The 71,135-nt window shown below is 46.7% G+C and overlaps 4 protein-coding genes and 1 non-coding gene across 7 annotated transcripts in view; 2 read left to right on the top strand and 3 right to left on the bottom strand.

The window, feature by feature from the left end:
• The window catches only part of LOC120676316 (L10-interacting MYB domain-containing protein-like), a 2,382-nt gene extending 2,321 nt beyond the window's left edge, over positions 1-61 (top strand). The window contains exon 2 of the mRNA XM_039957552.1: positions 1-61. This exon is cut by the window's left edge and continues 1,361 nt beyond it. The gene's annotated coding sequence lies outside the window, so the exon portion shown is untranslated.
• A 26,342-nt stretch (positions 62-26,403) lies between these two features.
• On the bottom strand, positions 26,404-27,934 carry LOC120674002 (protein RETICULATA-RELATED 3, chloroplastic-like). The gene has a single exon (XM_039955064.1). It carries the CDS (start codon positions 27,779-27,781, stop codon positions 26,747-26,749), a length of 1,035 nt encoding a protein of 344 aa, XP_039810998.1. The 5' UTR covers positions 27,782-27,934; the 3' UTR covers positions 26,404-26,746.
• A 4,418-nt stretch (positions 27,935-32,352) lies between these two features.
• LOC120676319 (translation initiation factor IF-2-like) lies at positions 32,353-37,560 on the bottom strand. Of its 3 annotated transcripts, XR_005675769.1 has the most exons (4): positions 37,278-37,560; positions 34,952-35,041; positions 32,827-34,338; positions 32,353-32,732 (listed from the first exon to the last, which is right to left on the bottom strand). XR_005675769.1 is itself a non-coding variant. In XM_039957554.1 (3 exons), exon 3 carries the CDS (start codon positions 34,141-34,143, stop codon positions 32,989-32,991), a length of 1,155 nt encoding a protein of 384 aa, XP_039813488.1. In that variant the 5' UTR covers positions 34,144-34,338; positions 34,952-35,041; positions 37,278-37,560; the 3' UTR covers positions 32,353-32,988. The 3 variants fall into 3 exon arrangements, 1 of the variants encoding a protein (XP_039813488.1); XM_039957554.1 differs by having other exon boundaries at positions 32,353-34,338; XR_005675770.1 differs by lacking the exons at positions 32,353-32,732; positions 32,827-34,338 and adding an exon at positions 34,374-34,832 and having other exon boundaries at positions 37,278-37,532.
• A 1,003-nt stretch (positions 37,561-38,563) lies between these two features.
• On the top strand, positions 38,564-38,702 carry LOC120677084. Its single transcript, XR_005676149.1, has one exon. It is a non-coding gene; the product is annotated as a small nucleolar RNA Z247 (small nucleolar RNA).
• Positions 38,703-43,671: 4,969 nt separating this feature from the next.
• LOC120673374 (ABSCISIC ACID-INSENSITIVE 5-like protein 2) lies at positions 43,672-47,351 on the bottom strand. The gene is made up of 4 exons (XM_039954181.1): positions 47,035-47,351; positions 45,956-46,898; positions 45,682-45,753; positions 43,672-44,112 (listed from the first exon to the last, which is right to left on the bottom strand). The coding sequence occupies exons 2-4, from the start codon at positions 46,796-46,798 to the stop codon at positions 44,032-44,034; spliced, it is 996 nt and encodes a 331-aa protein (XP_039810115.1). The 5' UTR covers positions 46,799-46,898; positions 47,035-47,351; the 3' UTR covers positions 43,672-44,031.
• Between the last annotated feature and the right edge of the window lie 23,784 nt (positions 47,352-71,135).

Here is a 71,135-nt window from a genome sequence, read left to right on the forward strand (position 1 = left end):
CGACAAGATCTTGTTAGATACATTCGCCGAAGTGGCAAAGCGACACAAAATGTTCATGCTATTGTTGATTTTGACTTGCGATTCACAAATGCATCAATTGGGCAACCTGGATCTATGCATAACACTAATGTGTTGTTTCATGAACTAAGGCATGATCATGACACGTTCCCGCACCCCCCTGCAGGTATCTTTCCATATCCTTGGTTTGGCTCACAAGTATTTACATGGAAATATTTTACATATACCTCATATAAATTTGCACCTGATTATAGGAAAATATTATGTTGTTGATGTTAGATATCCAAATAGGCCTGGATACTTGGCACCATTCAAGGGTACAAGGTATCATGTTCCAGATTGGAGGAGGGGTCCTGCTCCAAGTGGTGAGCATGAGCACTTTAACCATTTGCATTCAAGTATACGCAATGCGGTCGAGCGCGCTTTTGGTGTGTGGAAAATGAAGTGGAGAATACTTCTCAAGATGCCGAGTTTCCCATTGGATAAGCAAAAGATGATTGTTGTTGCATGCCTCCATAACTTCATTCGTGAGAACAGTACACAAGATATAGATTTTGCTAGATGTGATCGGGATCCTGATTATGTGCCCACTATACCAGCAAGATATAGAAGATATCTTCATGCAGGAGATACCTCAACCCCAGAATCGGACGATCGGTCCATGGATAGATTTCGTGACGACCTAGCATGGGAAATCTTTCTTTCTAGATCATCCTGAGCATGCATCCATGGTTATATGCTTTATGTGAGGATTGACTCCTTTAAAATTACTCTACTAATATGAGAAGACAATGATTATTACCTAATCAATATTTCTATTTATTTATTTTATTTTCACATGACTTCAAATTTAAACTCGTGCATACAATAAAATTCAGTAGCTCAAGAAGCTAAGGACATATTGGACATTTGACCACTCCAATCCATTCATAAGAAACAGGGTGGAGCTGTTTTGTCAAACGTTTTACAAAATGGCTCCAGCTCCACCAGAGGAGCTGGAGCCGTTTTTGGAGGAGCCGGAGCCCTGCCAAACAGGCCCTAAATGGCATCAGTATAGAGTTATACCGACCGACAGAGCCATACCGACCGACCGTTTGACGCTCACTGGAGATATACCGACGACACAGAAATAACGACGGACCGTTTGATGCACATTTGCATCGACCAACAGTTTGACGACACAAATTACTATACCGATTCAATCTCCAACGCTAATCATTCATATGAAACTGAAAATAAATTACATATATAATAACCTCACATAACCAGTTCATATCAACCTTTTCAACATTACATATGAAACAATTAGCTGAACATAGCTCATAACTTTTAAATGAAGCAATAAACGTGTCAAACACATAAGACCATATGAAAATTTAACTAGAAAAATACAAGCTGTAAATCCTGCGTGGGGTGCAGAAGGTTTTGATCCTTTCGTTCTGGGAGGAATAGCTTCGCATCATATTGCTTCAAGTACATTGGGAATATTAACGGGACTATTCCGCAACGTCTATACAAAGGATTACGTATGAGCATTATTGAAACCGTATTTTCTAGTAGTATTGCCTTCCAAGAGATCCAGCACGCGCAATCCATCTTCTCCGACCCGCAGGAGCGCGCCTACTACGACTCCCACTGCTCCTAGATCCTCTTCTCTGATGCCTCCACTACTGGCGTCAAATCCGCCTCCCCCATCCCGGGCCTCTTTGCCTTCTCCTCCTCCTCCTCCTCCGCCTTCTCCAACTTCTCCGACACCGGACGCAGCTTCTATCAGTGAGTCGTGAAACTCTTTTGATCTTTTTTGTGCCTCGCCAGGTCTGATCCGACCCGCAGCTTGCATTAGGGACATTGGAGTGAGGGGAGTACGAGAGCTCTAGTGATGGCCGGGGCTGGAGGATCCGCCAGGGTGCGGCTTGGAGTGGAGCTGGGGCGGGGCGGATCTGGGGTGGGAGTCCGATGCGATATCGCCGAGGAGGCCGCTTGCCGCCAGCTCTGGACAAGCTCAAGCCCCCACAATCTCAGCCCAAGTATATCTCTCTTTCAATCCAGTGATTTTGTGCCTTGTTTCAAATTAAAATTTCCAGCTTGATTTATTTTTTTAGCTTCAGCTTTGCAAGTGTAGGCCGATTTTTCATACTTACGATTTGGTGGCATAGTGATGAATTGCCATTAAGTTATGTAGGCCACATCTAATGGAATTTGGATTTCACAAATGGTGGCTAATTGCATAAAAACAAACTGTAAGCTTCCAGACTTGATTTTGTTTGGATATATAAACAACTATGGGAACACTACTTTCAGAATATTAGTTTAGTGATATTTGGTGATTGGGATTTGTGGATTCAGAGTACAAATAAAAAAATGTGCATTGCAGAATTAGAACATGGAGTGCATTTAGATAGGCTGTAAATGGCTTAAGTAGCTTTTGGTTTATTGATTTGCAGTAATTCAGGTACAAATTATGTGTACAAAGTAACTGTTGGTGGAGGATACCATTCGGAGTGAAGGAGTATCACAACAGCCCGAGGACCGGAGGTCGAAGCCTCCTTCGCAAGTGGCACAGAGAACAAGAACATGAAAATCGATGCAAGCGTAACTATCCACTTATATTCAATGTCTCATCAACTACATTTACACGGGTATTTATAGCCGACGGTTCACCTTCCCGTTGCCCTAGATTCTCTGTAATGCCCCCTAACTGATAGATTCTCAGAATATTCCAGGGACATATTAGTAACATTATAACCGTAACAACGGTAGTGGGTTACAGCTAGCGTCGTAGGTGGGCCCGCTGCAGACCCTCGCGCCCTTCACTAACACATCGTCGTCCTTCGAATCTGGCCTTCGGATCCTCCCCACGACGCCTCCATCTTCAAACCTTCCGTCTCGCACCTTCGCTCGTATACCTTCGGTGCTGAGCCTTCGTCTATTTCGGCCTGCGCCACGACCTTCGAATATCGCGCCCCAGGCCTGATCTTCGGGTAGTGACCTTCGCTGATGTGGCTTCGCTCGAGGACTCCGGTTCTGGGTACGCTCATATATCCAGCCTTCAGGTTCTGGATTTCGAGCGCCGTACCTTCGCTCGATGGCCGAAGGTGACTCCCCCAACAGTAGCCCCTCGAGGCTGTGGTTGCACCTCAGAGGATCCGGAGCCTCGACATTTTGGCGCCTGAAACGCCGCCCGAAGCGCCACCCTTCGGACGGGTGTGCGTGCCCGGGCGTCCGAAGTACCTACGCCAACATAGAGAAAATGTCCCGTGGTCTTCACGGTTTGCGAGAGTGCTTTTATGAATACATCAATGCAGCCTCTGTTCTAAATGCTTTATTGGATGTTGCACATGGCTCTTTTACTATTTGGCAGCTTCTAAAAGACACGAGATGGTGGTTTGAATTCATGATAAAGTGTGGTGGCTTACCAGATGTTGGATATGTTATCTGCAATTGTACATGCCTTCTTCCAATGAACAACTGGGCAGTATTCATGAAGTTCCACCATCAGATTATGACGGTTATAACTTCAGACCAGTTGACCAGTGCAATTATTTTTCATGTCCCAATTAGATACGAAGTTGACCAACTTGGGAATCTTAACTATTGGCATGAGATCGCAGAAAAGAACAATGCTATTACACCATGGTTCAAGTTCAGGACTTACCTCAAGAGCAGAAAAGATCTATTTAATCTGCATCGGAACTGTTTCTGCCATAAGGAATCCTCAGAAGTGAATGTTAACCTCGTTCTCTATGCGTTGTATCCTGACCTCTTGTCCCGAACGCAGATGAGTTTGTGGAATTGGGGAATGCTTAGGGAACTGAAAATCGAAGAGAACATCAGTGAGAAGAGGTCAACTGTCGTTTGAACATTCTGCAATGAACCAAGGGGCAGTAAGGGATCATCTGTTGTTTGGGGTGGGTGTCTCTGTGTGTGGTTGTGGTGAGGGTTGTAGCACTGATTTCTGTCCGCTTTAGCACGTGATTCAAGACCCTTGATCAAAATTTTGGTTTGCCCGACAGACTCAGTGTCTGTCCTCTAGTCTGGTAGTGGGTTAAAATTTCTGTGGTGCCGTGGCTCCTTTGATTTGACCGTGAGCACTCTTATTTGTTTATCAGTATTAATACCCGTGTTGCTTGATGTACCTGAGTTTAACAACACAATTTCACATTCTCGAAGATACAGAGCCTACCAACAAATGAAACTGACTTTCGGGTAGCAGAGCCAACCTACGATAAAGCCCAGACCTGTTGTGATCCCGGGTGGCAGAGCCAACCTTCGATAGATCACTATTTATGCACTAAGCACTTAGAAACTATGAAGCTTAACCAGGAGACTAATACTTACAAAGACTCTTTTTTATTGGAACAACAATATTATAAAGGAGCACATACACTTTTAGGTAGCTAGCCTAGCACTCACCCTCTCACTACTTCCTAGCACCACTCATCTACCATGCTCATGGAATGAATAGAGATGGGGGGCTCTATTTATAGGGCAAGGGGGAACCATGAGGTTGTGACGAGTGTCCCCTATTCTAGAAATTTCCTAGATATTACAATATTATCTAATTTATTTTATTACTAAATTTAAACTACTCCATGGTAAATATCTTACTCTTGCATAATGTAGAACATTCTAGAAGGTTGCCTTCCTTCTTTCAACAGGAACCAATCGATCTAAGTACCAAGACAGATAAATTTACATGCCACCATTTTTCATACAAGTATACAATACAACTATATGGACCAAAGACAATTTTCGTGTAAATCAACAGATTTTCAGGACTGAAAACAACACGAATTTTAAAGATAAACAAAGAGATTTATCTGTCAGCAGGATCATCACCATAGATGTTGATGTAGTTTTCTGAGCAAAAAGTACACTATAAGGGAGTGCGTTGGTGTCACCAGTGAGTTGTGAATGCTGTGCCAATGCGTCCTTGCATTGCATTTTATCTATTTGAGAATAAAAATGTTGGAGGCTGGTTCAGCAGTCTTATTAACAGGCACACCTGAAGCCACGATTTGGTCTTTCACCTGTGGTGGTGCAGCGTACATATATTAAGGTCTTGTTCAATGACCCTTCTGAAGTAGATTAAGGGGTATTAGAGAGGATTGAAGGGGATTTTTACTTGTTACGAATTTAATACGTCCCAATTTCTCCAATCCTCTTGAAACCCCTCAAACCCAAGACCAAAGACACATTGATATGCATTCTATTTAAAAAGGATACTTTAACCATACTGATGTTTTGCAAGCTTAGATTCATATCATGATGTAGCCGAAAATTTTGGGAAGTGAATGGTCGGCAATACATAATATGAAATGGATATGAAAACTATGGGAAGTGATTGGCTGTCCATATTTTCTATCTTTATTCTTTCCATTGATGTGGCTAGCTCCCTGTGTCTATAAAGAGGCAAACACATTCCTTCGCCACACATAGGAGAGATATAGATAGTGAAATAAAGCTAGACACGATGGTTTTGCACACCTTCATGCCCATTGATGAAGCCCTCTCAAAAACTCATGGATCCAAAGTGGATCTGATGGCGGTTGTGGCTTCTATTGGCTCTGTGACAGCTAGAAACTGGATGGATCCATACGTTACAAGGGAGATTTGTATTAGGGATGTGAGGCTTGGCTTTCTAACTATCACTATGTTTGGGTTTTCTTCTTTGTATACATGTACATACTAACATAATCTATCATTTTTGTAGTGGTACTGGATTCATACATATTGCGACAAACAACAACCTGGTGACAGGTGGAAATTTTCTTGAAGCTGAATGACTTCGTGATGGTCATAGGAGCTTTTGTGAACCATGATCGAGGGGTTGCTAAATAAATAATTTAGTTCCAGCACACTCACATTCAATTTATGGTGTTTTATTTGGTGTTTCTAGCTAAAGGAATAAATTTGTTCAGGTAGCTTCGAGGAGTGCGAGAGCACTAGAATATTTTTGTTTCAAAGTGGCACCTATCCATGGATAAAACACCGCGAAGGTGATATGTAGTAGTTTTCAATTGTTGATTGTTTCGGCGTTATATATGGATCACTAATGTACATATTCTTAACATTTTTCAGAAGTTAGACATGGGTTGTGCAGGGACTTTTTTCACTAATGTACATACAGGAATCAGCTTTTAGCACTTCTTTCCTATTTGCAATAATTGAAACATAAATTATGTTTTTTTAATTAGCACTGCATTTTTTTAATCATAAGCTTCTTCCAGTGGTAGAATATTTTGTTTAGTTTTGTTTTCCTTCAAGCATATAAATATTGCCTACGTGTATGAATTCGATTGGCTTAAAATAACTCATGTAAACTCCCATTAGTTATTCCATTGCGCAACAAATGAGATTTTTAGTTAGTAGTTTGATGCAATCCCATCATTTATTAATAATTTGACTTTAAACACATGCTTGTGACACGTGCACCTCCACTAGCCTATACTATAAAGGATGAAAAAATTGAATATAATTGTCACCAAAACTAATCTAGCCATACCCCTCACAAAATATCTTTGATGGCCCATCTGTAATACAAAATAGTTTGACGACAATTGGTGGACCGAAAAAAATTGATCGATGCAGAATGATTCCGCCATCTCTAAAAAAGTTTCGTCACCGCGCCTTCTCTACACGCCCTCCGTGTACCCGCCCGCCCATTCGTCGTTTCCCCCTGATCACCGCGCAAATTATCAGCAACAAATCAGAGTTTGCCTTCCATATCAGCGGTCTGGTCGTCATGCCCGGGAGCCGCGGCAGCCGGTGCTGTGGAGCAGGCGCGCGACAGCGGCGGCGCCCGATGCTGGGGTTGCAGCGCCGAGCGCTGTCGAGCAGGCGCGTGGTAGCGGCGGCGTCCGACGCGAGCGACGGAGCGAGGGAGCAGGCGCGGGCGGCGGCGGCCAGCGCCTGGAGCTGCCGTGCGAGGTATTCTATCCGTCCGATCTGGTCTTCGCCTCCGCACTCGACATGCTCCACCTCCTGGCCTCACTACCTGCCTCCCCATCCCCTTACCCGTACAGCCGTACTCGCCCCCATCGCCGTCGCGGGCTTCGTTCCCACGGCCTGCACGCATGGCCGTACCCCGACCTGCTTCCCCACGCCTCGCGGGCGGCCTCCTCCCCGCGCATACAGGAACTTGACGCTCCTCCTGTAGAAGTAGCGCCGCCGCCGCCCTCTCCGCCGCCTCCGGCCGGCAGCAGGTCCCATTGCTTGTGGAGGTTGACCTCGTAGACCGCGGCAGGGACGAATCTGGTGTTGGCCGCCTTCGGGTTCGGGGAGAGGTAGTGCGTGAGCAGCTCCACCCCCGCGTCGGTCGGCCGGAATCGGAAGCCTGACGGCAGCTGGCCGTCATCGCTTCCCATCCTGTAATGCACGGACATTGGCACACATGACACATGCAATCGATGCGCTTGAAAGCAAATCAGCAAATCGGAGAAGGCGGAGGCAACATGTTTGGTCCCACATTCAGTGACCCGCTCTGCAGCCTGAACCTCAAGGAGACCTCCGAGCTCGCGAGGACCTCCTGCAGCACAGTAATGTGGGTTTGCAATGTTTGATGATTTCTCTATAATTCAGAACTATTAGATGGGAAAAGATGAAAGGAAGAAGTATCTAAATAAAATATCTTGTTAGTGGTTGTTTTTAGTTTTTTAATCCCTCGAAATCCTAGAAAGGGAAAAATTACTAATCCTTGCATGAGACATTAAAGAATTGTTTTTAACTGATTAAGTCATGTTCTTTGGGGACATATTATGCATAACGGGTGGCCACAGCATCCTCCATCCTCAGCAGAACCTGTTCGTCCCTGATGCCACCCTTCTCAAGGTACAAACAAATTGCCCCCTGCTTTGTTTACGCAATTAAAAGGTTGCAGTCTTCTGAATATATTCTTGTAGCTTTTCAACTAATGGTGTTTGTCATGCCCATCTTGATTGGTGTCACCATCCTTGCAGAAGCTGCTCTTGCCACATAGAAGGGTAGCGACCATCCTTCACCTTCAGATGTTTTCTGAATGATCCATTTAAAGGTGCTTGTAGCCTGGTACATATTCCATTCAAAGTTTCTGGCGTATCCAAATGATGGTTGTCTCGAGTTGGGTGTGGCAGTGGTAAGTAATGTGAATTATCTGATAGGCAATGACAATGCCAGGATTTGATTTTCAATCTAATCTCAATTGATGTATGATTTATGTTTCTTTATAATACCGTATCAAAGAGTTATGGATCCAGGCTTTTCTAAAACAGATGCAATGCTTTCTAAAATAGATCCAGGTTTGAGTTAAATCAAACACTAAAATGCTGATATGTCAAATTAGTTAATACTTTATTGCCATATGAAGTAGATTTTATTCAGAGCAATCACGGATTCTTTGCCTGAACCAAAATTACATACTTTAAGCTACCTCCAACACTGTATATGTGTGTTGCTGAATCCTTTGTTACCTTTTTGAATATGATTTAATGAATAGTTTTGTCTTTGATAAAATACCTTTTTCTTGTTAAATATTATATCATTATTTGGTATAGTGTAATGAGGTGTTATTATTTCTACATATGGGGGTTATTCCTTCCATTTTTGCCAACCTGTGCTATTCCCTGAAGGCGTGAACCAACATTATTAAGCTCAGATTGTACATTTGCAATTATCTGCGAACCAGAATCCTGTTGTCCTATGAAATAGGGACACTTAGACAAGAATTCCAATTTTAGGTCTGAAAAAGACATGTTCCAACAGATCTATTGTGTTCTCTGTAATCATGTGGCATCTACTGCTCTGATGTTTGCTTGCCAATAAGTTCCTCTATTATGAATTTATACACTGAACTTTTTCCTGTTTGATGAGATGAAATCTATCCATGAGATTACACGAGCTTTGGTTTTTGAAATATGTGTCTATTTTAATATTTTTATTTTACTTATGTTACAAAAGGATGGCGACATTGATGAAGATGTTAGGCATAGAATTTCAGCTGGCTGGTTGAAATGGCGGCAAGCTTCTGGCATCCTTTGTGACAAGAGGGTGCCACAAAAGCTAAAAGGCAAATTCTATAGGACAGCAATTCGTCCGGCGATATTATACGGTGCTGAATGTTGGCCTACAAAAAGACGACATGTGCAGCAACTGAGTGTAGCAGAGATGCGGATGTTGCGGTGGTTTTGCGGGCACACAAGGAGGGATAGAGTCCGGAACGAAGTTATTCGGGATAGGGTCGGGGTGGCACCAATTGAGGAGAAACTTACTCAGCATCGGCTGAGATGGTTTGGACATGTCCAACGAAGGCCTCCTGAGGCGCCGGTGCGTAATGGGATCCTCGAGCTAGTCGATAATGTAAAGAGGGGTAGAGGTAGACCTAAACTGACGTGGGATGAGTCGGTTAAGAGAGACCTTAAGGATTGGAACATCTCTAAAGAGATAGCTTTGGATAGGAGCGCTTGGAGACTAGCTATCAATGTGCCTGAACCTTGAAGTTTTTTCTTTCGGGTTTCATCTCTAGCCTACCCCAACTTGCTTGGGAAAAAAGGCTATGTTGTTGTTGTTGTTGTTGTTGTTGCAGCTGCCGACCCAGTTTTACATGGCATTGGTAAGGCATAATACCAAGTTTTTGGACTTGTATTATTTTGATTCCTACAGCTGAATGATTCAACCTAGCTTTTGTAATGCAGCTGTATACAATAACTACTGTGATCCTAACTGGACAGACGATATACTATAGCCACATCTACCACCAACTTAAAGCGGAGAAATCCAGAGCAACCAGCAAGGTGACTACCTTTAAATTTGTGTAGATAATCTGCATCCACTTTGCATGGATAACTTTCTTAATATATTGGGAAAACAATGCAACAATTTGTTAACAATTGTAACACTGCAACCACATATATCTTGTACTTTTGGATTCATTTATTCATAAATTGTCTCACCCATAGCTTAGTAGTTTATTAGTGCTCTTCATTGCTGTGAGGCGCTCCTGGTAGGACATTGCTGTCAGTTGTCCTATTAGATTATTCTTAATGAAATGCAAACATTTATTTGTTTTCAGGCCAGATTCACTTGATATTGTCACAGAACTTAAACTACTGCTGTACTACAGTCTTCTAAATAAATTCTCTCCTCTTTTTTGGGGGATCCTCATGATTTTCAGCGAGGGGATACTTCATTACGTGAGAAGCTTTTGGGTGCCAGGGATGGTGGGGCATCCAGAAACAACCACCAGTCTTTTCTTTACTTGTATGGTACCGATAGGCCAATAGAGTACTCTTAAGTGGCTACTGTGCTAGATGATGCTGTTTTTTTCCTATTGCTTGCCGACTAAGAAATATGCAAACATACACAAATTGATCAGGAGCGTTTAACTTTTAGTACAGGTCAGCTAGATCTTTATCAAGGAGTCCAGTGCCAACTGCTGGTACATGGTTGGGAAACAACTGTCAGTCATCTAGGAGTCAGTCATTAAGGAAACGAATGGCCAAAGGGAACCTTTAATTGGTGAGATCACTACAGTACAATCTGCATCACCTACTAGAATGAAAAATGCCCTCTCAGTGGTAAGTTAATCTGCGACCAGCTTTTTAAATTATTTCTTGAGGTTGGAGCTACAAAAATGATTATCAATGTAATTCAGGTACCATGGCTGGGTCTTATGTTCAGCATGTGTCTCTTGCACCTTTTAGTTGGAAACACACATAGGGAAGTGCCAAGTGGAACTGTCATACCATGGGAAGAAGGCTTTTACTGTTTCATTGTTTAAGGTAAGCTGATATTTGCTGTCCAGTTTCAAACTTGTGGGTTGTGGCAGAACCCGGTATCCAAAGCATTTTGCACCAAGTATATTAGTGATTTAAGAGAGCTGGAACTTGAATGACGATTAACATGACTAATTAATTTGTTCATGCATCGCAGGATGATCAAGAACATTCATCTCAGCCATGGCAGTGGAAGTGAAATTGGAAGTTTTCTTGGTTGGGCAATGGCAATAATCTATATGTGTGGACGACTGCCCCAGATTTTCTTAAATATGAGTCACCACAAACAATTGAAAACTTTTCCTGTTCTAACTTTCTTTTATGGAAAATACATCTTTGGAACTACATTGTCAGGATGGCTGTGCCACATAGTAGCTTATAGTTCAGTACTCCTATGGGATGATGGGTGGAAAATGTCTATGTGAGGAAATCCTAGCCAATCATTCACCTACATTCCTAATGGATTCCTGTTATCAATAGATAGCTGTTCTAATTATTGACCTGGCAGAACGTATTTGGCAGAAGAGAAGGGAAACATACGCTAATTTGCCAGAGGAGAAAAAAAAAGAAGCGCAAAGGCAAGGGAAAATTATCAGCGTCGGAAGGCTGAAGCCAAAGCATTGCACACGTCTCATAACAAGTTGGTATTCATTATTTTACTGAAAGCACAAATATTAACATCAATCAATAGTCCCAAATGCTCTATTGGATTCTACACTATTTGCTGATGTTGTCGACATCATTGAAGCAAGATCTATCATTGCTGATATTGAAAACAATAATCAATGTTAATTGCTTGTTTTGTGATAAAAAATTTAGTCCCAACTATATATAAGACATCATAATATGCGTCTAATGCTATTTTGTGTAGGATTAGTCCACGGTCTTTGATTTCAATGATGATGGGGAGGGATGGATCCTGAGAAATGATACTTTTACAAGGAAGGGTGCAATAAAGTTATTGAACACACAAAAAATTCCATACAGGACTTTGTGTTATAGAGATAATTTTTTTCTTGATGATGGAAGGCTCTGATATCTGATTTTAAATCTCTGTTTTGTTATTTGGAATCTGGATTGTCCTCATGATGTACTCAAAAGGAATGAACAAGGGAGAAAGAAAGGAACTTTATGCTAAAAATTTATCAAAATATGGCTAAACAAGACAAGATTTTCCTTGCCATGGAGGCTCCTATGAAAATGAACGTACACAAGGTGGGGTATTGTATGCACTATGGCTCTGAGGATGGTACTTGAGGCTATATATGTTCTTGTATACCCAGGGTTATCTACACAACAAGCATTGTTTGGATCCATGCAGTTTGCAGTAACTAGAGTGATAGTGGTCCTAGAACAAGAAGGGTATACAAGGCTATTGGTTTAGCTGATAACTATGGTTTAGTAATTATTGATCCAAATTTGTGTAGGGAATTGGAACATCTCGAACGAGCTCTCGAGGCAGAATTAGATTTAATACCTTGGATCAGCAGAGTGGTTTCAACAGATTGCACATGATATTCACAAGCTAATCACAAAATATGATGGGTCTATTCGTAATAAAGATGCAAACAAAAAGGCACCTTAATTTCTTTTTATTACGACTTGGACCAACATATAAATTTGTTCCTAAATAATTAAATTAGGGAGATAGAGTACAAAAGCTTTTTATCCTATGTTTTGTATATAAGAGATAGTTTGCGGTTTGCATTTATTATTAATTGAGTGAATGAAATTAAATTTTATTATCGTGATCCTCCATTCGTGTAATCAATTATTTTTATATAGTTTTTTTAAACACGTGCTTTGTGGCACGTGCATCTACACTATATATTAAGGTCTTGTTCAATGACCCTTCTGAAGTAGATTAAGGGGTATTAGAGAGGATTGAAGGGGATTTTTACTTGTTATGAATTTAATACGTCCCAATTTCTCCAATCCTCTTGAAACCCCTCAAACTCAAGACCAAAGAGTCCTTGATGCTATAATATATCATTACCATGTGAACCGTTCAATATATGACCTTATACAAAATTGGTAATATATGACATTACCATGCTATAATATATCATTAGAATCAAAGTTTTGTGTGCATTTTATGTATTTACCCTTGTGTGATAGTCAAAAGTTTTCAATGCAAACTAAGGGCATATATGTAATTATACAAAATTACTAGCCCCTTTTTGCAAAAAGGGGCAAAAAGTTTTAACTTAGGAAGTATTTTCAAATTTATGAAGGGTTTTCTTGCAAAATGCAAGTAATCATGTTTTTGGCAGCTTTATTGCATTTAAGTCCAAAATTTTGATGAATTTGCTATCAAAAAGGTATTTTTCCTTTATTAATTCAAGCTCTTTCAAACTTTTCAAAATATTTCAAAATCCTTTGATCTGGTGAAAATTTGCACAACAGGAAGGTTGTAGATCTTAAAAAGTTGAACAACTTTTATTTTGGACACTTTTTCATTTGAGCTCTAGAATAGTGGGAAAATTTTGTTTACAGTGAAGTCCCTGGAGTTTTCACAAATTCCAAACAGGTCCCTCCCACCTTTCTCCTACCTCCAGCTCCACCGCCGCCGGTCTCCTCCGCCGCGGGTTTCCGCCCACTGGCCGCTCGCGCCGCCTATGGACCGCCACCTGCCCTCCCCGGCACCTCCCTGAGCCCACCCAGCGCCACGCACCCTCTATCCTCCCCTGCCACGCCGCCCAGAGCACCCGCCGACCTCGCCGCCGCTTCATTTCAAATCCGGCGAGCTCTCCGCCTCTGGAATGACTTTCCCAAGCCATCTTGACGCCCACGCGTTGCACCTGGAGCGCCGCTGTGCCCTGCACCGCCTCTGCCTGGCCGATTTTGCCCGCGCCACGCTGCCCCGAAGCCTTCCCACTGCGCCACCTCACCAGCCGCCGCAGGGAAGACAATGTCGTCGCCGTTTTCGCTCTTTTTCCTGTCAAGCTCATCCCCGAGCCTTTCCTCCTGCTTATCTTCACCTCCCTTGCCTATATAAGGTTTAGCCGTACTTCAATTCCAGCAAACACCACCGCTCCTCATCCATTGACTCCGGCGACCTCCTGTCCACCGCCGATCCACTGCTGCAGTGCCACCCTAGCCACCCCAAAGCCCCGGTTAGCTTCACCTTGACCTTGCGAAGCTCACCAGCCACCTCCTGCCGCCGTTCCCACACCGAAACGACCTCGTCGCCGTTCAACCCCCGCCGCTGCTCCCTGCTTCCGCCGACAAGCCCCCTCTGGTCGTCCCCTCTGGCACCCAAGCACACCACAAGGTGCGCCATAGCCTCCTTGACCTCCCTGGCCACTCACCCGTCGCCGGAATCGGCCGGTCAACGCCATTCCCCGTCATTGACCCCGGCCAAGGACCTGATCGCAAGGTTTGCAATCTTTCATGGGGTCTTTTCTGCAAAAGAATCTTTTCCCTTTTATTCTTTTCTTGTGAACTTTGCAAAATCCTAAAAAAATGTAGAAAAATCAGAAAAATACCAAACCAATTTTGTTATTTTCCTTGTAAATAGATCTACAAGTTTGGTGTTGTGAAGATTTGATGAAACCTTGTGCTTTTAAATCTAAAAATAAGATTTGTTTATAGTCCTTTTCCTTTATATTAATTGTTCCAAAATGAATTTGTTTGTGAGCTTTTAACCATATGCTCCTTTGAGTAGGTAAAGCTCTACAAAAATTTTCTATATCCATTAGTATACTATAACTTCTACTTTCAAAATTTCTTTTTTATGTTTTAAAAGAATCTATAAGAAATTATTTAAATAATTCCTTGTAGATTATCTTTTCGAAATAAAAGTTCCTTTCTCATGTTATTTTGTGAAGTTTTACCACATTTACTCCTACTTTATAAACAATTGCCTAGTAAAGTAAAAAAATTTATTAAGATTCATCTTAATATTTATTTTATTGGTTTTCAACTCTTTAGTGAAGGAAAGCTATACTCAAGCACTTCACTAATTTTCAACTTTTGCATTTCATATAGAAGTTACTCCGCTAGCAGACGGCACCTACGAGCTCACCCAAGATCCAGATGGGGATTTTTCTTCTGAAGCTCAGGCCAATGTGGTTAATTTAACTGAAGCCCCGAACTTTGGTTCGGAAGAGGCAGAATTTACTAAACCTACAAATACCTCTACAGGCAAGCCCCGGTGCATAATCCTTTTATTTCAAATTATGCTACTTACTGTTATTATTTACTTGTGCATTTAAGTTATTGGAGTTGAGTGAAAACCCTAGTTGCATAATCTTAGGTACCTATTGTTTGAATACTAGATTTGAGTCCGAGTTAGCTTCTTGGCTAATAGGACCGGTAAAAGTCGGGTGATTGTCTGTCACTCGCGAGTTCATAGGAGTTGATTGTTTACTTCCTGCAATCACTATAAGGATCATGGGCGGATTTGTTGGAGTCCGTCTATGTTGATGGACTTGATAAGGCCGCAGTGTGTGGTAGCGGTGGTTAAGCGTTTGAAAGTACTAGTCACATGCCGTAAATATGGTATACGGCAAGCCTAGTAACCGATCGGTCCGGCAAGTGGACATACCTTCCACTCTCTCATAGAGATAGGAAGTTAAATTACATTGAAAGTTTATTTTATGTTGCAAAACAAACCACGGGTACAGAGAAGAGCGGTTCTCTGTAGTCGGGGAGAGTGGCGCTGATCCACGACCCGAAATGAGAAGCAAACGGTTGCTTGGGAGTGACTCAACAGTGCTCCAAGCGTGTGTGCTAGGTTTATCCTAGCAAGGTTGAATTTCGATTCAGAATCGTCCGCCTCTCATGATGAATGAGACTGCTTAATCCCTTTGCTACATAGAGTAAGAAGTGGAACAATGATGATACTCAATTTATTGGATGCAAATAACTTCTATACCATGTTTGTATAGATAGGTGCAAATCTAGAATGGTTAATAAAACTAGAATTTGAAAGCTAAAACTTAAAATTAAGGACCTACTCTTTGTTGCTTTTCAGCAAAATAAACTCCAGAACCTTCATAAGCTTTGCATGTCTAGTTAAAAGTGTTATGCTATACCCTTAGACGGGTTAGTCTTGCTGAGTATTAGTATACTCAGACTTGCTTTTGATAATGTTTTCAGGAATGCTTTCCAATGACCAAGACTATATGGGAACCATCCACCAGCCATGGTTCAGATGAATGATGTCATGTTTGGGCTTATCATGACATCACCCTACGACGTTTGTACATAGTCGTGTTTTACTTTCCGCTGCAGGACCTCTTCTTTGTAGTTTACTTCTATGAAATCTATTCCTTTGAAATAAAACTGTAAAAGCTCAAGCTTCGGCTTGCTAGCTTTGAAACTTTGATGTAAATTATACTCCTTATCTATGTGATGTAAAATATCATGGAATTGTTGTATCTCTGACTCGCCTTCGTGTGGGATGTATACTTGTATTACGATCCGATATCGAGTGGCTATATCGGGATTCTACCCGAAGGACCATTGGTTATACTAGTTGAAGTGTTTGAAGCACTATAACTAGTGTATTTCAAAGTGGTTCTGCCACATTTTCCCTCCGAGAAGACGAGAACTCGATTACTAGTACTAAAAAGCTAACATCAAAATTACTATTAGCTGAAACGTTGCTATTCTCTCTGTAAACTTATCAGCAGCCATGGCGTGGCAGATGAGGTGATTGAGTAGTGCAGACTAGCTGCTCAGGTTTACGACAGAGAATGTAGTGTACTGGCTGCCGCCCACAGAGCAATTCAGGGAACAATAGCATGAAAAAACAGCCAGAAGGCTAAGGCCTCCTCCGATGTGGTGGCTTAGAGCTAGCAGGTGGACTATTTTATTCGCTGCACAGTGGAAAACTAGAGACACAGTCTCTTCATTCGGCGCTAGCGTGGAGACACTCCCTCTCTTACACCACTGTTATGGTGGCTCGGACCACTGGAGGAGGCTTAAGGTATGCTAGCCTAAAATTAGGAGAGCTGGTCCAACCGGGCGCATACTCAGAGAAAGTCTTAACTCTTTCTACTTTTAAAATGGTTTCAACTCTCCCTCCACAACCAATGTGGGATTGAGATCTAGAGGAGGCTTAACTCTCCCCACTTTTAAATTGGCTAAACTCTCCCTCCACAACCAATGTAGGATTGAGATTGTGGACCCAGCTCTGATACCAATTGTTAGCCTAAAATCAGGAGAGTTGGTCCAATCGGGCGCATACCTGGAGGAAATCTTGCTACACCCTAAAAGCTAGCCCAAGAGGTGAGAGACTCCCTCCCAACTTTTAAATTGGTTCAACTTTCCCCTCACAACCAATGTGGGATTAATCCCAACAAGATATTCAACAAGATAACAATAAATATTTGCGTCAGAAGCATACACCGGAGGTTGACGAATTCCATTGACCTGGGCATCACTGCATCAGGATCTGAAGGGGCGTGTTTGGTTCTGTGCATATGACCGAACTAGACCCTCGGGGTGCAACAAAGCTGCGATTGGTTGCCTGTACTGCGTCCAAAGCCTGGTCCCCGTCATGTATTTTTACCCACACCGCCTGCATCTAGAGAAACGCCCGTGGACTCTGTTTCTTGAGAGCCAGGCTCGCGAGGTGCGAGGGCAGGCGAGGGCAGGCGATGGCGGCCAGAAAATGATCTGTGTTCACATCATATGCAGGCAACCAAATATGATATGTGTTCATCGTGGCTGGGTATATACTGGCAACCAAACAATGAGGTGTTGCATGACTTTTAACCTGTCCCAACCCAGTCTTGATGATAGATATGGGCCAGGCTCGGCACAGCAACGAACCAAACGCGTCCAAGGTGATCAGTCGGTTGCCGCCTGAGCACGAGTGCGGGCGATCTGGGACAAGAATTCCATCGCACGCACGTTTTCAGATCGAACAGTTACTGCTTGCACCTCTATGCTGCAGCACGATAATAGAAAGGATTGATATATGCTGGCCGATGGCCTACTGTGAAAGCGTGTAAACACGCTCGTGTTGCTGCTGTCATTTTCATGTAAATAGTAACTGAATCTCCAACCAAGAACAATTGGCAAGGGGCATCTGATTTTTTTTCTAAACTAAAATGTCCTTACTATTATATAAACTATAGTAGTATACCAGAGCAGTACTGTAGCCAGAAAATGCATGCTGTTTATTTGATGAGCTATAGCCCCTCCGGCATAAACGACTCCTTGATCCGTCCCTGGGTCCACGAGCTTCTGATCCCTGCTGCTTTTTCTTATACTAGGTAATAGCCCATGCGTTGCTACTGGCATAAAACTTAGAATAACTTTTAGCCCTCATGATGGGTCCATAAAATTATACTTTTCACAGCTTCGCTTGACGAGAATAAAATGTTCTAGCTCCCTATTGAACAGTTGGATAATAATAAATGAAATAATTACTCATGTAACGAAAAAGCTTGAGAAAATATGTGGGGGCAACCAAGGGAGGGGATAACCTGTTACCATCCCCAAACCCTAACTTCCAAAACTACCATGTCACTTTCATGTAATATAGTATAGTAGATGCTAGCATGTAAAACGCCCTCCATCTTTCTAAAAGCAAAGAACAGAGCAAACAAAAATGTATGTACATGAGTTCGTTGGTGTTTTTTCAATTATCTTCCATCCATTTGCATCATGGTCTGGCCATTGCAGGCGCTCTTGGCCCCCAACTAAGCTAGACGGGATTCAAGGCTGTTGGGCTATTCCTCCACATTGAGAATGATTTGGAGTCTAGCAAACTCATGAAAACAGCCCACAATCTCAGTGCTTGTGCACCATTGATTGGGTGCTTGATCCAACGGCTGAGAACACTTCAAAGGGAAGTATAAAGCACATTAAAACCCTAGCCTCCTCTTAGTCCATTCCTAGACTCACTTGAGAGTGAGGGGTAAGCAGAACACACACAACAACTTGAGAGAAGAGAGGAAGAAGAAGGAGGAGGTCTGCCTAGATTTGGTGGCTGTGAGCCGATTCGCTTCAAGTTAGTGATTGGAGGCTCAAACGTGCTTAGATTTGCGTCAAACTTGGTGAGCTCGTTCTACACTTAGAGTACTTCGATCTAGTTAGTTGGTTTGAGGATTGGTTGAGCATAGCATCAGATTTTATAGAGGTTTTGTTAGTTTGGGTGACTGCAGTTTCAGCACAGAGCAATTTTGGTAGATGAGCAGTTTGGGTGGTGAAATGGTGTCCGATTGAGCTGAAATTTTGTCAGTAGTCAGAGGACTCGTAGATCTACTTGCCTAATGAAATTTGTGATTGTGGTTTGTGATATATGAACTAATTATATAAAAGGATATAATCTGTAACTTTTCTGTTTGACAGTGATCATACCTCTTACTAGATAGTTGTGGTTGTTGTTATTGTTGATGCCAAGTGCATCATAGCGACTTTGAAGTTCCTCGTACTAGCACGTCATGATGGCTTTGTCGAACGCGGTGGACATGAAGTGTGGCGGCCCTGGCGTGGCCGGCGCTAGCGCCACCGGCAACTTAATCGGACATGTCAGGTCCAGCCTCTTGCTCCTGCCTGTGTGCACCAGCTGGTACTTGAACGCCCGGTGAGCCTCAGCTCCAACTCGACCACGCCGGCGACGCTCTTCCTCGCGAACTCCACCGCTGCATCGTCGCTCACCTCTAGTCCCCGCAACAGCAACGCTGCCCTGCCCGCATGGGGAACTTTGCTATGTGTTTCATGGCCACGCTCCTGCCGACGCTTGCCAGCCGGGCGCCTGTCAAGCGCCGCCCCGCGAACAGGAGCTCGGCGTCGAGCGGCGGGGTGTGCTCGGTGTGCATGGCCCAGTTGCAGTTGTGCAGGCGACGGTGAAGGACAGGTCATATGCGAGCGCCGTGCTGTTGGCGCCGGCGAGAGCGAGGCGCGACACCGACGCGTCCTTCATGGCGCGCGGACGGGGTGGACGACGTCGAAGGCCGGGACGAGCACACAGATGAGCACCATGGCGATGAACAAGCCGTAGATGCTGCAGGCGAAGTCTACGGCACAGAGGCAGCGGCGGCCAAGGACAGCACGGCAGCAGGATTTCAGGATGCAGCAGAGACACCGGGAAACGTCGTCGTAACGCCGTCGGTAAGGGCGTGAGGCTGTCCTGCTCGGCGCGACGACCAAGAAAACTGCCTAGATTGAGAAGTACTGGTGCTCAAGCCGGAGAGATTGCTTCGATTTCGTGCACTCGGTCCGTCTAGTTTTACAGCCCAAGAAACAGAATCCTGGTAGACGAAGCCGGAGTAATTCCCATTTTTCTAACCCTTGCTCTCTCGTATCAACCTCGGATCCGGTCCTCTCCACAGCCAAACCAAATCAAAACGCAGCACACACGCGTCACGCGCGCCAAGGGAAAAAGGAAAAAAAAAACTTCAGTGGATGGTATTATGGTAAAGAAGCATATGTGGTTTCCTAATCCAGCGAAAAAACCTGTACAAATTGCTTGGGTTTGTTTGGATGGCCAAATCTCAGCCCAATCCAATATATGGTGCAGGAAATTCAACCAAAGTTTCAGCCAGCCCATGTGGATGGGTGAAGATTCGGCCCGTGCAAAACAGACCTTGAAATTGGATTTCTTGCTAGCACGGCGTATGAAAATTCGTGATCGTCATCAAAATGTAAAATATCCTAGAAATTAGTTCTTTTGCTGAGGGAGCCTCTATCTATCACTAGACGCTCGGGATCCCCTCAATATTTCTGAAAGCTGGGAACAATATTCAAAATCTAGTTTAACATTCTTTTGACATGTCAACGGTTATTGAAACTTAGTTCTAAAAAATGAAAAATTGGTAACAACTCTTTTGTGAGTTTTAATTATCTGTCTCTTTTGTTTCCTAAATATTCCCAGAATGTAAAATAAAGAAAATTTTCAAAATGGCAATGAAATTAGTCCAGGGAGTAGAACCTGATATCACTAAAATAGTCTTCACAGATTAGACTGGAAACGGTGAACGTGACAGAAAATCCATGAACAATTGGGAGAGCGAAGCAACAGAAAAATCCCCTTTCTATCTACCTATATGCTATCCTCTACTGTACAAGCAATGAGAAACGCAAGTCTCTAATTTAGCAAAACGGAAAAAAAAACAAAAGAAAAAGCGAATCCCTGCAAAGACTTCACAAGTGCAGAGAGTGGCTTCATAGTCGCTCACAAACCATGACCTACCCCCAGCCCAGCTAATTCTGTATCGGGTTGGACCTGCTAGGCATCTGCTTCTTCAGGTTCTCGGACACCTGGGCGCCAGGAGACTTGTTCGCCGCCGCGGCCAGTGCGTGGAACACCTGCCGCCGTGCGCTCTCGGAGCTGACGAGTACACTCTGCAAGAGCTTTCTTGATTGGATCCTCTCCTTTGAGACCACGACACCAGACGGCGTCAGGATGCAATGCAGAAGCAGCAAGGCGGAGAGGAAGGAGGCGCAGACGCTGATAGCTCTTCTCATGGCTGTGTGCTGGCGCTTTGGCAGAGGGGCAGGTAGAAAGAAGCCACTGGTGAGTGAATGATGGGATCAACTGAGAAGCGAGGACCAAGAACTCAAAGCCGTTGGCTCTTATAAAAGCTTCCATGCGAGTACAGTCAGCACTCAGCACCGAGAGCGATCAGAGATCCGGCCTCAGGAGCTCCCATGATTGTGTTTGATTAAGCATGTGATGGTCGCGTAACAATGGTTGATGTACTAACTCGCATTTTTATTTTTTTGCGTGCGTGCCCATTCGTTGATCATGGGCGGCACATGGAGCCATATATAGATTGCATCCACTTTCAACCCCCCCCCCCACCCCCTTATTTTTTATAAATTGTTTTTTTTTGCGTGTAATAAAGTCTTATTTTAGCAGAAGCTTTCTAGTTAATCAAATATTTTCTTGATTGTTAACTATCCTTAATGTTAGTTTGACATCAAGTGCAGTCTTAATCTTCATTTCCTGTAAACTTGCAGAGCATGCAACATCATCGCTGATGCATTTTCAGCGAAATGCTTTTTCTTGAAATATTGGAGGGCAGCGGCGCATCACAATGGATTCGCCCTTTGCTCCTTGCTGTGGTCGTGCCTACCTACAATCATCCAATCACAGAATCACTACAAAACTGCTTTACGAGTCAGTGGCTCCAGATAAAAAAATCAGCAGTTTAGACCTTGTTTAGATACAAAATTCAAAATTTCAAAACTTTATCACGTTGAATGTGTGCATAGAGTATTAAATATAGATGAAATAAAAAACTAATTGCATATTTGCTTGTAAATCACGAGACGAATCTAACGAGCCTAATTAGACACTAAATTGCTACAGTAAATATAGTAAATACGTACTAGTGATGGATTAATTAGTTTTAATAAAGGGAAAAGTTCAATTTTCACCCTCGAACTATCGCAAAAGTCTGATTTTCAACCTTCAACTACGAAACCGGACAACATAGGCCATCCAACTGTCAAAACCGAGCAAATTTGACCCTTGGGATGGTTTTGAAGGTGGTTTTGTATTTTAAAAAAATTAAATAAATCTAATTAGATTTAAAAAAATCAAAACTAATTCACTTTAAATCAGAAAAATATGAAATTAGTACCAAAATTTTTCTAAAATGTAATCTATCTATTATTGCTCCATTTAAATCTTAGTTATTAAAAATAATAGACATAACTGTAAGTAGCCAAATATTATGAACATAAAAAAATAGATCTGAATAGCTCACAAGTCATGTGACAATAGATAGGTTACATTTTTAGAAAACTTTTGATACCCATTTCATAATTTTTTGACTTAAAATGAATTACTTATAAATTTTTTAGTGTAAAATTGAATATTTTTAATTCTCACAAAATAGAAAATCATCTTCAAAACCACCCCAGGGGCCAAATTTGCCCGGTTTTGACAGTTGGATGGCCTATGTTGTCCGGTTTCGTAGTTGAAGATTGAAAATCGGACTTTTGCGATAGTTGGAGGGTGTAAACCGGACTTTTCCCTTTAATAAATTCATCTTGTAGTTTACAGACGAGTTCTGATATTAGTTTTGTGATTAGTTTATGTTTAGTACTTCAAATGTGAAAAAATTCTCTTTCAAAAATTTTACATGAAGCAATTAAACAAGACCTTAGTAAGAGAAACCACCCAAGGTCTTTCAAAAAAGAGGGACAAGAGAAACCAGCCAATGTACCCTACGCTCAGTCCCTCTGATCTTGTGAGTATGTGTGACAGAACCGCCAAGTTAAACGGCTTAATTAAGCGTAATGACCATCATTTGAACGCATCAGACGCATTAGCTTAATTAAGTGTAACCTGACAGCCTGTTTCCAACCCACAGGCCGATCGAAACACACCAGAAGTCTCGCGCGACGGCGAGCACAGACGGTATCAATGCTAATGATGAAGTTAATTGTGTGATTAGCCCTACTACAAGGTGATTTAACACCCAGGGTGTTACAGTATGTGACTGGAGGGTTAATTGGCATAAAATCTGGTGTAATAACAAAAACAATAGTGAAACCTCCACATGACAGATCCATTTCAAGATCTCAAAGGGCCAAAGCCTTTGGACTCACCTGTTTGACCACGCTAATCATTCATTCCCTCAAAGCCGCCTCGTCCTTGAGCCTACCCTTGTCTCCTTGCATTCCCTGACGAGCGCGGCACAAGGCACAACGGGTTTGTCACAAGACTCACACTGCCCTCACCCTAGAGGTGCAGCAGCTCCGAGCCTCAGACGGCGCCGTGGTTGCGACGTCCACTGTAACACGCACGCGACGCGTGTGCGATTCCACAGGGGCCAGTGGGTCACGAGTCATGATCGGGCTGCGCGTCATGGCGTGGCATGGCTGGACTCTGGAGCGGCGCGCCGGCGACCCAAATGGCAAGAGGAGCGGGCGGCGGAATTCCTGCCCGGCCTCCCGAACGGCGCATTTGGCAGCGCCCGCGCCGGGGGGGAACGCGCCGAACGGCTCGATTCGGCACGTAACCTGCAGGCTGCAGCTTGCTTGCTTGTCCCCCCGTGGCTACTCCAGCCGGGCGACCATTCCAAGGCATCTGAAAGTTGCTTTGGCCGCTACAGGCGGACGACGGGGAACGTAGGCGCAGGCAAGTGGCGGCGGCGGCCGAGGCGTGACGGAGACGACGAGTCTCCGCAGCGCCGTGCTCGGCGTGCGCCCATGCCGCGGAGGCTCAGGGCTCGGCGTGCTTCCCGTGGTGCTCCCGTCCCGGTCCAGGTCGCGCGTCGATGTACGCCAGGCGCAAACGCCACAGCGCACGGGTCGTCTTTTTTCATGGAGGGAAGGGGATCGCCTCAGGCCGCACGTCTGTAGAATTGCGATCCGAGCAAGCGCAACACGTCAAGTGCGACCGGTCGAAACTTTGAGAGCGCTGGACCTGGAATTGCTGGGGGTCGCTGTCTACCAACAAAAAAGATGCGGGGGCATCCGCGTTCGGGACCGGAACAGCGTCGCTACAAACTATAAAATCCTATTGGTCCAGTGGATCAAAGCCAAGGCCCTAGAGGGACCACAATACTAGAAAATATATGCGGATATGCCCAAGCTGGATATTCGAATTAATCGGAAATGAATATGTTAAGTTATGTTCCGAAAATGAATAGTAAGCACAGCGAACACCAGACTCCCCAGGACCGACCGTAAACAACAGACAAACGAACTTTCTTGCACAGTACAAACACAAGTCAGATTGAGAAAGGTATGCGTGAGTGCATGACCAACAGGGAGCATTCGCAACCTTTGATTCTAGAGTTAATTCTCTGAATGCCATTAAAATTTTAGCCAATTCTTTGAATGCCATCAAAATTTAGGCCATCCTTTCACTGCCATTGAAATTTTACTCCAATCCCCTCAGTGCCATTCGGTGAGTGTGCTGTTAGAATAACCGTTAAATGAGGGGAAAAAGACGTTACTGCCCCTATATAAGACATGGATGAAATATTTGTAATGCCAACCCTTCTATGCCATTGTAGAGAATTATAAATCTATGTACATAGCTCTATTGATAATAATTTTTTTGACAGAAAGCAGCATATACGCTAATACATATAGCGTCAGCTTATTCAAAGATTCAAACGCGCTCAAGCGGAGCAGCGGTCAAGCCGCCCCTTCGCGGCGAGGCGGTCGAGGATTAGGCCCAGCTTGTGCACGACGGAGGCAGGGATCCGAGGAGGCACGATGGACGCCGGGCTGGAGCTGTCTGGGTCCTTCATAGCTAGCGGCGCCGAGTGCTCCGCAAGGAGCCGGCGGAACTCGGCCTCGAGCATGCCGAGGGCGGCCGCCAGGAGCCCCGCGTCGAGGCCGGCGGGGTCTTCCTTCTTGAGCCGCTGGAGCTGGCCGGCGAGGTCGGCGACGAAGCGGGGGTCGGCGAGGTCGCGCTCCCCAAGGTAGGCGACGATGTCGGCAAGCGCGGCGAGGCCGCAGTTGTCGGCGAGCAGGCGGAGCGCAGCCTCGAGCTGCGCGAGCACGGCAAGGTACTCCGGGAGGTCCCAGGCGAGCGAGCCGCGCGCGAGGTGCGCGGCCTAGAGCCCGTGCACAGTGGCGAAGACCTTGAGCACGGCGGCGGAGGGGCCGAGCGCGCGGTCGATGTCGCGGCCGGCCGCCGCGAGCACCTTGGGTGGCGCACAGATCGGGTGCGCCGAGGCCTCCATTGCGGGGAGGCGCGCCGGATCCCCTCCACCCGCACACCAGCGACCGGTCCACCCCAACGCGCAGCACCTAGCGCGCCGCCAGCAGCTGCTCCTCCGCTGCCTCGTCGCGCGGAGGGCTGGTCCGCCCTCGTGCGGCGCGGCGGCGCCCCTCCTGGCTGCGCGCGCAACGGGGGGGAGGGCGGTGCGAGCGGGGCTGCAGCCTGGAGGTGATGTGGGGCAGAAACGGAACAAAGAAAATGGCACAGATTCTGAGTCTAATGTTTGTGTACAGTGTTTTCACGGTTTCCGTTCAAAATCTAATAAAATAAATCTAATAAAATCTAACGGGAATGGCATTGAGAGGATTGGAGTAAAATTTCGATGGCAATGAAAGGATGACATAAATTTTGATGGTATTCAAGAGATTGGCTAAAATTTTAATGGCATTCAAGGAATTAACTCGTAACTCTTATTCTACCGACGTTTACAAGTCTGAGAGGTGAGAGCAACGGCTGCACAGCCACAGAAACAAGCAATACGAGGCCCTGTATTTAAATTTTTTTGGAGAAAGGTAAAGGCTGCTGATTAGCACTAGAAAAATATATGTCCAAGCAATAACTAATACATACACAGCTATAGCATTGCTTCCAGGACCATTGGAGTTTCAGGTCTACTTCCACTGGCTTTTTACAACTTTGAATCCTCGATTCAATTTGCAATGCCAAGGATGACAATGTGCCAATGAGCAAACAATTATACACTCACTCGAGTTAAAACCAACAAATCTTTTCCCACTTGATCTTTAAGAATTAGAATCAATTTTTACATGAACACAACTACAAATAAATGTACCGAAATGTAGTTCCAGCAAACATCTTAGACCCAGGCACCATTTTCGCATGACACCATGGCCTTATTGCATCAACTTTACTATAATGACATATCACAGCCATTGACAAAACAGCAGATTTAGATGTCTATTCAACAAAAGAATTGGTTTCCAACATTTGATTTTAGCCACTAATTTGGTTACATGAAGAAACTAGACAGCATCAAGTTCTTAGATTTTGGGTCATGAATCCACTCGTCTTTACATCATAGGATCATTAAGGATCATAGATTGCATGCAAATCAAACAACTTCAGGTATGGCAAGCAGGCTACGCATTGAGTCAACGATCAAAAGGACAAGAACGAAAAACTTTATTCTAAGATCAACTAAGCATGTCATCACTGCAAACAGATTGAAGAAAATGTTTTGAGCCTCACTCCTTATTCCAACCCACTTATCATCTACAGGTTTCTTGGCCTATTCCAAGAAGCCGCAAACGAAGCTCAGGCGCAGAGCATGCATGCATCCACTTGCACCCTCCTCTACCCATCCCCTTTACTTACCCTCTGCGTCCTTTGCCTCACTGATGGCATCTGCGGCGGCATTGCCCACAGCTATCAACCGTTCCTTCTCTTCTGCAGCCGTCGCTGGTTTATCTGATCTTTGCGATCCAGTCAACCTGGCAAGCAACACGAAGGACATGCCACCAAGCACGTTGTTCACGCAGCGGAGAGCAACGACGGACACCTTGAACACTGGCGCCGGCGCGACCTTGCCGAGCAGGTACTCGACCCCGTTCAGAGTCTGGTAACGCAGGTTGCTGCTGACGCCCATGTGGATCGCCCAGGTGGCCGCGTTGAGCAGCGTGGGCGGCGGCTTGTTGGGAGTCTCGAACTCCGGGTCCATGCGCTTCCGCATCGCGATGAGCCCGTTGGAGAGCGCGGTGCCGGCGAGCCCGGCCGCGAACCCGACCATCGCGAAGGTCGCGCCCTTGGACACGAGGGTGGCGACGCGGGAGCCGAGCGAGTAGGCGCCGGGCTCGAACATGTGGCTGGGGAGCGCGGAGGCGGCGGACGAGGCGGCGGCGGCGACGCCGGCGGTGGGCGCGAGGAGGTACATGAGGACGAAGTTGAGGATGGATCCGACGACAAGGGTGGAGAAGACGAAGTCGAGCTCGTTGAGGCCGAAGTTGGGGCGGGAGGCCATGTCGCCGAGCACGCAGGCGGTGACGCCGACGAGCTCCTCCATGAGCACCTTGAACGGGAACTGCGGGTCCGCGGCGACGCGGGCGGCCCAGCCGGCCAGGAAGACGCCGAGGATGCCCCCGCGGCGGCCGTCGCCGCCGCCGGAGTCCGCGGCGTCGCCAGATCCGCCGCCGCCGTACGAGCGCGGGGGCGGGGGCAGCCTGCCTCCCGGGCCGGACGGCGACGGGGATCGGAAGCGGAGGAGCGACGCCGCGGAGGAGGGAGAGGAGGAAAGCGGGGCGAAGGAGAGATTCGCGGTGGGGCCGGCGCGGTGTGGCGCGATGCGCGGGGAGGAGTCGAGGTGGGCCGGGAGGAACTTGGCGGCGGCGAAGGCCGTGGAGGCCATGGCGCGATCTGGTGGTGGGCGGGAGGGGATCGCGCGCGTCCTCTGCCGCGCGTGCGAGACGGCGGCGGCGGCGCGGCGCGGGAGGTGGCTGGTAGTGCGGTGCGGGACGGCCTCGGATGGGGGGGGGGAGGGTTTTGGGGGTTGGTGTAGTGAAGTAGTGAGGGGGGCCTGTCCGGTTTGGTGAGTCGGGGGAGGAGTTGGTGCGGTGGTGGCCGGGTGGGGACAGGGTTTACATTTTCATTGATAACCACATTATCAGTCACCACCGGTAACGATAATTGATTGATAATCATTGATAAATCGCTAATACCAACTGATAAGGACGTCCAAATTCAAAAAATGATTATTGATTATTTATCAGTGATTATCGACCAAAACCAACGATAAATCAGTGATGTGTGCTGATAAACATGTTTTTCGAAGGAAAATAAGAAAACTAGATATTAATATTTTGGACTTGGAGTCCATACAAATATGAGTACATTAATTAAGCAGATACATGATACTCCATGCAAAGTTTTCTACATATCCATACAAATTAATAAAATGAGAGTCTATACAAATATGAGTACATTAATTAAGCGGATACATGATACTCCATGCAAAGTTTCCAACATATCCATACAAATTCATGAAGTCTGAACACATTGCAATTTTCATTCTTCATCCTCTGTCTCATAGTGTTCATAATATTGTTCCTACATTTATTAGATGGAGTGAATATGAGAGGTGAACAAAAGATTGAATAAACACACTTAAACAGATACACACCTGCAATCCATACGCACTTAGTAACCAAAAGGTAAGATGAATAGGTTGTTGCGGTAGCGGTGGCGGTGGCAACCTTCCCCTATACGGTGGGGGGAGTTGTAGATGCGGTGCGTACTGAGGTGGATAGCTGAAAACTGAACTGACATTGCTCGAGCTATCATATTCGTGTGGCCCTAGATATGGATATGGGTAGGTGGGTTTCGGTGAATAGGTGAAGGCTGAACTACAAGAGTTGCTATCATCATCATTTTTTGGAGTAGATCTAGCTCGTCTACCGCTTCTCGTTTGTCGTTGTGAGGTGGGTGCACCATGATCTTATTCTGTGTGGCATGGGTGAAATTTGTCTCCCCAGTAAACTGAAGGGGTGACACCTGACCACTACTCCCTCCAGCACCACCACTCCCTCTAACCCAACAACTCCCTCGTCGCCGTCGAAGCTGCGGCCTCCATCATCACCGCTAGGCTTTGGTGTTGTGTCGTCGCTCCTAAATTCTTTCTCTTCACGATCATTGTTCCTTTTGAACTTTTTTTTTGCTGTTGAGACGGGGCAACTCTAGTTTTTCTCTTACCAACACGTTAGCATGCCACCGGCAGCATGCTTTGTCATCTCGTGATTTCTATGAAATCTTGTATAGACCATGGAGCGTCGGTAGGAATAAAAAAATAAAGAATAGGGGCTGATAGTTTGGACCGTTTGGTTGCCTAATGAGTTTAGATAAAAAATATTTTTTCACTAATTAAATGGAGGCTATTTTCATGGAGTGATACCATTCTAGGCCATGGAGAATCTCTAGTTTTTTATAGAATTTTTTCCTTCACTTTTATAATTTTTTTTAAAATTTTGAATTTTTAACTGATTTATTTTGAAAACTCAACTGAAAATCGATTTCAGTCTGTGTCGGTAATAATAAAAATTCTTGATAATCATGAATATCGATTGATTTTTAAAATCTTTTAAAATCCTGGTGGGGACTTGCACTTGTACCCGCCCTGGCCCCGCAGGCCTCCCGCGTGGGCTCGCGCGACCACCTGTCCACCTACACCTGCCGCGGCATCGCTGCTGGTGCAACCTGGCGCTTGGCTGAACAGTACGCGGAACCGGTTTCATTCCCTGTATTTTTCGAAAACGCCTGGGTTCCGATATATTGTCAGAAAATATGGCTTGGATGAAAAAATGTCAGTGGATGGTTTATTTCCGGTTTTGGCCTGCAAGACCTTCACATGATTAGTAATGATTGAGGAAGAGGTGTTTCTTGTAAGATGTCTGTGTGAAAGAGGGAGCATGATAAAGAGCACCACATATACTCCCTCCGTCCCATAATATAATGTCGGTACCCCAGGACTGGGGTACCCCCTTTTACTGTGTCTAGACAAGAGCCTTGTGGTTATCCTTAACTACGTCCAAACAGCCGGACCCCTGCGGTCCGGAGCCCTGTTCACCTGACAACGGTCCCGGACCCGTCCCCCGGCTGGGAAAGGTCTGGGACCACCGCGTGTTCCGGAAAAAGCAGGCGCTCAGCCCGAACAGCCGGGGGCTCCGGACCTCCCGTAGAGATCCGGACCCCCGCGGAGTCCCGGACCCCCTGTATAGTAACCGGACCCCTCACTATAGGAATGAATTGACACCCCGCCCCGGGGAGGTCCGGAGCTGCCACGTATCTGCAAGCACAGACGCGTATATAAGGCCACTTGGTCTCCAAACTAAAGGTTCACCTACCACTGCATTCATTGCGGTAGGTGGACGTCCGCATTGATATAGCAGAAGCCGAGGCGAGTCCTTGACCAGGAGACACTATTGATCGCGTATTACCAAGACGTGTAGTGGAGCCGTTGGCGCCGCCCACGCCGCGCCTGTCAGTCTGCCATAACAGATGGACACGGCGGCTCGGCTTCACCCATTATGACGCCTACATAATAGCCTCAACAGGCCACGCCGCAAGCTACGTTTCCCCAATGGACATCTTGCTGACGGGACAAGAGAAGACCTCCCTGAGTCAGAGCGCCAGCAGGGAATGGAAGCATATCGGAGAAAAGATTCACAACTACTGTAGCCATTTAAGTACTCTGCACAGTATGCTACACAGTCACGTTGGGCCCACTTGTCGGGGCCTCAACGACCAATGTATCCGCACCCCTTGATCTATAAAAGGGGGGCGCCCGCTAGAAGGAGGGAGGTTGATATACAACCAAGAACAATACTTCTCCCAGTGGATGTAGGGTATTACGCTCCGGTGGCCCGAACCACTCTAGATCGTGAGTTCATGTGTGCTTGCCTCCGGGCTAGATTAGCCTTACCGTCTAGTACTTCCCCGAGTCCTCCCTCACCGGGAATAGGCGGGTGCGCTCCGCCACCCGGCTGTGGGTACCCTAAAAATCCCACGACATTTTGGCGCCGTCCGTGGGGAGGGGAGCGACCTGACCCAGGAAGCCTTGGAGGTCCTGGTGCGGGCCGTGACGGGAGACGTCTTCATCCCGGAGAACTTGATCCTCCCTCAGGGTATTGTCCCCCTCTGCGAGCACTCCGCGAGGGTGGCGGTGCTGGCTACCCTGCCAACTCTTGACGACGGGGGGCTGGCCCCACGCCAGACCGGGGGCGATCCGAACCGTGGGCTCCGGATCCCTGGCGCATCAGGGGGTCAAGCTACACAGAGCACCGCGGGGTCCGGCGCCACCACAAAGGGAAAGCAGGCCGTGGCCAGTAGCGCCGCTACAGCCGGTTCCAGCCGGATACAGAGCAGCTCCGGTGCATCGTCGGGGGATGCAGGTCGGCGCAGGCTACTCAGGGGCGACGGGACCCTGGTCTCGGAGCCCGCCACGAAGCGTCAGAGGACCTCTGAGGGCGCGGGCCAGGGTAGCTCCCGGGCCGCCGGCCCTCGCGGGTCCTCCAGGGCGACTGCGCCGCCACCATCGCCGCCGAGAGATTCCTCCCGCCGGTAGCAACAACAACAGCAGCAGCCGCAGGAGCGGCTGCAACGGGCGCGAGAGCGGCAGCAGCAGCAACAGGTACAACCCCGGGTTGCGCCCGCGCCGCAGCCACGGGAACAGTAGCAGCATCAGGAGCAAGCCCGGGGTTGCGCCTGCATCGCAGCTGCGGGAGCAGCAGCAGGAGCGGAGGCCGGGCCTCCGAGGACGCTGGGTACCCGGCACCTCTGGGTTAGTGTTATTCTGCTCTCTTTCCCTATGCCAGATGCTCTGCTTTTTGCTGAAGGTTTCTCCGCTTGTTGCCAGGACTCCTCGCCCATGCAGTTCTTCTACCCTCGCCGGCTCGTCGGCTGGTGGCCAGGCGACAGCAGCCTTAGCGGTGACAGCAGCGGCGACGGCGGGCGCGGGAACACAGCGGGATTAGAGTGGTTCGGGCCGCCGGAGCGTAATACCCTACGTCTACTGTGTGTTGTATTGCCTTCTCTCGAGAGAGAGCTCGCGAGAGCTTGTGTGTCTGGAGAGCTTGTAACTAGGACTAGCTACACACCCTCTGAGCTAGGGCGGGTGCCTTCCGCCACCCGGCTGTGGTTTGCAGCACCACAACATATAAGTATTTCTAGGCTTAGTCAAGGTCTAACTTGTTCGACTTTGACCATCAATATTCTTATGAATGAACTATTTTAAATACAAACATTTATATATTATGATAATTGCTTTCATAACGAATCTAGTAATATTATTTTTATCTTAAATTTTTTTATAAATTAGTTATTATTTATAGTCAAAGTTGGACAAGCTTGACTTTGACTAAACCTAAAAGTGCTTATATTATGGGACGGAGGGAGTAATTGGGAGACGGAGGAGTTCGTGAAATGAACTTTAGAAAACCATAATACTACCATTTACCGCGCGGTAATCCTCAGTTCTTACCACGGACGAGAAAACAGATTACAGGTTGCAAACGATGGTCTGTTACATCTAGCATACAGGTTGCAAACTATGGTCTGTTACATCTAGCATACTTTACAAATTACACACTTGACAAAACCATTTCGATGCCAACGATTATACATGTCCCATGGGAGTCCTTCGCGTCTGTACGCTGTCAGCGTTGGCTCAGATTACAACGCAGGCTCCAGTATACAGGACACTATGAATCTTACCGCAGTAGCAAGTGATTCCACACCAATTCACCCAGGTGGCCAGTTCATCTGCCGTCCCCCGAGAAGATGGACGTGGAGGTGATACACAGATTGACCTACGTAACCGAAGGCGGAAAAATCAGTCGAATGGCCACCAACAAGAGATTCCCAACAAGATGGGTCTCATCAGAACCGACGAAGGTTACTCACATCCTTCGGGCCCATCGTTGATGACAATCCTGAAGCCTTTCCTGCTTTGCTACAATCTTAGCAGCATATAGAAGATTGCCCAGAACCTCGACATGCCTTTCTTCTGCCGGGGTTTTTACATTTTTAAGGGTACTCGCTCGTTTAGCACTCTTAAAAGAGCTCTTACATATTTAGCACTCCTGTAGCTCCAGTTCTTACATTTTTACCATTTTGGCTGACGTGGCACGACTCGACGGCCTGACACGGTGACGCTGAGTCAGCAAGCCACGCGAAATGCCCTCGCTGCCCCTGATCTCCTCCTCTCTTCTCCCTCTCCGACAACAGGGTCCCGCAGCTTCTCTCACTACCAGGTGGGCCCCACACGTCAGATTTGTCTTCCACCTCCGGCTGGTCCATGCGAACGAACAAGCCGGCTCTGCTCCCGCCGGCGCTGCCAGCCGCGGAGGCGGACACGGCCGCGCCGCCCCTCGGGGCCTGCCCTCTCCCCACCGCCGGCCTTGAGCCCCTCGTGGTGCACGGGCTATACCTCCGTGGCGTCCTTGTGATGCTCCACGCCATGGCCGTGCTCCGCCCCGCGCGCGGCCGCGGGTCGCCGGCAGAGGGAGGTGGCTCCGCGGCTCGCCGACCAGGTGGGTCGAGCCGGCCGGCGCTGGAGAAGGCCGCCGTACGGGGAGAGAGGGGCGGGCGGACGGAGAGGGAAAGGTGCCCACGGCTCGTCGGCGGAGGGAGCAGGCCGACCCGCTCGCCGGCGAAGGTGAAGCAGGGGAGAGGCGCTACGCCGCGCTCCCGCCTGATGCGCAGCCACGGCGGCGAGCTTGCCCACGGCCGCGAGGACTGCTGCGGCGAGCTCGGCCACGAGCACAAGTACCGGCGCAGCTGTCGGGGAGGAGAGAGAAGGGGATGGCCTGCTTCGCCGGGCCGCGTGCCGCCTGCTCCGCCTCCGCTGGCGGCAGCCTGCTCCTCCCGGTCGCGCGCCGCCTCGTCCCCACGCACGGCGGCCTCCACGGCTCGCCGGCCCGCCGCGCCTCCGCCCTTCCGCGGCAGGGATGGGAGCACGGAGCTCCGCCGCCGGGGCGGATGGCCTTGGCCGCTGGCGGTGCGGATGGCCTTGGCCGCGGGCGAGCCCGGCGGCGTGCGTGGTCTGGCTGCGGGTGCCCTCGGCCTCGGCGGTGCAGGTGGCCTGGGGGACGAACGGGGCAAGCACCGGAGGTGGAAGACAAATCTGACGTGTGGGGCCCACCTGGCAGTGAGAGAAGCTGCGGGACCCAATTGTCGGAAAGGGAGAAGAGAGGAGGAGATCAGGGGCAGCGAGGACATTTCGTGTGGGTTTGCTGACTCAGCGTCACCTTGTCAGGCTTGTCAGGCCGCCGTGTCGTGCCACGTCAGCCAAAGTGGTAAAAATGTAAGAACTGGAGCTACAGAAGTGCTAAATATGTAAGAGCTCTTTTAAGAGTGCTAAACGAGCGAGTGCCCTTCGTAATAATAGTAAAAATATAAAACCCCCTCTTCTGCCTGAAAACAACCACGATAATGCGTGGCGGTTAGAGTTGATTGCTTAATTTGCCATCAGTATATGCAGTGAATTGCTGTTGACAACAACCTCGAATCCCTAAATAAGTCCTAAACCTGGATGCAATTTTCCTGCGTTCCACTGTCCAGTGGCGATGATGTTATATCATTCAGCCCTTCATATTCAGAGAGTTCTATCTTCTATGGGTACAGCATACAGGCGCTGGTTGACCCTTCAAGAGATACATGAATCGTTCATGTGCCATTACAAACTTACTATGGAAAGGATACATGAACGTTCATGTGCTGCTAGGTTTATCACCGGAAAAAAAAAACTTTCAACCAGATATGAGAGGACAACGATTTCCTGAAGATACTGCCTACCATCAAATACATTGTACCTATTATCACTGTGTAGTGAAAACAATTATCATTCATAGCATCAGCTAAATTCATCTTATTTTTAAGCATCCAATACTTCATCATGGAAATCGTCTCTGTACAAGGCACAAAGTATCTTTCATTGAATATCTTAAATTTGTTTCTGAAACATGGTTTACTGTATGGATTTGGCACAATCATTTGAATGGAGACAAGAAGAGGTGAATATAAGTACCTTCGACAGCCTAGATAACCCATCTTCAACCTTGGGTATGATTATAATATGTATGGGAGCTTGTGGTGAAATGTCTCCGAATGCAAGGACCTGCAGTAGAACAATTGAATAGAAATGATAAAATTCTACTATAATCACGTGCTATAGCAACACTGCAACAATAAACATGTTGTTTTTAAAACCACTTGTTCTGCAGCTTTGCATTGTATGTGGCAAATGGGATAGCATAATGTTTGACAGTAATTCTTCGATATAGATGCTTTCTCTGAAAATTGCTGGCTCTCTAGGAAATGGAAAGTGTTATTTCCGGAACACAAATTGCAGAAGACTTCAGACTTCAGAGCATGGACCCCTTGCTTAATGGCACCAGGTGAACTTAAATTTCAACAGATTCCTGGCCCAGATTGTCAAGGAGGAACCACTTGAGGATAAGTAGTTCTTGAGTTTGTCAATAGCATGTCAATGAGGAAAATCAACCTTGCTGACATGGCACCAAGGGTGGTGAAGGCGCCAATATTTTTAAAGTTGGCAATACCAGAAAGTGAGATGGGATCTCCTTCCCGATAATTTTGTCAAAACTGCAAAAACCGGACAACTAATCATCTCAATGGTATGTTGGCATGTGAGAAGCGGTAGTATATGTAACATCTCAGCCCAACAGGCCAGATGGGCCGGGCCAAATCCCGGATTACTGTAGCGATGGATACTGTAGTGCCAAAAATACTGTAGCACGGGATGGATAGTTCCGTACTGGGAATCGGTAGCCAACCAGACCAGCTTAAAAACCTGAGCCTGGAAAGCTGTTAACTCCGGATCGATTCTTTTGCGCGAAGCGAGGACGAAAGCGCAAAGGAGTTAATTAGCAGGTGTGGTCTACTCAACGTGTAGAGCAGATTTTAGCCGTTATCCCGGGCCGGGTCGCTACAGTGGTATTAGAGCCGACTCTCACGGTTTCACGGGTAGGTGTGGGTCACGGACGTGTGCGGGTCAGTGCGCGGGCATCGGGATGTGCCGTTAGCACTGGACGCACAGACGTGTACATGTGTTGATTGGCACTAGGAAATACAGTCGTGAGCCAAGAGAGGAGATTCTGGTCTTTTGTCCCGTATGGGTAAGCTGGTTTGATGGTTCGACGAGGACGTCGAATCCTAAAGGGTGGGTGTATGTAACATCTCAGCCCAACAGGCCAGATGGGCCGGGCCAAATCCCGGACGAAAGCGCAAGTGGGTTAATTAGCAGGTATGGTCTACTCAACGTGTAGAGCGGATCTTAGCCGTTATCCCGGGCCGGGTCGTTACAGTATAGCAGTTATAACTAGAAACAACTAAAGCAACCTATTTAATTCAGGAAAAGGAAAGATGAAACTTAAAATTCAGCAAATGTTGGCTAGTATTTGGCATATCCTAGCAGCAAGTGTGAAAGCTAAGCATTGTGTATCTGCCTAATATTTGATTATTTGTTTCTATTGTTTGTCCTTATACACATATACATCTTGTAGGTCACCACCAACTTGACTAGTTGACTAATGTGTAACAGAAAAGGTATCGGAGGAAGATTTCTGCATGTTTCCCAGCCGTAGGTTCAGTGCATCCAAATGGACAAGCAAATGTTGCCAGAGTAACCATCGATTTTGAGGAGCTCGATGTTTGGCAGCATAGAATGGGCAGATGGCCTGGGGCAATGCCAGGGTGCCAGAGGCGCTGGGAGAGACTTCTGAAGACATGAACCTGGTTGCCGATCATCTGTTCTCAGCTAGTTCTCATATAGCTGGCGTTGCGGATCTAGCCGTTTAACCAGCATTTAAAGAGTGAGGAGAGTGTTAAACTCCTTTGCTGTATCGAATCTGAACCTGAACCTGAACCTGTGTTTTGTTTCTCTGATATAAAGCGGGAGCAATCCTTTTCTCTAATTTTTTTTTTAAGGAGCTCAATGAACATTCCCACCTGTTGAGGAGATGGGTTTGTGCTACTGAATGTGATGGTTTCAACTGAACACCTGCAAACCAGGCCCCTTAGGTGGGTGTTCAAATGCTGCCATATATCTGCCTAAATTCACCCAATCAAGTGATAACTGATAATCTAAGCACAACTTGAATTGGATCGCATTAGCACATCGATGTCCCTACAAAACCTATCGATTTCAGATTCGGCGGAGTAGAATAGGATCCTGGCTACACGAAGCATCGCTTGAAGTTGGATTTAGTGCAGACAGTTCCGCTCTGGTCCAACCACCCCTACGAGGCTACGAGGGCTCTGCTCGCGCGTTCTGTCATATTCATCCAAATTGAAGTGACAGTGTAGAATTGGGAGGGTTGAGAGAGGCTTACATGGTGGGGCCGTCGAAGGGCTCGGTGGCCAGTGCGGCCTCCTTCTCGCCGGCCACGTGCGCCGGACTGCCGAGCCAAGAGTGGGATAAGTGAGACGCGATGACCGCGAGGCGGTCGCCGCTCGCCGTCGCCGGAGGATGTTGGGCTTGGGCGCCGCCGTTCCGGCTCATCCCCTCCAATTTCCCTGTCGCCTTCGTCTCTCGCTGGTCCGCAGACCGCGGACCGCAGATGAAGTCATTGCATACTTGGCCCACACCATCGCAAACCAACTTCAGCTTTACGCTTTCTGAGAAGCAAGGCGTACTTTCGTACAGAGGCAGTGAGGTTGGCAAATAAGAAGTCAAATAAGAAGTGTGGCGTAATGTAACTATCATCTGATGATGATTTGCCGGCAAGATGGTAGGAAGGTATCAATCTGATCACAATTAAAACAGCATCTGAAGCGATTTCAACCATTGCTCTGATAATGCGAGGTTGGTAATCTTCAAAAAAAAAAAGATAATGCGAGGTTGGCATGTTAGAATATGTAACATGCATGGTTGTATTCGTGATCGTGTACACCAAAGATAGAAAAGGCCAGGAGATATGGTAGTTAGCCATTGTAAAGGAAAGAAATAGTTTGTTTCTATTTTATCTCCTCAATTATCTCCTGGCCATTCATCTAGGTGTAACATCCTCTATGTAAGCCACGGCTGGGGCTTTTCCAGCCATTCAGTTAATCAACACGTAACATACCCGTCTACGGCGTTTCCACCTTCCAAGCGCCTCTGAAACTCGCACATGGTATCAGAGCCTAGGGTTCCATGGCGACGGGTTCAAGCATCGCCACCAATCCCTTCTTCGGTTTCCAAGTGACCGAGAAGTTATCCAAGACCAATCATGCGCTATGGAGAGCGCAGATCCTCGCCGCCATCCGTGGTGCTCGCTACGAGGGGCACATCAACGGCAAGACCAAGGTCCCTGATGCTGAGGTCGTCGAGAAGGCGGCGGACGGCACGACCGTCACCAATCCGAACCCTGCGTTTGAGACATGGTATGCTCGGGATCAACAGATCCTCGGGCTCATTCTCTCAAACGTTGGGAAGCAAGTTCAGGCGCAGATCGTCGCTGCCCAGACGGCGGCACAAGCATGGTCGGCCGTGGAGAAAATGTACTCCGCGCAGACTCGCGCCAAGACAATGAATGTGAGGCTTGCCCTCGCCGCTACGAAGAAAGGTACCATGTCGATCACAGATTATGTTGCCAAGATGAAAGGTTTTGCAGATGAAATGGCTGCTGTCGGCAAGGCCCTAGATGATGAAGAACTGGTGGCGCATATCTGCAATGGCCTTGATGCTGATTACAATCCAGTTGTGACCACGGTCACAGCTAGATCGGATCCCATCTCGATCCCTGAGCTTTATGCACAATTGCTCAGTTTCGAGACCAGACTGGAGCTGCAAGATGGTGGCTCCTATGCCCACGTGGCGAATCGTGGGCGTGGCAATGGCAGCCGTGGCTCGGGCAATTCCCGTGGCCGTGGTCAGCGCGGGCGCGTCCAGGTGCATGGCCGAGGAAACGGCCCACCGAAGCAACGCAATGGAGGGCGGCCACCACGATCTGATGCAGCGAGTGGGTCTGATGACCTGCCGCTCTGTCAGATCTGCTTCAAGACAGGCCATAGGGCGTCCCGGTGCTGGCATCGGTTCGATGAAAACTACATCCCAGAAGAGCGCCACGTCAATGCTGCCATCGCCATGAACGCCTACAATGTCGACACCAACTGGTACACCGACACGGGAGCAACAGATCATGTCACAAGTGAACTAAACAAACTGACGATGAGGGAGAAGTATCATGGGAATGATCAGATCCACACCGCCTCTGGTTCAGGTATGGAAATTAAACACGTTGGTCATACTACTGTTCCAACTCAATCTCGTAGCTTACATCTAAACAATGTCCTTCATGTTCCTAAAGCTGCTAAAAATCTAGTCTCCGTTCATCGTCTTACCAAAGATAACTCTGCATTTATTGAGTTTCATCCTGATTTTTTTCTTATCAAGGATCAGGATACGAGGAGAACGATTCTTAGGGGGTCATGTCGTCGTGGATTGTATCCCCTTCCTGCCGATTCTTCACTCAAGCAGGCAAATGCTGTTGACAAACCAACCGTGTCTAAATGGCACAATCACCTAGGCCATCCCTCTCTCCCTATTGTTACCAAGGTCATAGACAGTAATAATCTCTTGTGTTCCTCCGTGTCCAATAAAAAATCAGTTTGTGATGCTTGCCAGCAAGCAAAGAGTCATCAGCTACCTTACAGTAGATCTGTTAGCTCAACTAGTTTTCCTTTGGAACTTGTTCATTCAGATGTTTGGGGTCCTGCAGTTGAATCTGTTGGCAGAAAACGCTACTATGTTAGCTTTGTTGATGATTTCAGTCGTTTTACATGGATTTATTTCCTTAAATATAAATCTGAAGTTTTCCAAAAGTTCCATGAATTCCAAAAAATGGTTGAGCGACAATTTGATAGAAAAATTCTTGCCATGCAAACTGATTGGGGCAGGGAATATCAAAAATTAAATAGTTTCTTTTCCCAAGTCGGCATCATTCATCATGTATCATGTCCTCATGCTCATCAACAAAATGGGGTCATTGAACGTAAACATCGACACATAGTCGAGGTTGGGTTGTCCCTTCTAGCTCATGCCTCAATGCCCTTGAAATTTTGGGATGAGGCTTTTATGGCGGCCACGTTTCTTATAAATCGGTTGCCTAGCAAAGTCATCGATAATCAAACGCCCTTTGAGCGTTTACTCCAACAAAAACCAGACTACCTCTCTCTTCGCACCTTTGGTTGTGCATGTTGGCCCAATCTCCGACCTTACAATCGCCACAAACTTGAACTTCGTTCTAAGCAGTGTGCCTTCCTTGGTTATAGCAATCTTCACAAGGGCTATAAGTGTCTTGATATTCAATCCGGGCGAGTATATATTTCTCGAGATGTCATCTTTGATGAAGAAGTTTTCCCTTTCTCTACGCTTCACTCCAATGCCGGTGCCCGTCTTCGTGCTGAAATTGCACTTCTCCCATCCGGTCTTGTGCCTTTTCTTGAGACGGAACAGTTAGATGATCATGTGTTTGATTTCACTAACCAAACTACTAACGGTGAGCATGCAGCATGTGATAACAGGGGGAGCTCCTTGTCTCCCAGCACGGAACCTGAGGAGGATCCGGCGTCCTCTCCTGCTAATACTGCAAGCGCCAGTACCATTCCTGCCGCTGTCTCAGAGACACCCCCGGTGGACGCTACATCGCACCAACCAAGCGGGGCCACGCATCCTGCTGTGCCGGTCCCGACGCTCCACCCTGTTGCAGGCACGGGGGAACAGAAGCCGCCACCGACAGCTCTGCTGCTGCGGATGGCACCTCTGCGCCTGCACCAGGTGATGGATCTTCTGCTGCGGCTGCCACAAAGACTCCACCTGGACCACGAACACGGCTTCGTGATGGTATTCGCAAACCGAAAGTCTATACAGATGGCACGGTCAGGTATGGATGTTTCACAGCATCTGGTAAACCGCAGTCCCTTGATGAAGCTCTGAATAGTAGAGATTGGAAATTAGCTATGGATGCAGAATATAATGCTTTGATTGATAATAAAACTTGGCACTTAGTTCCACCAAAGAGAGGTATCAATGTCATTGACTGTAAATGGGTATATAAAGTCAAACGGAAATCTGATGGGAGTTTGGATAGATACAAAGCCAGGCTAGTAGCAAAGGGATTTAGACAACGTTATGGGATTGATTATGAGGATACTTTCAGCCCAGTTGTGAAACCAGCTACTATTAGAACTATTTTGTCTGTTGCTGTTTCTAGAGGGTGGAGCCTACGTCAATTAGATGTCCAAAATGCCTTTCTCCATGGGTATCTAGAAGAAGATGTGTATATGAAACAACCACCTGGTTATGAAGACAAGTCAAAAAGCGAGTACATCTGCAAGCTTGACAAGGCATTATATGGACTTAAACAAGCACCAAGAGCGTGGCATTCACGGCTGAGTAGTAAGTTGTGTCAGTTGGGCTTTAAAGCATCAAAGGCTGATACATCTCTATTTTATTACAACAAAGGATCTGTCACTATATATGTTCTCATTTATGTTGATGACATAATTGTTGCTAGCTCCACTCAGGAAGCCACAGCATGCCTGTTGCAGGATTTGAGGAAGGAATTTGCTCTCAAAGATCTAGGAGATCTACACTTCTTCCTTGGTATAGAGGTAAGGAAGATAAATAATGGCATTCTGTTAACACAAGGAAAATATGCTAGAGAACTGTTGCAGCGTGCAAACATGATGGAGTGCAAACCAGTTAGCTCACCATTGTCCACCTCGGAAAAATTGTCTGCCCATGAAGGTGATCCTCTTGGGCCCAAAGATGCTACTGCATACAGGAGCATTGTAGGAGGTCTGCAATATTTAACCTTGACTCGACCAGATATTTCTTTTGCTGTGAATAAGGTTTGCCAATATTTGCATGCACCTACTACTATCCACTGGGCTACAGTAAAGAGAATACTAAGGTATCTCAAACACACTATGGAGATTGGACTCAAAATTTGTAAGTCACCTTCTCTTCTTGTAAGTGCATTTTCAGATGCAGACTGGGCAGGAGATCAAGATGACAGGTGGTCAACTGGAGGTTTTGCCGTATTTTTGGGATCTAATCTCATTTCTTGGAGTGCTAGGAAGCAAACTACAGTGTCAAGATCAAGCACAGAAGCTGAATACAAAGCAGTTGTTAATGCCACCGCAGAGGTAATGTGGATACAAACCTTGCTATATGAGTTAGGCATTCAGGCACCAAGAAAGGCAAAATTGTGGTGTGACAATATTGGAGCTAAGTATCTTTCAGCAAACCCCGTTTTTCATGCTAGAACAAAACACATAGAGGTAGACTATCATTTTGTTCGTGAACGAGTAGCAAAAAGGCTACTTGATATTGAATACATTTCTACGAGAGATCAAATTGCAGATGGCTTTACCAAACCACTAGCTGTACGGAACTTGGAGATGTTCAAAAACAATCTCAACTTAGGAAGTTTCAATTGAGGGGGAGTGTTAGAATATGTAACATGCATGGTTGTATTCGTGATCGTGTACACCAAAGATAGAAAAGGCCAGGAGATATGGTAGTTAGCCATTGTAAAGGAAAGAAATAGTTTGTTTCTATTTTATCTCCTCAATTATCTCCTGGCCATTCATCTAGGTGTAACATCCTCTATGTAAGCCACGGCTGGGGCTTTTCCAGCCATTCAGTTAATCAACACGTAACACGCCCGTCTACGGCGTTTCCACCTTCCAAGCGCCTCTGAAACTCGCACATGGCAGTCTGCAGTTGTTGTTTTTTTGTCACAACCTGCGCTTGAAACAATACATTCACACTTAGTGCTGGTAAAATAGACACAAGTTTTTTGGAGGAGGAAAACTCATCAGCATCCTGATCACACTGCAAACGACGGACGCTTCACCAACAGATAAGGCAACGGCAGTTACAGCTCGAAACAGCATCTGACGGAGACTCCAGAATATGATGCAGTAATAAGCAATCGATTCAGGTACGTAACCCTGAGCAACTCCAAGACCACACAAGTTAACCAAAAGAAATCTTCAAACAGATTATGATGTACTCTCTCCGTTTCAAATTATAGGTTGTTTTGTCAAATTTAGATATATAAATTTTGCTATACACCTAGTTAAACACTATATGTCTAGATGCATGCAAAATGCATCTAGATTTGCTAAAACGAATGGAGGGAGTAGATGCATGGCAAGATGCATCTAGATTTACTAAAACAAATAAAGGGAGTAGATAAGGACTAAAAAGGACCCCGTGGCACACCACATGATTCTTTGTGCCCAATTTTAGGAAAAGCTAACCATTACGACAATTTAGAGGTATTTTTAAGCCATTATCCCAGAAGTTTATTTTTTGAAGAAATCATTATCCCAGATAATGCATCACGAACTGCCTCCTAACTTAAACATCTCCAGCAGTCCCTTTCCCAATAAACCATCAATATTGGAAAAATATATGTTCCAACAGTTCCACAAAACCTCTGTTTTTTTTCTCAATAATTATTGGGTTACTACAATATTTCACTCCCCAACTCCCCTCAAATAAAGGGGGAATTTCTCCTCTCCTAATATATTAATTGTATTAGGATGAGATTATTAGGTAACTATAAAATATCTCTCCCAACAATCTATGAAAGTGATATCCAAACATCCCAATACTACCTTATGGAGAGATGTTTACTAGGACTGCTGGAGATGCTCTTATCACCGTCACTCGATTGAAGGAAATGGGGAACAAGCACAAGAGTCTTATGTAATTTAGCTGAGGTTACAAAAAAGAAAAAAGTTCATACTGCTCAGAGTTATATGTATCCATCTGCCACAATGCAGTTTCGCAAGCACAGAATATCACACATGGAAGAGCAGTGGTTAAGTCACCATGTAAAGAAAGGTACGACCACCTAAATGAGTCCTGCAGATTTAAATTTACATACTAGGCTAGTAGCAAGGCCTCAGAGGAGAGACAGCGGTGCTCAGACAGCACATGCTAGGCTCCTGCTAATCTAGAGAGCAAACCATCGAGCTAGGATAAGCCAAAAACTCCCAAGCTAGCAAATGATTCTAAGCCGAAGAGGCAAAATCTTACAAGCCACAGCACTCAGAGAACTACAAAACTAGATATCCTGGACATGATCAGAAAGCCGCCGAGCCTGTTCTCCTGAGTTGATATTTGGGTTCCGGCATAGGCGCAGAGAAAAGTATCTTCTCCAACTCCTGGACATAACACAAAACATTAATTTAATTGGAGTACAGGAATATGATAACCTACTGTGGGAACTGTATTGAATTGAATAAAACAAGCTAAACATCAAGCCAACAAATTATTTGCAAGCATCTGAGCTTTTGCATCAGTGGCAGAGGGCATGTCATGGTTTCAATTTTTTTATTTTGCCACACAGGAAATAAATTCTGAGAATACAGTATCAGAAAATTGCTTGAGTCTGCTCAATTGCCGATAATCTTACTACAACATGTAATACGAAAGATTTAGTAATGAAATAGCCATCTAATGCTATCAGCATCAAATAGAAGTCTAATATATGCAACCAACAAAACAAAATCGCCTCAACAAGAACTAAGCTTGAGCTGTATATCAGTAATTGTTGTTAGGAGTACAACTGAAGGTTACCAAAACACATAGGTAAGGCTATCAAGCAACATACTGACTGAATTGGTGGCCATATAAAATATAAAGTTATCGCTATCACCATTACAAAGAAGCAATGTAGACAGATATCAATTCCGAGTTTGCAGTTACAAATCATCAATCAAAAGTAGCATATATAAAGATAAGAACGGTATTAGTAATAATGTCATGTCATGAAGCTGCGAGTGAAATCTGAAGCAATAATATAAAGTAGAACTCAAACTTACGCAGTTAAAAAAATACTCAACATATGAAATATCACCAAGTTACACTAAAACTAAACATATAGGACTGTTGAATCATCCAGGAAAACTTCAGAAAGACAGCTTCCACAAAAAAATGATAATAACAACCAACACCTCTCTATTATAGCTAATAATACCATATGTCCATAGGGTTGTAGTATTGTTCCACCCTACAGTGTTAGAATTAGATATAGAGGGCTTAGATCCATCCCCTTCTGATGTAGGACAGAAAATCAGAATGCTGCTGTGCATTCACATCCCCAGAAGAATGTAAAGTGACTCTCAGAATTTTTCAATGAAAATGTTTATCTATTTTTTGGCGCATAATCCACCATAGCATAATGTAACCTGTTAAGGGCTGTGGTTCATAACATAACCTTGATAATATTGGACTTTTGACACTAAGGTAAATAAAAGATAAGCCCAAATAGTCAGCTACAATTACAGATAAGAATTAGCCGTTGGTACATGCATCTAATTCAATAAATGTTTCAAGGGACTAACAGCACAGATCTCATAATTAGATCAACCAACACATGATGTACATCAGATCTTATGTCCTATATCTATGTAAACATGGTTTATCTCCAGTAATGGAAGCAAAGTAAATGCCACAACTATAAAGCAAATGGAGGTTATAAGGGGGTTTAGTGATGTTTTTAGATAAATACAGATCTTAAAAGTAGCTTCGCAATGAGAATTAAAATAGATCCAACTGTTAGTAAGGGTGATCATATTTATTTCCTGTCACTTATCAGATAACCTGACACCTCTTCGGAAACAGAAAGTGATGATAAAAGATAAAAGACTAATTGGTAACTGCAAATCTTCACCAACGAAACATGGAGGAAGAAAACAACGCTTTCTCACAAAAGGGGGATGACATAGTACCTTTTGCCTCTTTAGCCTCCCATTCTCCTCTTCTAATCGAGATACCTTGTTTTCCAGTTCATTAGTGTAGGCCTGTTGCAAATACAGTGCAAGAAATACTTAGGTTTAAGAAGAACAAGTCATCATGTCTAACATTTTCTACTCACTGCTCACAAGAAAAACTAGCTCAAGAAAATAGAATTCATAAATCTTCATCCATCCACTTCTGTATCTAGAGAATTGCTGACAAAAAGAGCATGTTAAACATAGAAAGGCAGAAGACAGATGTGGCAACCTGCTTCCTAGCCCTTGAACGAGCAGCTGACTCCCTATTCTTTATCATCCTCTTCTGCCTTCTCTCCATCAACTTATCTGCCACATCTCCTGGGGCACCACGCTTCCTACCAGGTGTCGGGGAATCAGAAAGTGCACTCATCATTGGCGAAGTAATATGGCCATCAGAGTATGATTCCAGAATAGCACCCGGCCCAACGTTTAGCGGCTGAAGGGCTAACTGACTCGGCATATAAGCACCTGGCATGCTATGTTGCCCATGGTGATGGGGCTCGATAGCTGTAATTTGGTGCTGGTAGTGGTCTAACCACTGTGCTCCAGCTGTCAAACCGGCAGGCCCAGCACTACCAACCTGCTCCACGTTGCCTACGTCGTTCAAGTCCTTCAGATATCCTTGAGTGACGACCCCAGCTTTCACCAAGAAATCCTCAAGTGTCATCTCCCCAAGCGTCGGCTGCCGCTCCCGTCTCCTCCTACCACTCTCTCTGACATTTCTCTTCGGTGCATCCTGGATGCCTTTCCACACCTCATCCACTGTCTTCTTGCTAAGCTCTGGTGGCATGGTGATGCTCCCCTGTCTCAAGAGGCCCGAAGTCTGCTCATACTGGCTGGTAGTGCCACCATCATGGTCCAGACCATCAGGAAAGACACTCTTGAGCAACTCATCAAGGTTCATGCTATGCAGGGGTTCTCCCAAATGGCTCTGCACCTCGTCAAGGGTGAGGGTATACAGAGAGCCTTGTCTTGCCAGGTTCTGCATCTGCCCGCGTTGCACTGCGCCAGCACCGCCACTGCCGCCCCCACCTCCTCCCCCAGCCTGTGATGCCATTGTTTGACTCCCCATGAACCAACAGATTTCAGTAACAACGCTAACCCGTCTCCGTTTAACTGTGAACCACTTCAAGCAAGGACAAATCTCGAGTCTACAGCTGATTGATCAAAACCTGCAGATCCACAATACAGGGGGAGCTATCAGGCAGTTGCAAGGGAACCCCACGGGGATAAAAATGAATAGAGGGGCAAGATTATTACGAATCCATTTAGGGATGAGAAGTAGGGGAGGACGGAGGAGGCGCTTACCTACACGCGAGAAGCGCAACCCTTGCCGGCGCCGGACTTGGTGAGGACACCGCTTCTCATCTCGCCACGGGCGTCGACCACTGGCCTGGCGTCGGTCTGGGGCTGCTTCGAGCGGAACAGCAGTGGGTCAATTAGCATCCGCCAATGGTGATGGAGGTGGGAGGGGACGAGGCGGCCACGTGGTGGGTGCGCGACGAAACCATGGGAGGCGGGGCGGAGCGCGGCCGGAGACAAGGTGGCCGGCCCGCCGGTGCAGGCGCAGGTGGGGCGCGGCCACCGGCGCGGGCGGAGCTGGGGCGGCGCAAGAGGTGGGGCGCGGCCGGGCCGCTGGTGCAGGCGGGGCCGGAGCCCGGAGCGGCCCGCGAGGTGGGACGCGGCCGGAGGCGGGGTGTGAGCGCGACGCCTGCTTGGGGAGAGGTTGGGGGTGGGGGGAGATTTGAGAGAGATGGGATCCTGGGGAAGGAGAAGACATGTACTAGGTACTTAACTGGCTTCAAACTGCTGTAGAGGGTGATTAAGAACGGAGGCGTGGGCCCACCAGCGGCACGAGAAAATGGAATGAAAATGGAGTTCTTGGGTACAGCCGTGTACCCTTTTTCTCTCTTTTGCTTAACATTTTCCGACCATAGATCAAAATTTTGACCAATTGTATATTAACAAAATAAATGGATGAACTATGCATGTACCAAGTGTTTTTTCTCAAAATTTTAAAACAATATTTTTATTAACCTTTAACTGTTTTCAACTTTTATGCGTTTCACTCACTATAAAATGCACCCAAAATGAGATGGAGACAAAAATATTCTGTGCATTCAAAAATAGGGCCCTACACTATACTCCCTTCGTATTGTAAAGAAAGTCATTTTAAATTTATCTTAAATCAAATATTTTAAATTTGTCTATAAATAAATTCTTTTAGGCTGACTTGAAAATATAAAAACGATGTAAGTAGATTCATCTTGAAATATAGTGTTGTAAAAGTATATGTTAACTATATTTAATAAATTTTTTATAGCAAAAAGCTAATGGTCAAAGTTGTTTTTGTAAACTGTGTTAATATTCGAAACAAATTTCTTTACAATACCGAGGGAGTATAATGATATTGATGCTTGGGGCAAAGTGCATTTCTATATATATACTCTGCATATGCCTAATTTAAGTCTAAAGTGGCATCTGGAGGGAGTAGAGACTTCCCCACTCTAGGGGTTCCTTAAACCATACTAAAACAAACCAAGCACCATCGCCCTAGTATTATATTTTGACTTTCGAGATACCAACTTGTTACTTTAACCTTTTAAACCAACAATTTATGCAACAAGCAGTAATAAAAGAAAAGGAGGGCTTGGAAGTTCTGTGATACTAGATCCGGCAGCCGGGACCAAATTTTCGAACGGGTGAGCTGAGCAATCGGAGCATCTCCTCAGGTATATTCTGCTTCCCGCGTGGTTTTTAGGAACTCCGTACGGGATATTTATATTAAGCTAAGCTCCGTACACTTATAGCTTAATTTGCAGTCGTATATAAATATGATGTGCTTGTTTTTTTCAGATATTTTTTTTTCTCGAATACGTAGGAGAGCTACGTATTTTTGTATTAAGAAAGGAAATAGAATTGTTTTAGTACAACAGCGGAGCCAAGCTCACGTTAACACATTGGGGCACGCCGTGCACCCAAGATTAGAACAGACATGGCCATCTTGGCCAAATGGTTCGCGACTACTCACGCTTTAGACAACCAAGACGACTCGCGCCGGCTTCAATCCACAGTTGCGCTTCTTCCCGTGTGCGTTCCAGCAGCTCATGGAATGAGCGCTCATGTCGCTCGAACAGCCGCGCATTCCTTTCCTTCCAAAGCGCCTAGATTGTTAGCATAAAAAGTGAGTCCAGACCTCGGCGCCGCCCCTTCGATTGCAGCTGTCTCAAGTGCTCCCACCAGTCTTGTAGACTACCATCAATGAAGGTGCACGAGCAATCGAACCAAATTTTCAGGTAAATTCAGCAGATATTTTTTAACGGTCGGCATTGCTGCCCATATTTTTAATAATATGGGTATACTACTAGTACATTTTTATTTGATAATCTTTCTCCAATAAGCTGCTGATTGATTGGTGGTAGCGTGACGTGTACGTGGGAAATGACGAGACTTGGCAAGCTAACTAGCCGGCAAGCGAGCCGTGACCCTTCTTTATTTATTTGCGTCATGTGTACTCCATTATTTATTTATTTTATTTACGATAGGGTGACAGTGACATGCTGCGTTACAATATTCAGGAAAGGAAGAAAAGGAAACGCAACACGATAAAATGAAATTAAATAAAGCCTGGTGCCCTAGTGGTAGAATGATGATGGCGACCATCTAAACAAAAACTATAATCCCAAGGCGCCAAGTGCTTGCTCCTGCTTGTGTGACTTCACGGGCCGTTCCATCTGCAGGTGCCTGCAGGCTGTTTGATTGCATCCTTCTCGTAGGGCATACACAAACTTAGTACGCTAGAAGGTTGACAAGGAACTCGGAAGCACCGTGAGCAAAGCAAAACCAAATGCTAGGGGCTGAAGGCCGGCCTGCCCTGCTCCTTATGACCGACTAGATATCTGAATATACTAGTATATGTGTATGGCCATCGCGCTTAACATAACAATTCGGCCGGCACTGTTTTTTTTTTTTTGGGGGGGGGGGGGGGGCAAATAAAGATCTACATTATCTGGCACTGCTACTGCCTCCTGATGCGACTAGGTAAAGGGATTTAATTTTTTATAGATAATTTAAAGGCTGGATCTAAAAAGATAGGACCATAATTTTATTCAATTGTGAGCTTAAAAAAATGAAAGGCCAGATAAAATTGTGAAGAAAGCATTAGGGCCATGGTCCATTACCACCTCTAGATGCGAGACTGTGACCTGTATGAGGCATCATCCATCTCGTCCCATGTCTCGGCCACACACATGACAAGCGAACGGCCAACGATCTCAGATCAACTCGTGGAAGCACTGATCGTGTTGCCTCCTTGCCCCCTGTGCTAGCTCGTCCTGTTCCACGAAAAGTGGTAGCTCATCTCTGTCGCTTGTGGTTGCGGCAGCGGCACGCACCCAGCGCTTGCCGCTGCCTGCTGGCAGTCTCCGTCGCCCGTCGTCCTCGAACGAAAAATTCCTCGGCCACTCGAGCAAACTCCACACAGGATGACAGGAGGCAGGCAGAATGATTGCCCGGAGCCCCGGACGTCACTCGGCCTTGCGCTTGGTGTGCGGCGTGCCGCGGCATGGCGAGACTAGGGACCTCATAGTTTCCTTCTCTGGCGACGCTAGTTGGTTTCTGCTGCTTACGCCCCAAAATAAATGTAATTTTAGAGTTCAAAATTTATCCCATAAAAAATGATAATTTTGATCCACTTACCACAAAAGACAAGCTAATTTTCAGAAGATTTTCACAAAAGACAACTAACACCTCATTCACCTATCACAAAAAATAAAGGGTATTTTGGTAAATTTACACTTAGCGTTGGTTTGCATGCTTAGTCCTATAATTGCATTTATTTTGAGACGGGGAGAGTAGCAACCAGGCGATAAGATCGAGCCGGTGTTTGGTTGATCAGATTGTAGCAAGTTCATAGCAGTTTCAGCCGCCGCGTAAAGCCAGTCTCAGTCTAAGTTTCATTGCACAGTTTCCGAAAACAGAGAACTAGTTAATCGTGTCAGGTGGGTTTCATGGGGATGAAAACTCTACTCTCATCCCATAAAACTCCCTCTCCTCTCTCCTCATAATGATCATGCCAAGTCATCAAAAATGCTGATGTGTCATATAGAATTTAATACATGAAACTCTCTATGAAACTCCCACTGAAATTGGCCTAAGTGCCCACGCACTCCACCAGGTGCGGGAGCCTTCTCCGCAGAAACAAGAAAACTTTCGTATTCCTGGAGCTAGGCTCGAGCGCTCCTTTTGGGGGGCATCTATATGTCGCTTTCAGCGACTTTAATCGTGTGTTTGGTTGCGGGATCAGTGGGTTGGGTTGGATCCAACTCTCATTTTTGGGACGGAGCCAACCCATCCATTATTTGGTTGCAACTCTAAATTTGGGGACAGAGTCAACCCATCACATGTTTGGTTGAGGGAATTGGGAATACGGGTTGGATGGCAACACTCACTCCATTAGTGGGCCCCACATGTCGGTCTCCTCTCTCTCCATCTCCTTTCTTCTTCTTCGTACCCGCTCTGCTCCCCTCCCGACGCCACCGCCCCCGCTGCCGGACCTCCTCGCCCCCGCCCTTGCCGACACGCGCCCCGGCTGCCGGACCTCCTCCCGCCGAGACCGAGGGCGACGCGCCGAATCTCCCCGCCCCCGCCGGACCTCCCCGCCACCGCCACGACCTCCTCGCCCGCGCCGGGGAGGAAGCCCTGCCTCCCGTCGCGGGTAGGGACGGCCGCACCGGCGAGCATGGGGCCTGCCTCGGCGAGCAGCCTCCGGATCCGGCCTTGCCGGACCTAGGTACGGGATCGCGAGGACGGAGCTGGCGCGATGGAGAAGAAGACGGAGGGTCGAAGGACGTGCGCGCGCGTCAGCGTGACGTGCGCCAACTTGCGGGAGCGGCTCCGTCCGTCTTTTTTGGCGGATGGTTCCAACCCGCATCTGCACGGTATATTCTCCAGAGGTCGAATCCAACCCACCTCCAACCCCCATCCAAACATCCCAAAACCAGGTCGAACCCAACCAAGTCGAACCCAACACCCCAACCAAACACACGGTAAAAGAATGCATCGCAGAAGAATCTTGACGTGCGCGGAAGCTGAAGCGGAAGCGCTTAAGGGGGCCGTCCATTAAGAGGAAGCGAGAAGTTTTTTCCACATTTCCACAAACAAAGTGTTTGTAAGAAAATTAAATGTTTACACAAAAAATAGAGTGTTTTCACAAACGGGGCTGTTAGCGTCCGGACATCCGATGGGGACCTCTCCCATCGGACAGTCTATGCAACATTCAAAAACATCTGCAACATAGAAACTCACAATATGCAACATCAAAAATCAATGCTTGCAACATCAAAAACATATTGAGAATTTTTATTATCCATCTATAAGTGAATAGGAAAAAACCCGCCGCAACATCTATTTTATGCTGCATGAAATATTATAAATCTCTCGATGCAAATGCAACATCCAGATAAAATACTTGCAATATACATTTAAAACACATGCAACATTAGAACACCCAAATCTACTTTTACAACATGCGTATGAAATACTTGCAACATTATTTGAAAATATTTGAAACATATGCAACACACGCTTGCAACATGCCATAAACCCTAGCAAAGAGAGAAAGATGGCGAGCTAGGAGAGCTCGCCGCAGGGGAGCTCGTGCTGGATGCTCGCCATCGGGGAGCTCGCGCCGCTGGGGAGCTCGTCGTCGAGGAGGTCGCGTTGCCAGGGAAGCTCGCCGTTGCCTACACCTTGGATCTCCCACCTCCGGCCTCACGCATCGCCGCCCCAGGTCCTGCAAGCGACCCTGCTTAATCCCTGTTGGCTGTGCCCATCCCCATCTCGAGTTCCTTCTCCCCTCCTCTCCTCCCACAAGTGGAGGACCCTCCCTTCCACGCTTGGGACCAGCTCGAGCTCCTGGGCACGATGGTGGTGGGGAGGTTCCTGCATGCAACCGCAGTCACATCTTGCAGCTACTCACTTGGTGAAGACGATAGGGACAGCAAAAGAGGGGATAGAGATTGAAATTGTTTAGCTATGGAGCTGCGGAGAGGTAGATAGAGTAGGCTAAATAAAAAGAATACTACACGTACGGTTCTATAGATAAGAATGGAGGGAGCTGAATATGTGGATAGGAAGCGTCCGATATTTTCTCTCGGGTCGGACTCGGACGCCCGAGTCCAAGCATTACCGTTCCACAAATTGTTCCGAAAACATTTCATAGTGTTTTTTATACATTTTCAGATTTATTTAGAAACATTCCAGATTTCTTTATAAACATTCCATATTGTCCAGAATAATATTTACATTTGTTTTGGAAAATTTTCAAAGTGTTTCGAATTTTTAGTTTGTTCCAAAATATTCGGATTTGTTTAGAAACACTCCATAGTATTCCCATTACATTTGTTTGGAAACATTTCAAATTGTTCCTGACATTCTGACTTGTGTTCGGATTGTTCCGTTTCCATAGTGTTCCAAAACTTTCAGTTTGTTCCGAAACATTCAGATATGTTGAGAAACATTCTGAAGTGTTCTAAAATATTTACATTTGTTTTGGAACACATTTAGATTGAATCAATAACATTTAGTTTTGTTCACAAACATTTCAGAGTGTTCCAAAATATTTATATTTATTCTGAAATATCAGTTTGTTCTGAAACATTTCTTAATGTTTTGGAAACATTTTATAAAGTGTTTGGTAACATTTAGAAGTTTTCAAAAAGTGTTACAGAACATTCTAACTTGTTTAGTAGATTGTTTTTGTCTTCATAATGTTCCAAAACTTTTAGTTTTGTTCCGAAACATTATGTAGTGTTCTAAAATATTTTCATTTATTTTGGAAACATTTCAAAATATTTGAATTCAAATGTTCAGGATAAACAAATTTGAGAAACACTTTGAAGATTTCAGAGTGTTCCAAAACTTTAAGTTTGTTTAGAAACATTTCAAATTTGTTTTCAAAATATTTCAAAAATGTTCCAGAAAACTTTCAGTTTGGGACCATTTAATTTTGTATAGAAATGTTCCAAAGTGTTCTGAAATATTTATATTTGTTCTGAAATATCTGTTCCGAAACATTCAGATTTTTTTTTGGAAATATTTCAAAAGTGTTCCCGAACATTCAGAGGTTTTCAAAGGTGTTCTGGAACATTCTAACTTGTTTAGCAGATTGTTTTGTTTTCAGAATGTTCCGAAACATTTAGTTTGTTATGACATATTTAAATTTGTTTAGAAACATTCCAGATTATTTCGATAAATATTATTCAGGAGATTGTTTTTTTAGAATGTTCTGAAACATTCAGTTTTGTTCCGACACATTTAGCTTTGTTTAGAAACATTCCAGATTATTCTGATAAGTATAAATATTATTTGGGAATCTTTTGGGTAAATAATTTTTTAGAATATTTACCAAACACTTCATAATGTTTCAGACATTCTAGATTTGTTTGAAAATAATTCAAAGTTTTCTGAAAAAATGTTGAGCAAATTGTTCTGGGTTTTTCTAAAAGTTTTATAAACACTTCAAAATGTTCCAAATATTTCAGAAAGTTTGGAAATGTTTGAAAACAATTTAAAGGGGGTTGAAAAAATGTTGGCCAAAATGTTCCCAAAAAATGAAAATTTGACGAAATATAAAAATTTCAAAATGTAATATAAAAATCGTAAACATTCTTAATTGTTAGAGTAAGAACTGATCATCAAACATTTTTAAAATGTTTTGTAATTTGACATAAAATTTGAAGTTATTTGGAAGAAGAATTGAAGAAACAAAAGCTTAAAGGAACAAATGGGAGATTCTGGATATGAAAGCCATACTGCGGCATGCTATGATGATGAATTTGTTCTCGGATATGTGCTCAAAAGTTTGCAAGGATACTAAGAAAAGCGAGGAGTTTATGAAGCAAATTGAAATAGTTTTTGAAAAAAAAATGGAATGTGAGCAAATGGCCGACAAGCAATTTGCTATAGTTGTGTACAAAGACCCAACTATTGCAGAAGTAGTTAGTGTGGATAAGGAGCACAAGTTAGTAAGGTCAGCTGGAAAAAGTTCAATGAAAAATATTCAAGAAGGGGGAAGACAGTGAAGAAATACAAATTCTAATAGAAAAACAGTAGACCAGCAAGGAGCCAGCAAAGAAGAAGAAAAAGAATTTTGCAAAGAAGGAGCGTTGTATATAGGAGCTGTATAATAGATTTCTGATATGATTGTCTCGATGTTAAGATTACGCCAATGATCGGGAAAAGGAATTAATAAAACCAAGGAGGGATGAGAAAGGATCAGTACATTGTAAAAAAGATAGTATAATAGAAACTATGTCTATCGATTTGCCAAATTACCTACAACGAAGAAGTCCTAACCCGAATGGCCTTGTCAGAGAAGCTGCTGCCTCATCGATAGTTGCTTTTGTTTAGCAAGCCTTATTAATAGTTGTTGGTCCGGAGAAGTGAACCACAGAACCAGCGATAGACCGAACCGGAAAAAAAGAGAGGATACTAACATGGGCCGCCCTTCCTTAACGGGCCTCCTAAATAGTGAAGTCTAAACAGTTAGCAGGCTAGGCGTGCGCTTCAGCGACAGCACAACACGCAGCAACGCGCGCGACATCCAATCAGTCAGCCAGACACAACCTGCCAGTGCCAGCCAGACACAAAAGCTGGGCAGACATCCAATCAGTCAGAGTTTGCACCCGGGAGCCTGGATGACATAACAATTTTCAATTACGAAGGAAGAAGAGGAAAAAGAAAAAGGAGGAGAAATAAGAAAAGAGGAGAAGCAGGGTGGATGAAGAAGGGAAAACACAACCTCCCAACTAATGTGGCAAAATTGCTCAAAAAAAACTAATGTGGCAAAAAAAAATTAGCCCCCTTTATTAGTATATTTAACATTATGCTAAATTAACTTGCTAACTGGCCAGATCGGTTGGCTTGACATATGGGGGAAAAATGAGCGATGAGTATCTTTTGTTTTGGCCTTCCAATAGTTTCATGGATCTAACATTTTGGCTCCTATGGTTACATGGATCTGATGAGCACGTAGCACGTTTCACATTCGAGATTTTTTACAATGATTGTAAAAATAAGAACCGTCCATCTGATAAAATTGTACAGTGGTCAAGTTAGGAAGTATCTAAAAGTACCTAAATTAAAGTACCTGGGGTACAAAAATATGGAATCAAGTACCAAAAATTGAGACTGAATACTAATATAATTTAACTTTTGTAAATACCTTTCATTGATCAAAGGTCAGAAAAAAAGACAAAAGTACCTGAAAGTATTCATTAGTACTCTATAATCATTGTAACAAAACTCTTCATATTCGGTCCGTCCCTTTGTTGTGCGGTCGTACCTTCTCACCTTCCCCAAATTTATCGTGCCACCTTACTATTCCTTGCCTCCAGCAAGAGCCGGACCTCCTCCAATCCAAGAGTTGGCAACCTCATAACGACCCACAATTCCATGCCAAAAAGAATTCATTTGTGGGAAAAGAGTGAAAAAGAATCATTGATCTGCTTCATTCACCTATACTGCTTTACAGGAAGTAACATTCATCGAGCTCTACCCATTACGCTGGTAATAAGCGGCTATTTTGCTTCATACAAGACTCATTTATTGTTTTCTCTGGAAGGGAAAGAGAACCAACGGAAAATTATACCAGGTGTGAATACACAAACTTGTTTGCCCTTATCATTTTAATTCATATTTTTCGGATTTTGCTCTATTTCTGAATCTGTTTCATGTCGGTCGAATTTTAATCCGTACTATTCATCTAATGATTGGTTGGGGAGGTTTGCCAAAAATTTATACACAAATTTATATTGATCGCTGCAATAGAGTCTTGATTTTGTAGGATTTGAGCCCATGCAACGGATACTGCAAAATAAAACTTAGCCCACAAATATTCTATGAAAGTTTTACTCATCCTAAAGCTACTCAAACAAATCTGGACTTGATGCCCGTGGTGAACTACAGGCCTTTATATCGGTTGGTAAGCATTGTTCGTGGGATTGTTAGAGCAAGTATTATATCAGACTATAAGCAGGTTGAATATTAATGTGGAGGAGCGATAAGAGGAGAGAAGAAAAGCGGGTTGTAAGTTTATAGCCAGCTTGGGCATAAGAACCAAAAAAATTTTATGAGGGAGATTGTGTGTCAAGCATTATTAAACTACTATACGAGTAGACTAAGAGATGGGCTGCAAGTATTCTTCCAGCTGTAAGGAACATGGCCCCATTAGGTCATTGTTTGTGATTTTGGTGATTGTGTGACAACATAATTAATGGGACTAACAAGTTTGTGAGATCACATTTATAGGATTTTTAGGTTCTATGGATGATGTCCAAACCATCTCCAAGACGTCCAATTCACCGCAGAGATGTGTCCAATCCACCGCTGAGATGACAAGTCGCAGTGAAAGCAGAGATAGAATATATTTGAAGTGTCCAAAAGACCGCAGCGACGAGTTGGACAAAAGATGCAGAAAACAGTAGCACCGGTTGAACCGGTGACTAAGCACTGGTCTAACCGGTAGGCTTCGGATACACTGGTGCCCTATCACCGGTGCTGTCGCTGCGGGAAATAGGCGACTACTAAACTACTCGATTGCTCGTTTGATGTGCGCTTGATCGGATATGGTCTAGCACGCAAAGACTCGAGGATTTAGACTGTTTCAGGCCGAATGTGCCCTACGTCCAGTATGGAGGTGGTGTTCTTGCTCTATTGCTCTCGAGCCCGGGTGCTCAAAGTTCAGAGGGGAGCTTACAAGCTGGTCAAGCAGTGTCGAACCTCTAAGAGTCCAACCCTTTCCTACGTGGGGGGCTTTTCCTTTTATAGTTCAAGGTGGGGCCCCCATTTACATATATCTCTCGTTGTGTCTTGGCACCGCCGGGGTATCCTTCGTTCATGTTAGTAGTCGGGGCCCACTCGGTTGGTCGGGAGTGGGTAGGCTTGATCCTGGCGATCTTCTTGGGCAAAGGATGATCCTGGCGATCTTCTCGAGCTACGAGTCATCCCGATGCTGTCCCATCCTGGCTTAGCCGGGGCGGCCCGACCACTCGGAGGGTCGTTCGGGGTCACCTCTGGTCTTGTCCGTCTGGGCCTACGTCCCTTATCAGCAGGGCTACCTCACGTCTCCCTTGTGTAGCCCTTGTCAGCAGGACGGCACACCCGGTGAGGGGTGCATTACCGAGGTCAGGCTGGGGGCATCCGGTCACGCTCGCTGGCGTAATGAGGTGGTGCGCAAAGGCAACCATCATTACGGCGGAGGAGGCGACGTCCCCTCCTGTAGTGTCGCGGGGCCCGCGCGGGCGGCGCTGTCCTTTTGTCAGGGGGTCCTGTAGCATATGCCCGCGCTGCAAGATAAGGAGACCTGGCATCGCGGAGCCTGCACGGGGACTGTCTTGGCCGACACGCCTGTCAGGGGGAGCGGCATCCTTGGAGTGCACATCCCGGGTCATCCGGCATGGCTTCGACCCGGAGCACTAGAGCGGGGGGCCGCCACGTGTCCCGGGAGGTCGGGCTCCCAGGTTCGTTGGCTTAGGAGCGAAGGCAACTCCCTGCGCGGGTTAGTGGGCTGTCCCATCCTCGGCCCAGTGAATCTGCTGGGCTTCCCTTTGCACGAGTCGGGCCCGTCAGGGGTCCCGGGTTTACACCCCCGTCAGAGGCCCCCGAGTGGTTCTGTGATTTTAATAATCACGGATCCGCTAAACTCGGTCTTAATGACCCCTGACCGGGGTGTCCCATCCACCTGCCCGCGCTTTCTGCTTTCGGCGTGCGCCAGTGATGGCGTGACGGGGTCTCGCCCGTCTTGATGGCCGGCTGGAGCGTTAGTGCTGTGGAATCCCGAGGTCGGTCGTCGCGTCTCATCGCCACGCCGTGGTCGTCTCGTTTTCCCCCCTACTCGGGGCCGCTTCCCATTGGTGGGTCGTGCGGCGATCGTGCCCCGAGTGGCGCGGCGGTTGCTTGGCGAGCTGGCGCCGTCCTGTCGGCATTCAAGAGGGGATTCGGTTAGGTGAGGGCCTTTTGTGTGCCCTATTTTGGCTGGCTTGTTGAGCGCTCGGGCCGTTTGCACCCACGTTTGCCTATAAATAGGGGTGTTGTGGATACATGGTTCCACACAAGTAAAATGGATCATGGAAATCCTTTTGACAGTTCTCTTCCTCACACCCCACACCCGTCCTCCAGATGAGAGTGGGCATGGCTTATGTTTCTGGTGCTAGAAGAATGCTTGCGAATGGCGGGGGATCCTCCTTAGGCATGAACTCATCAACGAGTTCATCCCGCCAACCGCTGCCCGGCGCCGAGGAGTTCGAGGGCTTGCCGCTGGAGTTAGGCAAGCCAGGCCACTGGTCTGCCGGCTCCCTTGACAATCGGCGAGGGGGTCTCCCTGCTTCTGGTGGTCTCCTTGGACTCCCCTTGGCGCCGTTCTGGAGACTTGGTGGTGGCGCGGACCTTCCCTGCCACGGGGTCGCCCCTCTGCGTCCTTCTTGCGGTTGCCACTCCCCCGAGATCTCAGGTGGGCACATCGCGCGTCGTCGATGCGGAGCCGCAGATCTGCTGCCTCATCTTCCAGCTACAGCTGGAAGGCGGCACAGCTTGGTGCTGTGCTTTGTGGCAGTGGGGGACAGTCACGGGCTCCTCTCTCATCTGGTAGGGTGGTCTTGTAGTCATGATGGGTCTCCGCGCCTCCTTTCGGAGGCAAGCGGTTAGCGCGGTGCGACTGGAAGGCGCTGTGGCCAACGGAAGGAGATCATGGCCCGTCTTCCAGCGCCTGAGGGAGATACCCAGAAGCGGTGCCGGCGGGGAGTTTGGGCTAACCTCAGCTCCATTAAACTCCCCCTCGACGGCATCCTCTACCTCCGCCGGGGGCTTTTCGGCGCGACTGATGCTAGAAGAAGGCTTGCGAGGTGCTAGAAGAAGTCTTGCGACGTTCTTTGGCCATGTCCTCCAGCTTGCCAGTTAGCAGCCATTGCCTTAGCCCCTTTTTGTTGCTCCCTTGGTGGGAGTAAATGGATTTGATCCATTGTATCCGCTGTTTTCCTGAGTTGAGAACATCCAGCTTTCATTTGTTGTAATGTCTTACGACCGATCATTGTAAGGAGATGATTGATGAAATAAAGTTAGCCCTAGGGTGTTCTTGTTTGTTTATTTTACCACACTGTTTTTTCGTTTTCGTGCCTCAATGGTGAATGACTCCACTGCAATTGGTAGCGATCGAAGGAGGTGAACCCTACCACTTGACCTAGATGGCCCGGAATGGCGGGTTCGGTGAGCTCAATAGCGGGTACGCCCATTTAAGGACAATCCGAGTGAAGTCCGACCCTGCCGCGGACGACCGGATCGACGGAGCCCCATTGGGAGAACTCCACTGCTCTACAGCCCGAATCCCAGTCAGATACCGAGCCGTTAGCCAGCTCGGGGGGCCTAGTTGGCCTCCCCCCTGGAGGGTATTCCGCGGAACGCTAGAGGCCGGATCGGACAAGAAAATTTGAGACGACCCGAGTGCAACCGGGGCAGGTCGGGCTTGGGCTGCTTGGTGCTCGTCTCGGTTTTTCTTCCCTGGCTCTTTGAGTCAAGGTGGTGCGGAGCCCTAGGTGGACTGCCCTTCGCACCTTGAGATCGAATTGTGCAGTTGTGATTCGTTTGAGGCATGGAAACGGTTCGCCCTCTTCCCTGCAATTGGAAACGAATTGACGACGGAAATTTAATTGGAAATGTGGAATACGCACCCGTTGAACCGATGCGTCGCGCCGGTTGCCACGGGGAGGTCCGTTCGTGCCGGCTCATGTATTGAGACGTCGCTTCGCTCGGGAACCTCCGCGGTGTGATGATGATGATCGCCTGTTTAACCCCCTGCCTCCCGTCGCCTCGTCTCCGTCGACATTGTTGCCTGCCAGTTCTTGAAGAAAAACAGAGAGAAGTAGAGGGCAGAGGCATAGGGGAAAGGAGAAGGAGGAGGAGTGCTAACCACCTTGAGCGTCGTCATCAATCTTCTCCTGATGGCTGACGGCAAGCGTCCCCGCGATGAGGGGTCCAGTGCTCCGCCGCACGGTCTGTCGCGAGTATGCCGCGAGCTCTTCTGGGGAAGGTATTTTTCGACGCCGTCCTCATTCATCTGTCCCTGCATTTTACTTTGTTGTGTTTGTGATGATACCTGCGCAGGGGTAGGGTGCCGTCGACGGGTCCCAGAGTGTGGATCGCGGGGCAAGGTGGCGTTGGGCCATCGGGCGGTCCCATTGCCTCCGGCTCCTCTTCGTCTGGCGGACCTCCGGCGCAGGGCGGCGCTGGAACGTTTGCTGCTGCTGCCGGTGGTTCGGCGTCGTCCTCCGTCGTGCCCCCGGTGCCGGTCGACGCGGCGCTGTCGGTCGCTGCCGCGGTCTGGCCGGGCCTGCCCGCGCCAGGCTTGCCCGCACCGGGTTTGCCTGTAGCGTCCGCCACGTCCTCGGAGTCCGGCTCCGCGGAGGTCCACCCGGACATACCGGTTCTGCAGCGGGAGTGCGACGTGGCGCGCGGTCGCTTTTCGGCCGCCTCGGTCAAAATCGAGCACATGCGGGAGAGCCTGCGGGCGTTCGAGGTGGCCTGGGGCGCTGTCGAGGAGGAGGTGAGCGCGGCGAGGGACGCTGCAGCGGACGCCCAGGCCGTGCCTTTGGTGAGTTCTGTTCCTGATCATGCTTGCCATCCCCTGTTTTTCTTGCGTTTCGCATTTTTTGCCCGCAGTGCTGGAGGAGGAGTTGGAGGCCGTCCACCGCGAGGTGACGGACCTGCAGCGCCGCCTTGGCGAGGTGGAGGACCAGCACGAGGCCCTGGAGGATGGCGCATTTGCTGTCTCCCGTGTGGGGGGAGTGGCAGGCGCCCATGCGGGTGGACCAGCTCCACGCTCACCCCGAGATCATCCGCTCGTCGGTGAGGCTGGGGATCTGTCATGGCGCCGCCGCTGCGTTGGCCTCCGCCCGGCTGCGCACTGGGGTGCACCTCGGGGGAATCGACCCCAGCTTCCCGGAGACCTCCAGCGCGGCGGTTCGTCGGCGGGCCAAGCTGGACTTCGCCGGGTTCGGGCGAGTCGTTGCGGCGGAGATGGACGTCGACGACCTCCTGCGACGCGGCATGGACCCGGAGCTTGATGGCCCGTAGGGACTCGGTGGGATGGCGGCGGAGCGTGGACCCGGCCGGTGGCTACCTTTTTATTTTGTTTAATTATGAAATGTATGTAAGTGTTGTGCCCCAAGCCGTTCGTGTGGCCTGGGTGAACATCTGGGGCGTTCTCCGTGTGTGTGGCGCCCCTAGTTATGTTTAATTTCGTGTTTGCTTCTCGTGTTTTTGCTCCGTTTTCTGTCTCTCTCGGGTTTGTTGTTTTTTTTGAAAATGTTCTGGTGTTTGCTTTTTGATTTGGTTATGGGAGTTTCTGTGTATTGTGTGGCAGGAGAAACCGGTGTGTGTGTGCTGCACAGTCCACCCCAGTGAGGCCCCCAAACGCCTTGGCCTGAGAGTGCTCAGGGCGAGGGGTTGTAGAGGCGAGAAACAACAGAAAGTAGAATGGTCGAAGACCATGGTCTGGCCCCCGAGCGCTCCGAGCCAAAATGTGGATGGGTCGGGGTGCTCGAAACCAGAGAGCTTGTGTGTTGTAGGTAGGTAAAAAATGCAGGTGTCTGGCCCCCGAGTGATTGCGGGCCGGAAGTGGCCGGGTCGAGATGCTTGGTGAGTGAACTGTGTTGTGCTGGGAGAAAAAATTGACAGGTGTCGGGCCCTCGAGTGCGCCGAGCCGGAAGTGGCCGGGTCGGGGCACTTGGACTGAGCCGCTAGGGCTCCTTACGGGAAGAAACGCCGTAACTGTTCTATATTCCAAGAGTTGGTTAGAATGTTACCGTCGGAGTCTTTTAGCTTGTAGGTGCCTGAGCGTATCACCTCCGCGATGCTGTAAGGTCCTTCCCATGGCGGCGAGAGCTTGTGCTTGTCCTTCGTCGACATGACCCGTCGCAGGACCAGATCTCCAACCTACAGTGTCCTCTCCCGTATGCGCCTCTCATGGTACCTGCGTAAAGTTTGTTGGTAGCGGGCTGATCGGTGTAGCGTTGCTAGCCTTGCTTCCTCTAAGACTTCCATGGCGTCCCTCTGGGCTTCGGCTGCCGTTTCTGGGTCAAAGGTTTTGACTCTTGGCGCACCGTAGTCCAGATTGGAAGGCAGCTCGGCCTCGGAGCCGTATGTTAGGAAGAAAGGTGTAAGTCCTGTGGACCGGTTAGGTGTGGTTCGCAAGCTCCAGAGCACTGCCGGCATCTCTTCCACCCAGCGACCCATGAACTTTTTGAGCATGTCAAAAATGCGCGGTTTGAGCCCTTGGAGGATTAGGCCGTTAGCTCTTTCTACTTGCCCGTTTGTGCGCGGGTGTCCGACCGATGCCCAGTCGATCCGGATCCCGTATCCTTCTGCGAACTCTTGGAAGTAGTGACCTGTGAAGTTGGTCCTGTTGTCGGTGATGATGGAGTTGGGCACGCCGAATCTGTAAGTGATGTCCAGGAAGAACTCTACGGCCTCCTTGGAGTCGATTGTGGTTATCGGTTTTGCCTCTATCCATTTTATGAAATTGTCGATTGCGACAAGTAGGTGGGTGAACCCTCCTGGTGCCTTTTTGAGTGGCCCGACCATGTCTAGACCCCATAGACGAATGACCATGTTATGGGAATGGTTTGAAGGGCTTGGACTGGCAGGTGGGTTTGTTTTGCGTAGGATTGGCAGTCTTTGCATGCGCGAACGATTTCTTCCGCGTTGCGCAGTGCTGTTGGCCAGTAGAATCCTTGTCGGAAAGCTTTTTCGACCAGGGAGTGTGGTGCAGCATGGTGTCTGCAGATCCCGGCTTGTATCTCAAGAAGGAGCTCCTTGCCCTGGGCAATGGGGATGCATTTCATTAGAATGCCAGTTTATGAGGGGCTGCGTTTGTAGAGCTCGCCGTCGATTACGACGAAGGTTTTGGCTCGTCGGGCTACCCGGCGGGCTGCATTGCGTTCCTCGGGGAGGACTTCAAGGAGGAGACAAGCCAGTAGGTCGGCGCTCCAATCTGCGTTGTCTGCCTGGCTTGGGTCGGATTGTCCCGTAGCAAGTAAGTTTGGGCCCCCGTGTACCTGTTCGGGGGCTGGGTCGGAGGGAGCGTGCTCTGTTTTTTTCCACGCCCTGTTTCCTCTGTTTTTGCCCTGTCTACGGCCAGCTGCTTCTCTCGCGCTGATGGCGCGTTCAGGTCGTTGAAGAAAATGACACTTGGCATTGGCTTGCGCTTGGCGGCCATCTTTGTGAGGGCGTCCGCATCAGGGTTTTGCTTCCGTGGAATGTGGTGGAGCTCTAGGCCCCGGTGAAAGCATCTAGGCCCCTAATTCGAGTTTTGGTAATTAATGACAACGGTTTGTGGATTAACGATTTCGTTTGAGATAATGAGTATAGGTTGATCCACGGATGAAAGAGATTTGGTTGTGAACATATGGAGTTTTGGAGATGATGAGCAAAGCTCGGGCTCAAGGCAAAGGTATAAAATAGGGCTTTTGCATTTTACCGGTCACAAGGCGTTTAGTGGATGAAAAGTGACCGGATTTGTTGGATAGATAGCCGTACTATCAAGAGGGGTTGTGTACTCATGCTTGACGGGTCTTTAGTGTCATTTTGCTCAAAATATCTAGTTGCATGCATGAGGGCTAACGACATTTTGAAAAGATTTGAAAAAGAACAAGTTTGAGAGCTGACTGCACAAGCGCGGACAGTCCGCCCCTGGGGCGCGGACGGTCCGCAATCGTTCCAGAGAGCATGTTTGGCTCTGGTGGTTTTTAGAAGTGTCTGGCGGACAGTCCGGCCCAGGTGGGCGGACGGTCCGCAGCTCTAACTCAAATAGTACCAGAGAGGGTGTTTTCTCTAGTTGGGCTTATGATCTGTGCGGCGGACGGTCCGCCCCTGGGGCGCGGACGGTCCGCCGGCTATTTGACAATTTGTACCAGAGACATTGTTGTCTCTGGTGGGTTTTCAAGGTTGAACTGCGGACGGTCCGCTCTTGAGGCGCGGACGGTCCGCAGGCTAATTTCAAAGTTGTACCAGAGACGATGTTTCGTTTCTGGTGGTGTGGAACACTCACTGCGGACGGTCCGCACCTGGGGTGCGGACGGTCCACCAGGGCTTAACGGCTAGTTCTGACACGCATTAAATGCACTCTGACTCACTGGTTTATAGCGGCGGACAGTCCGGTTTTTGAAATGCGGACGGTCCGCGATTTCGCAAAAAAGAGTGTAACGGCTAGTTTTTGGAGGGATGTCTATATATACCCAATGCCCGGCCATTGGGTGTCTCTCTTGGCCATTTGGACTGCATACTTGACTTCATAGAGCTAAGGCATCCCTCTCTCACACACTTGCTTAGAGATTGCATTCTTGAGGGTGTGAGAGCTTCCTAGTGCATTGCATCAAGAGTTTGAGCTTTGTGGCACTAGGGAAACTTCAAGCAAGCTTCATCGACTTGTTACTCTTGGGAGTTGCCGCTCCCTAGACGGCTTGGAGAAAAGAATTTCGTGGAGCTCCTCCAAGGAGATTGTTGAGGAGCCCCGATTTCGGTTGTGAGAGGTCTTGTGCTTACCTCACCGGAGTGGTGAAGAGCAACTCTAGTGGAATCGAGGTGTGGAGCGGTTCCTTGATTCAAGCCGGCTCAAGATCAAGAGGGTCTTGATAGAGGAGCGGTTGATTCTTGGAATCCACCTCAACGTGGATTAGGGGTGACCGGCAAGTCATCGACACCACAGGATAAATTCTTGTGTCAAGCTTGGTTACTTCTCTTGCTCACTTTAATTCTAGTTTTTACTTTGAGCAATTTACTTTACTAGAGCTTGATTTGTATCTTATCACCCTAGGTTGCAAACCCATCTAGAGATAGCAATAGCTTGACATATGGCTTTCCTTTGTTACTAATTAAATTTCTCTAGTGTTGTTGGCTTTAGATTTTAAACCGCCTATTCACCCCCCCTCTAGTCGGTGTTCTTGATCCTACACCCGGAACCTCCATTCTAGCTTGCGGACTTCCTGGCAGTAAGCGTCCATGAGAGGTCTCTCGCAGTTAGAGTTCTTCATGACCTGGTCGATTACCAGTTTGGAGTCGCCATAGACGTATAGGCAGGTTGCCCCGATGTCGATGGCTATGCGGAGGCCGCTGATGAGCGCCTCATACTCGGCGACGTTGTTTGATGCGGGGAAGTGGAGGCGGACTGCGTACTAGAACCTGCCTCCGTCTGGGGAGAACAGGACGACCCCGGCCCCCGCGTCGGGTCCCATGACCGACCCGTCGAAGTAGAGGGTCCAGTACTCGTGAGAGATTTCTGGGGTCAGAGCTTGAACTTCCGTCCACTCGGCGATGAAGTCGGCCAGGGCCTAAGACTTTATCGTCGTGCGCGGCACGAACTTGACGTCGTAGCCCATCAGCTCGACTGCCCATTTGGATATCCGCCCCACGGCGTCGTGGTTGCGAACAACCTCTCCGAGTGGGAACGAGGTGACGACCGACACCTCGTGCTCGGTGAAGTAGTGTTGCATCTTCTTGGCCGCCATGATGACAGCATAGAGGAGTTTTTGTGTCTGCGGGTACCGTGACTACGTGTCCCGGGAGGTCGGGCTCCCGGGTTCGTTGGCTTAGGAGTGAAGGCAACTCCCTGCGCGGGTTAGTGGGCCGTCCCGTCCTCAGCCCAGTGAATCTGCTGGGCTTCCCTTTGCACGAGTCGGGCCCGTCAGGGGTCCCGGGTTTACACCCCCGTCGGGTGCATTGGGCCATACGATGCCCAGGCCACGTGGAGAAAGTCAAGTGGCACCGAATACATCGGTGATGTCAAGATTGTGGCACCGGTGCAAGCACCCTGCTATGCTTCAGAGACGATGTCAAACGGCCAAGAAGCAAGTCTTCAGCACCGGTTGAACCGATGTGGCAACAGAGCAATACACCGGTGCAATTCCATGTCAGCTGAGAAGAAAATGTTCAGGACCGGTTGAACCGGTGCATCACCGGTGCAACTCACCGGTCTAACCGGTGACAGTGTCAGAAGGGCAACGGCTAGTTCAGAACCGTGAGTGACCGGTTACACCGGTTGAACCGGTGCACTGCGCAGAAAAGGTCCAACGGCTACAAACGGCTCTATGAACTTGGTGGGCTATATATATGCCATCCCCCGGGCATTTCAAGGTTGCTGGAGTTGCCACAAGTCTCAAACATACCCAGAGAACTCTCCAAGCCAACCCAAGTGCATATTGATTAAATTCTTAGGTTTAGCACTAGCTTTAAGAGTGTAAGAGCTAGATTAGCTCTTGAGTGAGTGAGCATGCAAGGTGCTGTGCCTTGTGGCTGGTTCTTAAGTGAACGAACAAGAAGATCTCGGTGCACCGGCCCTTTATAGCATTGGTGGCTCGCCAGCATGTCATCGACCCTCCGACTTGGTGTGCAGCGGCGACGACAATCTTGTACGGGGGACGTGGAGACCCCCTTCCTTCGTGGACAAGCTCCTTAGTGAAAATCGGGATCAAGGTGGTCGTGGTTGTGTCCAGAAAGAGACTTGATTACCGAGAAGCGATACTCTTAGTGAGTGCTTCAACAACGTGGATGTAGGTGTGCCTTTGTTGCTAACCGAACTACGGGATAAACACCCGCATCAAGAGTTTGCTTCCTCCTATCCCGCTCTTTACGTTTCCTCATTTTATACTAGCTTCCTTGTGCGTCTTTATTTTCATAGAGTAGTATCTTGATAGGAAAGACTGTAGGTTGCTAAATTCTTTTTGGATAGGGGTTTCACACTAGAAGAACCGTAGTTGCACATATAGATAGTATGTTTTAGTTTAAGATTGTGCAATTTAGTTGGAGCCATATGTTAAGGTTTTAAGTTGCCTGATTCACCCCCTTCCTCTCTTAGGCTAGAGCACCCGACCCGATCACTTTCACCGGCCAGCAGCCGATTATATTATTAATCTTGCTCTTAGCTATGCTTACTCCCATGCATATATGAATATAAATAAATTGGTGAGCTCAGCTGACATAGCAAAGAATTTACTTAAGGTCAACTTGTTAAAGTGAGGTCCTGTTTGGAAATAGAGGTATTGTGATGGAGGTGTGCGTGCTGTGTGATGGATGCCAAATCGGAAGCAACAACAGCATAAGAAACTTACCTAAAATTTGTCTTCCCGCGAAGTGTCGCTTGGTGTGGCAGCATGCTTTAAACGATAACCGATGATATTCTCCGCAAGAGACACCATCTACCCATACAGCAATACTCTCGCAGGGGCGCGTGCCATCCATTAGTTTGTAATGACTGCGTCATATATTTCCTCTGTTCCATATTATTCCAAACTATAGATCATTTTAATTTAAATTATTAATATTTTTTAGATTCATAGTATTTGCTAGACACGTATACATATCATGTCTAGATACAACGTAAAAGCTATATATACTAGGTGATTTCCCGCGCGTTGCTGCGGGACTTGAAACATAGAACGAAGATTATTTTAGCTAAATAAAATATTAACGACAAAATAACACTAGTAAAGTATGAGACAATTTTTTCTTTTTATTTCTTTATATTTTTCCTTTTTCTCTCTCATTTTATTTTTTCTGTTTATTTTCTCTACCTTTTCCTTTTCTCCTTTCTTTTCTTCTTCTTTTTCTTTTTCTCCCTTTAATCCTTATCTTTGTATTCTAATTATTATATTATTATTTACCCACTTTTTTTCCGCTCCATCAGAAAACCATAAAAAAAGATATTGAAAACCAAACACCTTGAAGATGAGCGTAAACAACACAAAGACATTTCATCTCCTTTTTCCTAGATGCTGCTTTGGTTGGGGAGCGGACGGCGGGCATGGAGGTTGCAGCACGGCAGCAGCGTTATCGAAGATGAAATCGACGGTGCCCTTAGCTATAGCCGTGCCGAGTAGGGCAGGGCATGTCGGAGGTGGAGTGGAATTATTTAAGCTCAATTCCAAGGACGATCTTTGGGTTTCTTCGTATTGTAGTGATGGCCTTTGGATTTCTTCGTATTGCAGTGACGGCCTTTGATTTTCTTCAGCTCATTTTAGGTGTGTTTGATGTGGTGGAGGAATTATTTGCGCTAGAATTGATGGCTTAAAATAGTGACTTGCGGTTGTGCACAGAGAATCAGTAGGAGGTATAAATAGAAGGTCCTAGTGAATGATGACGTGGATAGCTTGCATGTTGAGAGAAATAGAATTAATGACTCTTAGTGGGGACTAATTTTATAGGTATTATAGATTTAGAAAAGTGAGGGAGTAGTCAGCTCACCATACCGAGCAATAGAAAACAAAATGGAGGGAATAAATAACATAGCTCACCATACCGTAAAAGCTATATAATTTGCTGGCAATAGCTAAATAAAATATTGATATGGGTGAGGCATAAATTGAATGACCGCCAAAGATATCTCCTGAACAGAGAAGCATAACTCCAAATAATTAATTACCCTCCACATTTGCTTCATCCATCTGCCTCTATATAAGTATGGCCAAAGAAGCATCAAATCCAAACCAGGCCATAGAGGAGCTGTACTGTACGGTACGGTTAGAAACAAGGTCTCTCGTCTGATGGCGCTTCTCAATCTCAAAACCAAGGACACAATGACCCTGTTCGTGGTGGCCACTGTTTTCATGATGTTGGCCCTGTTGCCCTGCTTCGGTCAAGAAAGTGGTCCCGGTACATCATGTTGGGGGTACTTCAACTACTTTGTTCTACATTATAAAAAAAACCCGCTTTGTTCTTATAATTTTACTTGTTGGCAAAACTTGATTTTGACCATTGCTTTTCATTTTGTAGCTAATTGCGAAAATCTGTCTGTACGATGCACTCCTGACAGCTGCCGGCAGAAATGTGTCTCGTTGGGGCTTACCAATTTTACAACAGAGTGTAGCGAGTTTGCTGGTTTTCAAAGGTGTTGCTGCTCGTACGATTGTAAACAAACTCCTCCTAGTTATCCTCTTTGAGGAGGTTGAAGCTACAACTTTCTTTGCACTATCTAAATAATAATGTGCAAAGATAGGAACAAGTCGGTCTGACCATCATTCCCCTTGCACTGCATGTGGACCGATCAATCAAAACAATGTGAATAATGGATCTATAATAAATCAACTGATACATGGTGCGACCAAGGTTACTCATTTTGACTGGTTTATGTTAAGAGCTCGTTTTGCCGGACGTGACTACAGACTAGTTTGTGGCCTGAAGCTCGCCCGATTACCGACGTCCGGAGATGAGATGCAACCCGATTATTCAGCACGCTACTCTAAGTTGACATTTTTTATAAAAAATATATTAATACCCGCAGTATCAAAATAAATGCAGGTTTCATTATGCTTTAAAGAAATTAATTGAACGTAAATGTGGGTATCTTTTCTTAATTATAATTTGAAAAGAAGCTAGCTATCTTGTTAAAGTACCGAGCTAAAATAATCTTGATGTGGCTTTGTTTTCGAGCAATAATCTTGATGTGGTGTGGTAACATTTTCAAACAAACCAAGCCGTGCTGAGCCATTAATGAGCCGAGCCGAACGTCTACTGAGCAATGAGTTTTTTTGTCCGGTTTATGGTGCCCCAGCACGCAAGAACTCGCAGCTGGTGGCGGTGAGGAATAGCTCTGAGGCCGATCGATCGAGCTCGGTTGGTGCCGTGGTGCGTCCACGACAGCGCTCGGCGCGCGGTGGAGGCGAACGAAACGCTAGCTGGTGGGGCCGAGGATGGCTACTGATGCGCTGGATCCTAGATTTCGTCGTTCGCGTCCACTCCACCATATATACATTGCATTGGAATAGCTTAGGCCAGTTTCAATGTGGTTTTATGGAGAGTTTTATAGTATTAATTATCATCAATTATATTGACATGGTAAGAAGAGAGAATGATAGAGTTTCATGTAATGTGAGAAAAGTTTCATCACCATGAAACTCATCTGACACAGTTACTTAGTTTCCAGTCTAATTAACTGTGCCTATGAAATTTTCACTAAAACTGGCCTTAGGCATACAATACGGTGATCTAACAAAATTAATGGCGATGACGTTAGTTGGTTTGATTAACTTGAACTCTTGTTTTTGTTAGAGCAATGATAGTCTGCAAGTTAACTTTGTACTACAAATGAGTGGCCAATTGATAAAGCTAGTTACAAAGATATGAAGCTCATGTTTATCGGCTGGGAATATCTTTGAACCAGTAATGTCAGTTTCAGTTAATAAAGTTGTTAGACCTTTTTTACTTCTAGATCTTGGTATTTCTTATAGTCTAAAACAGTAACTGAGCTGGCTCTCAAGCATTTGCACTAAACTTTATGCATTAGTTTTCCAACCTACTTTGATTTGCACAGAAAGAGTAGCTCTCTGATAGTCCGTACTCGTGTTGTCAAGAAGTGGGTCTTATCAGGT

The sequence above is a fragment of the Panicum virgatum genome, chromosome 5N, assembly GCF_016808335.1.
Source record: "Panicum virgatum strain AP13 chromosome 5N, P.virgatum_v5, whole genome shotgun sequence".
Taxonomy (NCBI): Eukaryota; Viridiplantae; Streptophyta; class Magnoliopsida; order Poales; family Poaceae; genus Panicum; species Panicum virgatum.

Excerpts from the sequence above, each read along its gene's own strand:
- LOC120674002 (XM_039955064.1), bottom strand. The coding sequence starts at position 27,781 with ATGGCCTCCACGGCCTTCGCCGCCGCCAAGTTCCTCCCGGCCCACCTC.
- LOC120676319 (XM_039957554.1), bottom strand. The coding sequence starts at position 34,143 with ATGTCCTCGCTGCCCCTGATCTCCTCCTCTCTTCTCCCTTTCCGACAA.
- LOC120673374 (XM_039954181.1), bottom strand. The coding sequence starts at position 46,798 with ATGGGGAGTCAAACAATGGCATCACAGGCTGGGGGAGGAGGTGGGGGC. Across the intron at positions 45,754-45,955 it reads GTTCAAGGGCTAGGAAGCAG|GCCTACACTAATGAACTGGA; the intron begins GTTGCCACATCT and ends TATTTGCAACAG. Across the intron at positions 44,113-45,681 it reads GGAGGCTAAAGAGGCAAAAG|GAGTTGGAGAAGATACTTTT; the intron begins GTACTATGTCAT and ends TGTTATGTCCAG.